A 72,089-nucleotide genomic window follows, 5' to 3' on the forward strand; every position below is an offset into this window, starting at 1 on the left:
AGATACACACAGCTGATAGCAGAGGTATGGGCCTTGGCCCCAACATTGCTTGTCATTTAAAAGCTGTCTATTACCGTGTGAAAACTGAATGTGTAGCTCCTCTTGGTTTAATAGAGATGGATTTTTTTTAAAACTAACTAACTAACTATAGTAGGCCCAAGTGAGAAATATGTTTTGGTCATTGAAGTAGCTTCTTATTTGACCATCATCTATTCATTTCCATACTCTGACCAATGAAAACCCTCAGTCCTGTGAGGGTTTTCCCTCAGAGGTGACGAGCGTCCATTTTCTAGAAAGGTCTGCCTGACGGCTGGGTTCCAGAGCTGTTGCAGCTTAGTCTAACTGCACTGGTTCTAATTCCTCCACTTGCCTCTCAGATCCATTCTCCTTTCCTCCCTGCCATGCTCCACCCTCAAGGAGACCGATCCCTCTAGATGAGAAGGTGGGCCTGGGGAGGGGCCAGGGTCTTTATTCCTGACCCCTCCTGTTTAGCAGGGTGGTGGCAGTGACCCCTGTAGCTATGGCTCCCAGCAGATGGCCCATCTTTCGTGGCTTCAGTTCTCACCCGGCTTCAGTAACACTGTTTTCTCCCTTTCCCCTTCAGCCCTGGGAGAAATAATCGCTTCCCCACTGATGCCAGAATCTGGGTGCCTCAATCCCTTGTTTGTTTCCTTAATTGTGTCCAAACCTCTGTAAGTAGTCCCTTTACTAAAGTCTCTTCATTGAACTACCTGGGGTGAATTCTGTTTCTTGTGGGGAAAACTGACTGATACACCAATTGACACTCATTTTCAAAATGAAGTTAAGATATATCTTGAATTAATAGAATATATTTTCCTTTCAACTTCAATCAGTATTATTTAAGAGTTTGTGCTTCGAATTTAGGCAGATCTGTTCTTATTAATTGTGATTCAGGACATGCCTAATCGCTCGCTCTTGAAGCATCAGTTTTTTCATCCAGAAAATGAGGCTAAAAATGTTATTTAACTCGTAGGATTGTTATTAGGGTTAAATGCGATAATGTGTGCAAAGCACTTATCCCAACCAGGACGGTACCTGAAACAAAGAAGACTGCCAATAAATTTGAGCTTATCTTTTCATAATTATTTATCTTTAAATATATTTCAATTTTTGAATTGTGTGAGAATGTTTTCATCTCTCTATTGTCAGTGTTTCTTACTTGTGAAACTAAAAGACAAACATATTACGGAAGATTATTATGTCAACAATATGGACACTTAGTACTCAAGGAATCTGCACTGGTAGATTAATGATCATTGGCAGAGAAAGAAGGGGTTTCAAAAGCTGTGGTGTAGGTTACTTTTAGGAAGTCTCATTGCCCCTACAACCTGCAAGAAACTGTCTAATGTTTCAGTCTTTTCATACTAGGCCATATAACACATCCAACCTCTCCTGGGAGAGATAGCACATTATCTTGTCCCTTGGAGCAGAACAGAATTCCTCCATGTCTCATCTGCTCCACTTGAAATATATTGAATCAGTTTGGATTAGGTTTAATTGGGCATGCCCCAAAACCCAAAACAATAGTAGCTTAGACAAGATAGGCATGTATTCCTCTTTCACTTAAAGTTTAGGTGGGCTATTGTAGAAGATGAGAGAGGTTCAATTATTTGCATATAGAAAGGCCAGGACTCAGGAATGATTTTGAGAAGGAAAAAATGATTTATTGATGGCTGGCCAGACTCCGGAACTTTCTGTTTCAAACCCAAGCCCCGAACAAGATTTTTGAGTTCCTTTTATACAGAGGAAGGACTAAATTGTTCTTTTTCAGTGCTCAGTAGGCTTGAATTAGCATACATCTTCCACATCCTAGGTAAGCTTTTAGCATGGACTTCATACATTTTAGATAAGCTTTTAGCACATTTGGTTTGCATTTTCCCTGATTATTTAAAGTTTATAGAGTTTGCATTGCTAAACTGTTTCCTGGGACTGGAGTCGTTGCCATGGTCACCAAGAGCAAGGCTGCAGCCTCTTACTGTCCCACAGGTCAGGACACATACAGCTTAGATTATCTACAGAAGAGATGAGCAGCCTCCCACCCATAGCCCACATCAGGCAGCCCAGTAGGGTGCTCCATGCGGTCAAAGACCCAGGCCCCATCAGTCTTGTTTTTCTACCAGGCATTGCCCTCGTCCTTTTCTTTTAAGATGTCGCTCCAGCCATCACAGACATATTGGAACTATCAGGATAGAGAGAGGGGAGAAGGACAAAGGGTCTACACTAGTTCTCTCATGGCAGCTGCCACTATCACTTGTACTAGTGAGCCCATGGGCCACAACTCAGTCAGATGGCCATCCTAGCTGTGAAGGAGGCTGGAAAACAATCTTTATTTGGGGAAATCGTGAGTCCAGCTAGAGATTCTATAACCATGGAAGAAACATAGAGTGGATATTGGGGGCAAGTAGCAAACACTGCTGTATTTTCTGCAACTCCTCTTCATGAGAGTTGACTCAAAAAATTATACCATTTCAACAGTAGAGGAAAGCATTCTAAAGTGGTTTCAGACTTTCAGAAGTGATATGGTATTAAATCAAAAGAAGCCTGGAAGCTGCGCCGTGTCTCGTTCTGCCATACCTCAAACTTAATAAGCTTCTAAGAGTCCTTAGTAAACTGAATGGTATAAATGTTGACACAGATTGTTATCTAAGAAACATTTATTAGCAAACTATGGACAAATCAAAGATATTTAGGAGAACATTGGCAGAATTAGCTTTGCTTGTTTTTTTTCATTTAAACATTTTTATTGAAATATATCATACATACATGAATATACATAAACAATAAGTATATAATAAAAGTTGTGAACGTACTATCTTCCCCAACCCACCCAATTATTAACACCCTGTATTAGTATTATATATTTGTAATAGATCATGTGAGAACTTCTCATATTTGTCCTGCTAACCACAGTTCATCTTCCTCCACAAGATTTACTGTGTTATACAGTCCCATGCCTTATACTGTCCATTCAATGTGTACACTCAGTGGCTGTCATTTTCATCACAGAGTTATGCTGCCATCACCTCAGTCATTTTTAGAGTGTTTTCATTACTTCAAAAGGAAAAATCCCATACTTCCTTATACCCCCCTATTTTTGTCCCTTAGAATTTATATATCTTTGTTATTGTCGTAAAAATATTACACTATTACTGTTAACTATCATCCATAAGTTACATTAGTTGTAATTTTCCCAAATCACCATATTAACACTTTGTAAAAGAACATTCTTATATTTATATTATTAACCACAATCTTCATCCACCACCAAAATCACTATATTACGGTCTCTAGATTATCCTTTAGCCTCCTTTCCATTGACATTTACATCCACAGACTATACCCCTTTCAATCACAATCACAATAATAAGTCAGCAAGATTAAAAATTGTAAGCTTTTTTAAAAAAAGATTTATTTATTTATTTCTCCTCCCCCCACCTCCACCCTGGTTGTCTATTCTCTGTGTCTATTTGCTGCATCATCTTCTTTGTCTGCTTCTGTTGTTGTCAGTGGCACGGGAATCTGTGTCTCTTTTTGTTGCGTCATCTTGTGTCAGCTCTCCATGTGGGCGGCGCCATTCCTGGGCAGGCTGCACTTTCTTTCGCGCTGGGCGGCTCTCCTTACAGGGCGCACTCCTTGCGCATGGGGCTCCCCTACGCGGGGGACACCCCTGTGTGGCAGGGCACTCCTTGCGCGCATCAGCACTGCGCATGGGCCAGCTGCACAAGGGTCAAGGAGGCCCGGGGTTTGAACCACAGACCTCCCATGTGGTAGACGGACGCCCTAACCACTGGGCCAAGTCTGCTTCCCAAATTGTAAGCTTTTAAATGAATAAATCCCTGGTAAAAGTCAATCCATTTCTGGTATATTGCTTGGCAGCCTTTAGCAAACTAAAACGGGTCTACTATTAGTACAGCCCCTATTTCTAGCAGGAAAATGAAGCAAGGGAGTAGGAAGTATCTCTATCAGATTCACAGCTGTCAAGAGGGTGATGGCAGGCTTCTGAAGAGGCCCACTGAGGGTGGCAGCTCCTCCAAGACCCCAAACCAGCCTCCAGTCATCCCACAGGCAATTGAGGCTTTTCCCCGGAAGGGCTGAGGCCTGGTTCAAGAGTAGAAGCTGGGGGTGGGGGTGGGGGTGGGAGTCCAAGCAGGGCTCCTCGTTTTGCTAAATAATCCATTTCCCTAGGCAGACAGGGCAGAAACAACTCAATCTCCCCGCTCCTGCCTCCACTGACGGATGACCCAAATTAAACCCCATCCAGAGGAGCACACCAGGAACTCATCCAATTTAGCAAGCCCAGCCTATGCAACAGAGACCTGGACAAACTAGTTTCATGCAGGAAAATTCAATAGCCTGCTATTATCTCAGCCGGGGAGGCGGGGGAGGAGCAGTCCCATCTATCACAGTGACTTAAGTAGGAGAGGTAAGAATGGGAAGAAGTAAATAAACACAAAGGGAAAGGGGGCCCCACAGAAGTTTGCACCTGCTCAAAAGTTGAAATCGAAGGGTGGGGTGTGAGAAGAAAGGAGTTTTCTTCGAGGTTTTTAAAGTCATTTCCCCCATTTTTGCCAAAATGGTCAGAAAGGGTTCATTCAGTTCTCAGAGCCCTGAGAAGCAAGAGTTGGCACACAGTAGGTGCTTAATAAATGCATCACTGGATGGATGAATAAATGAGTGAATGGACAAATCTGTTGGCCACTCCACTAACTCTCTTTGTGAGCCGAAATGTTAGGAAGCAGGAAATGGAATAAGCTCCATAGAAGGGATGGGTCAGGGAAGGGGCTCCTGTGGGCTCAGTCCAGGCTGCTTCCTGACTCCCGACGATCCCGGTAGAGTCATAATGGGTCCCAGTACATTGAGGATCTTTCCTTCATCAAGGAGCAAATACTGGGCACGTTCTGTGGCCCAGGACCATGCAGATGTAAATCCCTGGCTTCTGAAAGCGCACAGTCTTCCCAAAAAGACAGTGGCAGCCATTATGGAACAGTGATCATAAATCAGTCAATAACCAGCCAGTAAGTCATGGAGAGAGAAACAATCCTAATTAGAGTTCAAAGAAAAGAGTGACGCTGGGGACTGGAAGAGTTCTATTGAAGAAGTGGGATTTGACCTTGATGCAGAGAGCAGGTGAATGCCCACTCACTTAGGGGAACTTGGGTTAACTTTCTGAACTCTGATCTCCCCTGCGGCCGCACAGAGCTAGTTTCTAGATGCGTACTCAAGCCCCCTTTCCATTTTCTTCTGGCAGTCTGCAAGGTAGCCGAGAGTACCATCACCATCGGAGCAGAGGGGGACTTGAAAAAGAGGAGTGCAATTTGAGTGCTGACGAGGCCAGAGGGATCATTCTGAATGTGGTTATTGCTGCCGGGCTGTAACCAGACACATAAATTTACTGCTTCAGAGGTTCCATCAGAAGAATCAGCTGGGGGGCACTAATCCTAAGTGAAACCGTCTTGATTACAGAGGGACAAACACCTCCACCGTATCGTTTCACTGCTGAACCCTGCAATGAAACACAAAGCGGCATTAAAGTTCTTGCCTTTAATGCCATGTTTTAAGCAGTTAATCTTATTTTAGCTGAATGGCATGTTCATTATAGCAAATAAGTAGGTAATGTGTGAGATTATTGAAGAGGAAAGATAAATTAAACCAATTATGGGCATCACGTTGGTTGTTTTTTTTTTTAACTGTCTGATTTAACTTGGTATTTTTCAACAGTCAGATCTAATATTCACTCATTTAGCAGAGATTAAGCAGATGGGACTCTTGCCCAGAAAAGGTATTATGTACGACTTAAGATGCTAGTTTTAAGGTCAGCATTCCATGATGCTCAGCGCCGGCTGAGCCTTGAATCTTCAGTGCTTAAACTGGAGTGCTCCTGAGTGGTGACGTAGCATGACTCTCTTTCCATTAAGACACTTATGTTTTTACCACTGATGCTTTTCATAGGAAAAGCTATAGTACTTTTCCTCAAGGCCTCAAACATCCTTTTATGTGGATCAGCTACAAAGACACCTTCCAACACAACACAATGCAATTGAGGAATATATTTCCTTATCCCAGATACACGTTTCCCTCAAACAAGTACAAACTGGTACTACCCCAACTCTAAATATCATTCTTTTTACTAGGAGTCCAAGAGGAAAAGAGACATAATCCCTTAACTGGAGAGAATGATAATCTAGTTGGGAGAGGAGGAGTAACAAATCCCATGCATGACAAAGGTGAGAGGGTGTAAACCAAGTGCCAAATCACAGAAAGCAGCCCATAAGGAGAAAGAGCCGGTGTTGAGCATTGCACTGTCTGCGCTGCTTCATATATGTAATCTCATGTAATTTTCACAATAATCTTGTGAAGCAAGTAGCATTGCATTCTGTTTCATAGTGGTGTAGAATTTGAGAGAGGTTCAATTATTTGCGTATAGAAAGGCCAAGACTCAGGAATGATTTTGAGAAGGAAAAATGGTTTATTGACAGCTGGCTGGACTCGGGAGCTTTCTGTTGCAAACCCGGGCCCTGAACAAGAATTTGAGTTCCTTTTATACAGAGGAAGGGCTAAATCGTCCTTTGTTTCAGTGCTCAATAGGTTTGAATTAGCATATATCTTCTACTTCCTAGGTAAGTTTTTAGCATGAACTTCATACATTCTAGATAAGCTTTTAGCACATTTGGTTTGCATTTTCCCTAAATATTTAAAGTTTATAGAGTTTGCATTGATAAACTGTTTCCTGGGACTGGAGTCGTTGCCATGGTTACCAAGGGCAGGGCTGCAGCCTCTCGCCATCCCACACCGGCAAGTCAGGACAGACAGCTTAGGTTAAGGTTATCTCCGAAGAGACAAAGAGCCTCCCACCCATAGTCCACATCAATAGGGGAGGAAAGAAATTGAGGCTCATAGAATTAAGTCAACATGCTGCTATCTTAAGAAATAGGGAGAAGAATCAAGGGCAGAAGAAAACCCTAAACGATGTCATGGAAGGAGTAGGACTGGATCTGGGTCTTACAGAAGGTGCCTTCAATCCAACTTAAACACAGCAAAAGTCTTTCTAAGTCCATACTTGTCAATTGTGCTTAGAAGAATTAATCTTAAAGAAATAGTTACTAAAACTTCCTTTTAGAGAATTCATACCATTTACACTCTCACATAAATTATGAACATTTCTTATTGTCATGCCTATTGTGTACAGTTATTTATTAATATCTACCTATTCAGTAGATGGAATATGGCATCACTGTGTAGCTGTAATTTGTATTTCTTTAACGAATAGCGAGCTTGGACATCTCTCCATATCTCCACTGGCTTTCTGTTTTAGAATTCTCCGTGCCTTTTCCCTTACTATCTTTTCTATCTGAGATATTTATTTACCTCTAGTTTTATTTTACTTTAAATTTTACAAATTAATTCTCTCATTCATTGAAAATATTTTTTATGTGTTAAGATTATTAACTCTTTGTCATATACATTGTATATTATATCCCGACTATTTTTTTAAATGATGCAAGTATTTTGTTATTTGCACTGACAAATTTATGTTGTCTTCTTTAGAATTTCTGCAACAATATCACAGAAATATGGGTGTAACCAGAAGTAACCTTCAGAGAGGAGAAAGCTTTCTGGGAATGGCAGCTCAGGTGACAGGGGACAATTAAGGCCGATTTGTTAACTTCTAAGTATTTCTCAGGGACCCACAATCCTGCAGTTGTGCAGAATCAGGGTTCCAGTGGGGTAAGTAGGGACAGCTGACCCTTCAAGGCTATTGAACTTAAGAACACCTGAGTTACACTGATTTCTTACTTTCAATTCCTAGAAAGGAAAAAGCAAAAAATAAAAAACCCTCTACTATTCTTTTAACATACTGATGAAATGAGTTCACAAATATTCTATTTGGAATTTTTGCCTACATATTTTTAGTGAGATTTGTCCATAGTTCTCTCTTTTGTTCTATGCTCATCAGTGTTATCAAAATCATCCTGAACATGTAAAACTATTAGTAATTGGCACTCTTCCTCTCTCTCTTTTCCCCCCTTCTTCCTCACTACCTCCCTCCTTCCTTTTTAAATCTATACCTTATGCCATTTATGTTCCTCAAAGGTTGTTCCTCAACGGTAACATTGTTTTAAAAATTGTTTTGGCTATTCTAGTTTATTTGCATTCCACATCCATTTTATTTTATTTATTTTAAAAGATTTTTCTCCCCTTCCTCCCTCCGCCCCCCCCCCCCCCGCGGTTGTCTGTTCTCTTTGTCTATTTCCGCTTCTGTTGTTGTCAGCAGCATGGGAATCTGTGTTTCTTTTTTTGTTATTATTGCATCATCTTGTGTCAGCTCTCCGTGTGTGCGGCACCATTCCTGGGCAGGCTGCACTTTCTTTTGCGCTGGGCGGCTCTCCTTATGGGGCGCACTCTTTGTGTGTGGGGCTCCTCTATGCGGGGGACACCCCTGCGTGGCACAGCACTCCTTGCGCGCATCAGCACTGCGCATGGGCCAGCTCCACACGGGTCAAGGAGGCCCAGGGTTTGAACCACGGACCTCCCATGTAGTTTTAATGTCACTCCTTTTGTTAGTCTACTTAGGTTTCATCTCTTTTTTTTAGTTAATTTTCATAAGTTACATCATTTTATGTCTATACAGGACATATTTTCAAATTTATTAATGAGCAGTTGTACATAACATTCTCATAATTCTTAGTTTTGTTATTGATGGCCATGTTCCATTTGTCATTCCTATTTTTAAATGTTTGTTTTCTATCTTTTTTATTCACTAAGATAGCTAATTATTCATCTTTTATCCCAAAAAGATTTAGCTCTTCAATTTGTTTAGCAGCTTTAATGTGTTCCTTTTCTCTAATTCTTGTTTTGTTGTTTCCTTTAATTCTTTCATACACTATTCTTGGGATAGTTCTTTAATTAGTTAAGTTAAATGCTTAGTTCATTTATTTCACCTGAGTAGTTTTGACTATATCCATCTTAGTTCACTTTAATATTTTTTACCTTGATCTGCTTTGTCTGATGTTAATATTTAGTTTTTGGGGTTTTTTTTGGTTTTTAATTTCTCTCCCCTTCCCCTCCATTGTCTGCTTTCTGTGTCCATTTGCTGTGTGTTCTTCTGCATTGGCTTGTATTATCAGGCAGGACTGGGAAACTGCGTCTCTTTTGGGTTGCGTCATCTTGCTGTGTCAGCTGTGTGTGTGTGTGGCACCATTCCTGGGCAGGCTGCGCTTTTTTCACGTGGGGCAGCTCTCCTTGCGGGGCACACTCCTTGCACATGGGGTTCCCCTACATGGGGCTCCCCTACGCAGGGGACACTCTTGCATGGCACAGCACTCTTTGTGCATGGCAGCACTGCGCATGGAGCAGCTCACCACGCAGATCAGGAGGCCCTGGGTATAGTATCCTTGACCCTCCATATGGTAGGCGGATGCTCTATCAGTTGAGCCACATCCACTTTCCAATATTTAGTTTTAAGATAAGCTACCTGGGCCCTGATCAATATGGTGGGGAAGTTTCAGGGCTTCATCCACCCACAGAAACGTTGAATGACCAGAAAAAACGGGCAGAAACATCATTCTCAAAACTCCAAAAAAAAAACCAACAATGGACTACAGGAATAGGATGAGTGCTAAATCAAGAAAAAGGCTACTTAAAACCAGTAGAGGGACCCAGACATGGCTCAACAGATAGATCGCCTGCCTACCATATAGGAGGTCCAGGGTTCAAACCCAGGGCCTCCTGACTCGCGTGGTGAGCTAGCCCAAGTGTAGTGCTGCCGCGTGCAAGGAGTGCCGTGCCACACAGGGGTGTCCCCCACATAGGGGAGCCCCATGTGCAAGAAGTGCAAGGAGAACAGCCCTGTGCAAAAAAAAAAACACAGCCCACCTAGGAGTGGTGCCACACACACAGAGAGCTGACGCAGCAAGATGGTGCAACAAAGAGAGACACAGATTGCCGGTGCCGCTGAGAATGCAAGCGGGCACAGAAGAACACACAACTAATAGACACAAGAGAGCAGACACTGGGGGGCGGGGGGAGGGGGGAGTGGGGCAGGAGGGCAAGCAAAATAAACAAAAAATAAATCTTAAAAAAAAAAACACAAAAAACCAGTAGGATCTTGTGCTTCTCTGGCTGGCCCATCCCCCACCCCTCACCAGCTTGGCACAGAGTTGGCCCAGGCTCCCAGTGCAGAATCCTGCTCCCTGTTCCAGAGGGAGCAAGGAAACCCTATGCAGATACTGGCAGAATGTATGTCTGGCACCATCTGGCTGGTGACAGCCTGAGGGACAAAGCCAAGATACTTATTGTAGGCTTGCCATCCCAAAACTTCCCCTGTGTGTAGAAGACAGATCACAGAGTTTGCCTAGAGAACAGTGTGGGAGGGTGACAAGTTGTGGCTGCCTGGGGGAAGGGGTTGCTGGCTATAGGACTTACAGTACAGAGCTCAGGACCATGAGGAAACTCTCCTATGAAAAGGGACATTTGCATGTGTAAATGGAGGAATTCCTAGGGCCATATGCACATGCCCAGGATAAGAGGCCCCTACACTTTGTCCTGGAACTATTCTCTAAACTCACCCTATGGAAAAGCCCTGAAGGGGAGCACTTATACATTCCCTCTGCAAAGACTAGGAAAGGTGCTTCCTTTTCTTTTTGTTTTTATCTTTTTTGTTAGCTCCTGGCATTCAAAGAAAGCTCTGTCATAACACTAGCTAGATGCAAGCTTAAAGAATACATGCCCCAAAGTCTAAATTCCAGTGATAACATATTAAAATATCAAAATACCCAGATTTCAAAAAAACTAAAAACACAAAGTAACGTGATGACCCAGACAAAAGAGAAGATTACAGTATTAAAAACCATCAATGAGGGGATCAGACCTGGGACATTCCAAAAATTTTTTTTAAATGGTCCTAAATATGCTCAAAAGAGCTAAAGGGAAATATAAACAATGAACTAAAGGAAATCAGGAAAATGATAGATGAACACAAAGAGAATACAAATAGATGAAAATTGTGAGAAGGAAGCAAACAGAGCCAAAGACTACAGTAATAAAAATTAAAAATTCCCTAGAGGGGTTCAAAAACAGTTTCGATCTGGTAGAAGAAACACTGAACCTGAAGATAAAACAATTGAAATCATTCTGTCTGAGGAGCAGAAAGAGGAAAGAATGTAGAAAAGTGAACAAAGCATGAGGAACCTGTGGGACACAATCGAATGTACCAATATACACATTGTGGGAATTCCAGGAGAAGTAAAAAAGGGACAGAGAGAATATTCAAAGAAATAATGGCTGACAACTTCCCACACTTAACTAAAGTCATGAACATACAATCCAAGATGCTCAACAAACTCCCAAACAGGATAAATCCATATAGAACCTTACTGCACAGCATTACCAAACTGTCAAATGCCAAAGCCAGGGATTTGGAAAGCCATAAGAGAGAAGCAACATTCCACATACAAGGGAGCCACAATAAGATTAAGCACCAATTTCCCACTGGAAAATGTGATGGTTTGAACATGTACGTACCCCAGAAAAGTATGTTCTTATAGTTAATCTATTCCTGTGGGTGTGGATTATAGTAAGTAGAATCTTTTGATGAAGAGGATCTTAAGAAAAGATTTGTGACCCACCTTGTGCTGGGTGGGTCTCAATCCCCTTACTAAAGCCATAAAAAATAAAATAATAAAATAAAATAACAAAACCTGGAAGAGAAGGGAGAGACCATCAGATGCTGCCATGTGCCTTGCCATGTGACAGAGGAGTCCAGGGTTGCTGGGTAATCTCCGGGAGAGAGCATCACCTGATGATGCCTTGATTTTGACATTCTTCTCAGCCTTGAAACTTTAAGCTTGTAAGATAATAAGTTCCCATAGTTAAAGCCAATCCATTTTATGGTGTCTGCTTGAGCAACTTTAGCAAACTGGAACAGAAACCAAGGAGGCAAAAAGGCAGTGGGAAGAGAGGGGAAAAAAGGGAAGGAAGGGAGGGAGGAAAAAGGGAGGAAGGGAGGAAAAGAAAAAGATACAGCAAAGGTAGCAAAATATTAAGATGGTGGATTTGGAGGCATGATGGAGTCCTTTATATGGGATTTGTACTATTTTTGCAATGTCCTATAAATTTGACATTTCAAAATAAAAAGTTAAAAAACTAAATTAAAAGATACTTTATCATAGAGGAAATAAATTTTTAAATATCACTATTGCAAACCTCCATATTTTAAGAAGCATGGATCAGCCAAATTATCTTTAAAAGCCTTCTTCAATTCCAAGAGAGACAAAAAGTATTGGTCATTAAATGTATTATATGTATGACTAATATTTATCATAGTCAATGTAATAGTTTAGAAAAAGAAAGCTTGATAGAGTTGTAATTTTTATGTGCTGTTACATGAGTGATTCAGCATAGGCCAAAGTCCTTTTTATAATCATTATAATCATTTTATGGAATTTTTATAAGATAAGCTAAGTCGTGGTGGAAAAAAGCACTCAATTCAGCAACAAAGGCCTTTTTTAAAAAATTGAATATCCCGTAATAGTTGAATCATAAATAGAGAGTTCTATGATGTTCTACTATCTTAATTATAAAGATAGGGAAATAAGTGACATAGTTTTTGGAAGCAATCCAGGTAATGGAAAGAAGTTTGGATTAGGTCATCTCTAGCTAATCCAGTTTTGGGATTCTATGACCACAATATTTGTAAGGTTTCTTCAAGCTCAGAAAACGTATAAATTTGGAGCATAGTTAGTTTATACTTTAAATTAATATAGAGGTTACTAGTATATTTTTCCTTTCACAATTCATTGCTAATGATGTATATTGATGTCATGTCTTTGGTAAGGAATGCAACCCCAAGTACAACAATATTCCAATGGGGAAACATTTGCTTTATAAGAAATACACTGGAGTAAAAAGCAGAGCCCATCCATGAAACATTAGAAAATACTGGTTCCCATTAGTAGTAACATTAAGCAACCGAACTGTAGTGTTATTTATTGATTTATAGTTATACTTTAAAATATTTGATTTTTACCTCTCCAATCCAACAAACAATAAATAATCCAAAAGTACATCTTTTATTTGCAGCAAAATTACAAGACAGATGGTACTTTTAAAGTAGGCATTTAAATACCTGAAAAAGTAACATGTAATGTTAAATTACATCTGAAGTTTTAAAAATGTTTTTAAAAAAATCAAATACGGCATTGCAATTTCCTTAAGATACTTTATTTTAAAATGTAAAAAAAAAAAAAACTAAAACTAAAGATGGTCTTATGCACATATATGCTATGTGCCTTAGAATTCAGAACTATGCAAAAGTTTTTCAATATGACTACAAAAGGAAATATTTACACACTTTAGTGTAGCACTTAATACTTATATTTGAAATCCATTGCTGATGCTACTTCTAACCTAACCAGAAAAATAGTAAAGGCTGCCTTTTCCTTTTTAAAGTGCTTATTAACAACCATATCTAAAAGCAATGGTTTTTTACAAATGCATAATATTGAAAGGAGCTCAAAAAGTCACTACTTACAGAACCAAATGTCATTTTCTAACTCCGCACATGTAAACTGGTTTTATCTGCATTAATGAAAGATTGCTTTCAATGGCCCTCAAGCATATGCTTGAAATCAACACAGTGCTATTAGTATCAGCGGCATGAAAAGTGACAGCAGAACAAACTCCACTACACTTTAAATGGATCACAGCAGACCACCAAAAAACTACCTGTTACATATTCAAGGCTGAGCTTTCTCTTTCACTTGTCATATATGGTAAACATTAAAAAAATAAAAAATAAAAACATCTTGTCTCTCTGTAGAGCATTTTACAGTATATGCAGGGACTCAAATTCTAGTACCATTTAAACCAAACTCTTGTTTTATATAGAACAGAATTCACATGCTCAGCATTTAAATCACAGCCTATTTTCACCAAGAAAGCAAGAAAGAATTAAAAAATGGATTTCTCAATTCTAAAAACCTGAGGGGAAAAAAACAGAACAATTCTGAAACTAAGCTTTTTTTAAAGGTTAAACCAAGCATTCCAAAATAGAATGTTTTCTGAAAAAGCAGAGGGAAACCGATTTCATTTCCACCATATCACTTTTATCTGATTTAAATAATTTAGAAAAATAATCATCATCTTAATCTAATTGCTTTCTGTACCAGACTCTCATTCTGATTCATGACCCCAATATGAATCACTTAACAGTCTTATTGTGAGATAAGCATTCCTACAGGTAAATGTCTATTTTCTGAGCTTTCAGTTTTATTTACTCTTCTTTTTCTTCCTCTCCAAAAATCTCCATATATTCTGTGAGAAAATCTCCATTAAGGAAAATCACAATTTAAATACAATATGATAATGCTACATTTTATTTAAAGTAGTAATAACTTATAAAATGCCAAATAACTTAATGTAATTTACAATGCAAATCCCTGGTATAAAAAAAAAAAATCCATCTTGCCCTGAATATTACAAAGCAGTCCAGTGATTTCAAATTACTTATGAAATAAAGGCAAAAAAAAAGTGTAAAATACTATTTATAAAAGTCAAGTAAGAAACCAGTTACCATAAATCTTTTTACAAAGATAAATGTAATGTGCCTTACCACTTCTAAAAATTGTTAGGGAAGTTTATAATTAGTGGCTTCAAAAATGACTTTAGTCAAACTAGAGATTGAATTATATATTATATGCAATTTGTGACATATTAAATACATATGTAACAATAATACTGCAATGTGGAGTCATTTAAATTAATCTTTGGAACCTGCTACCTTTTGGCAATATATTTCCTTCTCATAATTTTTGCTGTTACTGATTATTTTTTATATGTCAGTTTTCAAAAACTTTGCTATTCGAGATACTTACGTTAATAAGGAGATACTAGAAGTCTCAAATAGTAATAAAATGCCTACAAAATAAAGATTGTTCTTGCCTTTTGTGTTACTGTAACAAATACCCTTTAAAATAGACAACACTGCTATGCCTGGGAATTAAAAATACCCAAACACTTAAAAAAGGGGCGGAAAAGGAAAGAAAAATTGAAAATTCTTATTTAAAAATAAATGTGAAGTCCTTTCATTTCTTAAGAACTTGACTTGTCAAATCAGTTTATCTTCTTTCTGAACAAGTTGTGTCTTCTGCCATTCATCCACGCATAGAAGGTCAATTCCGCATTTTAGAGGTTTCAGTTTGAATTTTCTTGAATGTTCGCAAAGCTGGTACTGGACTTGAGACGTTTGGCTAGATAAATCAAAAGTATTATATTTTAGCTCAAGCTTAGTTATCTAAACTTATTTTTATATAAACTGCTGTAAATATCTATTACTGTAAATATCTGAGGAGGGACAATATTCTAAGAATTCCAACATCCCTGATGCAATTAGGCTTACCCTCTTCACACTGTACATACCTTTATTGTAATCACTGGATTATAGACAGTGGGTACTTTAAGGGCATGGATTGTGCCTTATTCATTTTTTTAAAAATCCCTTACTCCTACCACAGTACTAGCACTGGGAGGCAGTGAGTAACTCCTTGATGAATGATGGCATTAAGAAAAGTAAATGAAAGCTCATGTCCAGGAGAGGTGCCAGCACAAGTTGCCTGCTTACACTAGCATTCTCTTAAGTGTGTTTCATAAAACATTACTTCTGTGAAACATTATTTAGTATTATGCAAAGAACAAAGGTTCTACTGTCAAGTTTTGGGAAATGCAGTTTCAGAACCTTTAACACATATTTGTGTACATAATGAAGCACCATGAAAAGGACATGGTATGTAGTATTTCCCAATCTTATTTGATCCACAGCCCTTTTTATGCGCAGATTATTTCATAGGACTTGTATTTTAAGGAACACACTCTGCGAAATGCTAATATTGAATTTAATGTACTTTAATCAACAAATATTTTTGAGCACCTACTTTCCTAGATGCTGGTGATACAGTGGTGAACAAGATAAACAAGATCCTTGTTCTCATGCAGCTTACTGTCTAATGAGGGGAGATAAACATATAAAGGAATAAATGAAAAAAGCTAATTTAAATAGTGTAAGGGATTATTAATGAACAAAAAATGATACAGAAGAATGGTGGGAAGGGTGCATTTGCCTGGGGGATCATGAGCATTCTCATTGAGCGGGTAACCTTTGAGCTAAAAACAAGGTGACAAGAAGCTGGCAAAGACAGTGGGAAGAACAAGCACAAGAGCCTTGAGAAGGTGCCATGCTAGTGAGTTTAGTATTTGAGAGGAACAGAAAGAAGGCCGGAGTGGCTACAGCATTGTGGGCAAGGGGAGAACAGGTGTGATGAGTTTAGAAAGGCACGTGTGGGCCAGATCACATTCAGTTTGAAGAGGAGACCCTGGAAATGGGTTTGGATTTTATTCTAGGTGCAACAGGAACACATGAAGGGTTCTGAGTGGCAGACAAGAATGGTAAACTTTGTTTTGTGTTTAAAAATTTACTCCAGCCACCATATGGAAAATGGATTGTAGCGGAGAAGAAACAGAAGGAAGGACACCAATTAGGACAGATAGACGATGATGGCCTGGGTTCAGGTAGTACCTGTGGAAGAAGAAAGCAGACAATTTAAGATATACTTTTAGAGGTAGAGGTGGCAGAACTTGTTGATGAATTGAAAGGGTATGAGGAATGGGGGAATGGGGAAATAAAAGAAAGAAAAGAATTAAGGACTGACAAAGTTTGTGGCCTGCCCAAGCAGATAGAGGGTAGTAACTTTTATTGTGAAAACAAGCCAAACGATTCTTTGCAGAAGCAAGTACATACCTTCTGCAAAGTGAAAGATGTGCAAGGCAAGTAAGATGCTAAACTCTAAAAGTACATCAAGCTCTGAAAAAGAAAGTTTCTCACTAGCAAGATCCCCACAATATTCTGCTGTTATTCTAAATAGGTGCTTTTAGGACTGAGCTACGACATATTTATAGAATGCTGGCAATCTTCAAAAAACATAACAAATACACCCATGACAGAGACTTTCTCTTCTAGTAGTTACAAATTCAGTTAAAACTGATCTGTAAGTAGCGGTGACTCAGAAGCCACGCTTCTTCAGCTAGATGGGATCTTCTAACAGTAGTTAGTGCTTTTTTGCTCTACCCTTTTGGGGAGGAAGGAGGAATACATACATATTGAGCACATACTATAGGTCAAATAACATTCTAAGAATTACAATGGTTCATAAACAAATTGCCTGCATGTTAGTTATAGCTTCTCCCTGCCTGATGCACTTTTAGGTGGTCTACAGGGCTCCTAGGAGTTGTCCACATCTCTCCACTAGCCCCATCAGGCCTACAAAGCCTGGCAGCTGCCATATTCTTCTGTTGTGGCCAACCTTGTTCCAGCATAATTTGGTTTTCTAAATGAAATTACCTGAGAGGTACCATAATTTTATATTTTATTATCTGAACTTCTAAACTTTTTGTACATCTCTTCCATTAGTAGGCATAATTGTAAAATTTAAAGCAGAGACATTTTAGGCTCAGAGATTCTGAATGTAGAGTATATATAATTTCTAAAGTGGGCCCAAATTTCATAAATACAGGCTTTTATTGAAATAAATGAACAGTCGTATAATGTAACTTACGTAGGATGAGTTTGCGTTTCTTTTGCTCCGAGTGAAGAAAACTACTAAGGTAGAAAACAACAGGAAGAAAGAGAATGAACACAGAAACAGCAATTACAGGTACTGTGTCACTGCAAGGGACCGAACAGTTGAAAGTTCGACTCCAAAGTTTTCGAGTAATGTTCATCTGGAACAACAACAAATAACATCACCCTATTTTACATATGACTTGTCTTTGATTCTATATAATTATTTTGAAATCACCTAATAGGCATCCAGAATTTAGACTAGACACATATCCCTAAAAAAAGCTATTGGTGGCTAAGGACAATTTCTTCTGCTAGACAAATAAGCTAGTTTCACTGTATATTGTCACTGTATAACATTTTACAGAAATTTCATTTTCTGAATTCAAATTATTGTCCAAAGTATTCTAGAATGTCAATCTTCATAGATTTCAAACAGAGAACTTGTATAAATAAGAATATTGTTTTGTTCATTAAAAAACATTTATTATTTATTGAGAGCATACTGGAAGCCAGGCAATGTTCTAAGCAGTAGGAATAGAGCAGCAAAACAAAGATAAAAGTCCCTTTCCTCGCAGTGTCCATTTTAAGTGCTTTTTCACCATCCTGAATATTATTGATCCCTATATTTCACTCTAAGTTGCTACAATAATTCACACTCATCGTTTCTGACCATTAAGTTCATCAACTTTGACCTCGAGTTCTCTACTTTTAGCCAACGATTCCTCAGTTTCCTCTATCACCTACTCAAGCATCATATTGCCTTAACAAGGGATGATCACCATCTAGTGGTGCCCCAAATAAAGGCAGGCTATACAATGGAAAAATAAAGCACTTTTTTTGACCATTCATTCAATTAATACATATTTACTAAGGGCCTACTATATGCCAGACACTGTTTTAAATACTTGAACAGAGAACAAAAAGGACTAGATTCTTTTCCTTATGTGGCTTATATTTTAGTGAGAGGAAACTGACTGTAAATTAGTAAACAAATATTTTTAGAATCAAGAGAGATAAAGAAATAAACAAGACAATGAGATAGGAAGTAATTGAGGAATGGCTTCAGAAACACACTGTAGCCAAACCTAGAGACTGCCTGAATCAGGCAACAAATGAACAGAAAACTGAAATGCAAACATAAAACAACTCCCATGCCTCTAAAAATGGCACACATCAAACAAACAAAAAAAGAAGTATTAAATTATCAATTTATTTGTGAAGTACTTGATTAATTTCTGTTTTAGTCTGATAGATGAGGGTATTTTAAAACTTTGTTGCCTTCTAACAAGGCATGTCTGGTTAGAGACAGCATATGCCAATTCCAGTGAGCCTCCAAAAGAGGTAATACAAATGACGGCATGTTCAACAACACTACAAAATATGTATCAGATCAGAAGCAAAGTACTTACTGCATCTTCTACATCAATGCATAAATGTGTTCCAGGTTCAGCCTTATTCTCAAGTTCATTTATTTTTTGCATTTCATTGTATAGATTACTCAGAGTTTTGTATGCTTCACGACAGTTTTTGCATACTTCTGAATAATTTCTTGGCTGTAAAACACTGTGTGAGCTCTCCTAAAATGAAAAAGGGAAATATAAGATGGAAATAAACACTATACACAACATCTCTTTAACATAAGAGGACAGGGAATAATATGGTGTGTTAAAGTGCTGAGCTGTGATGTTGGGCTGGTTACTAAATCACTAAGTCTGATTCATCACCTGTAAAATGAGGCTACCCTAACCAACATTACAGGTCCCCAGGATTAGAGACCTGAGGTATGTAAAGCACACAGCAATTTAGCTGACACTTTCTCAGTGCTCCTAAATTTTGAAAACTACTTCATTAGCCAATGTTACCTGAGGACTCTACTAGCTCATATGCCAAACTGCTGATCCCCAAATACCAAATTTCCTAATAATGTTGTCATTTACATATCTGCACTGAATTTTAAAAATATAGGTATGTCCCTGCTTGTGCTGATCTCAACACCAAAGTTTTGCTTTATTGAGACAGGGCTTTTTTAATGGGAAAGGAAAAGACACCAAAACTACATCCCCACCCACCCCTTTTACCCCAAGGCTTGTAATTCATGCCCTTCTAGTCAACAAAAAGAGGCAAATAGCAAAGAATAGCATAACCTAAAATTAGGGTAGTGGATATAACATGTAAAATATTATGTTAATTAATATCAATCTTTTCTACTTCCAACACTGACACTTGTCTTTTTAAGAACAAGTTTGCGAACCATCAGTTCACACCTTTGCTTTCTATTCCCTTTCTTCTGTACTGTGTGGCCTGAATAGTGACATGAACTGAGCATTGGCATGGAAAAATAGAAGGAAAAATTAAACTGATGTGCCTTCCCAAAATTACCCTCACCATCTGACAGAAAAACTAAGTTGCCCTTTAGTTCTATCCCAAAAAATAGCCCTTTGTCTGTTTTTCATTTAGCAAAATGTGTTCAATCAAAATGGAGCACCGACTTCTGGGAGGATAGCATATTAGAAAGACATGGGACTTTCTTTTCTCCCAGAAAAATAGCTAGAGGACAGGCACAAATGGCCTGGAAATAAATGTTCTAGGGTATAGGATATCAGGGAAGGCTGGACACCACCAAGAAGAGAGAGGAGCACAAGAAAAAACAATCTCGACGGAAAGACCAGGAGTAGAAACTGCAGCTGCAGCCGCCAGTACCCTTTCCCCGCCAGTACCCTTTCCCCACCCTACGAGCGGACAGACGGGGCCGCAGGGACTGACGTCCCACGGAAACAGAAGAAAGAGGGACAGCCTGAGGCTGATTCAGCTTTGGGCCAATAAACTGGTCTGCTGTGTCCCACCGCCCTTCTGGCTGGGAGGGGCTGCACCAGCGTTTGCTCTGTTAGCTGCACTGGACTAAGAGATACCACCCTCTCAACCCAGGACTGGTTGCTGAGGATGAAGAGGGTGGTGGAATTATTTCCTACCCAGTAAAACGGAGGGGGCTGTCAGCCTGAGACAATCTGAATTGCAAGGTTCTGAAGAGCCTCAAGGCAGGATCCTCTGTCACACCGTTGGCCGGGTGTTAAGGGAAACACTCTGACAAGGCTTTGAACTGAGAGGGATGCAGAAGAACGCCATCGACTGGCAGACCGAGGGAGGGCATGGAAGGAAATTAAAAGTAAATATGAAAGGGGGGCTTATTCCAGGCTTTACAGCCTCCTGCCCCAAGGCCTTCGGAGGCAGGTCTGAAACTCATTACTGGGTTCATAGTCAAGATTTGAGCAATCCTAAAGACCTATAATAGGTTGACCCAAGAATCAAAGAATGGCAGTAGCACACAGCCTCCTGCCACTAATACCTACAAAAGAAATATGGCCCAAACAAAAGAATATATCAGATGAGACACAGGATTTGAGACAACTAATCAATGAGATTCATACAAATTTCCAAAGTCAAATTACTGAGCTGAAAAACAATACAGTTAAAGAGATAAACCAAAGGGGGGGGTGGGGGGTATATGGGAACCTCTTATATTTTTTGAATGTAACAATAAAAAAAAAAAGAGATCATAGAAAAATAAAGACATAAATTAAAAATTGAAAGGATATAAAAATAAACCACAAAATGCTAATCAAAGAAAGATGGAGGAGCTATATTAATAGCAGCCATTATGAAATCCTAATTACTTTGGGGTGTGATATTGAATTCCTTATTACTACAATTAGATTTTCAATTTTATATTTTTATGTTAAATTTGATTTATATAATTTAAATGAAAAAATGGATTTTGTGTATATTTTTCTCCAACCCACATTTGTAAAAAATGTTCCACAACAATGCAAGGTGTTGGTGGGGTGATGTATGGGAGCCCTGTATGTTATCCATAATTCCTTTGTAAGCTTACAACTTTATACATAATTGCAGAAGAAATAGATTCATTTGCTGGGTTCATTTTTTTAATTCAAATGGGAAAAATAAAATAGCAGTGCTGTATGTTAAAAAAAAAAAAAAAGAGAGAGATAAACCAAAGAATAAAATGGTAGAAGTAAAAAATGCCTTTACAGTCATATCACTGACTCTGAATGGATTAAACTCCCCAATCAAAAGCTATAGACTGACGGAATGGATTAAAAAACATGGGCCATCCCCACTGGGTGGACTGTGGGAGAGTGTGGGCTATGGTGTGGACCCACTGATCATGAGGTGCAGCGGTGCTCAGAGATGTATTCACCAAGTGCAATGAATGTCTCATGATGATGGAGGAGGTTGTTGTTATGGGGGAAGGAGTGGGGTGAGGGGGGTGGGGGGGTATATGGGGACCTCATATTTTTTTAATGTAATATTTAAAAAAGAAAAAATTATTAAAAATTATTAAAAATTAAACATTTAAAAAAATTTAAACAACATGGGCCATCCATATGCTGCCTACAGAGACTCACCTTACACCCAGGGATACAAACTGGCTGAAAGTGAAAGTTTGGAAAGAGCTACTCCATGCAAATAGTAACCAAAAAAGAGCAGGGGTAGCTATACGGAAAACACAAAAAAGTTATGAGAGGGAGCAAATGTAGCTCAGTGGTTTGAACTCCTGCTACCCATGTACAAAGTCCTGGGTTCATTCCTCAGTACCTCCTAAATAAATAAATAAATATAAGGTGGCTGTTGTTTAAAAACAAACAAACAAAAAACTTGGAAAAAAGTTATAAAAGATACAGAAGGCCATCATATATTACTAAAAGGGACAAATCTCCAGGAAGAAACAACAGTCATGAATATCTATGCACCTAACCAGGGTGCTCCAAAATATATAAGGCAGATTCTGGCAAAACTGAAGGGAGAAAAAGACATCTCTACCATAATAGTTGGAGACTTCAAGACACCACTGACATCATTAGATAGAATAATTAGACAGTAGATCAAGAAGAAAACAGAGAAATTGAACAATTTGATAAACAAGCTAGACCCAATAGACATATACAGAGTGATGCACCAAAAATTCAGCAGGTTATACATTCTTCTCAAGTACTCATGGATCTTTCTCCAGGATAGACCACATGTTAGTTCACAAGGCAGTTCTCAATAAATATAAAAAGACTGAAATTATACAAAGCACCTTCTCAGATCATAATGGAGTGCAACTGGAAATCAATAATAGACAGGAAAAGGAGAAAATTTGCAAATGTGTGGAGACTGCATGACACACTCCTAAACAATCACTGGGTCAGAGAAGAAATTGTAAGAGAAATTAGTAAATATATTGGGAAGAATGAAAACACAATTTATCAAAACTTACAGACTATAGCAAAGGCAGTCTTGAGAGGGAAATATATAGCCCTACGTACCTATCTTAAAAAAGAAGAAAGAGCTAAAATCAAAGATCTAATTGAATAACTGGAGAAACTAGAAAGAGAAGAGTAAACCTTTCCCAAAGCAAGCAGAAGGAGAAAAATAATAAAGATTAGAGCAGAAATAAATGAAATAGAGAGAGAGAGGGAAAAAAAGAGAAAATCAACAAAAACAAAACCTGGTTCTTTGAGATCAAGAAAATTGATAAACCCTTAGCTAGACTAACAAAGAAAAAAAGAGTGAAGATGCAAATAAACAAAATCAGAAATGAAAGGGGAGAAGTTACAACTGATCCCACAGAAATAAAAAGAATCCTAAGAAGATATTATGAAAACTGTATGCCAACAAACTTGATGAAATGGACTATTCCTAGAAATGCACAACCTACATTGACTCTATAAGAAATACAAGAACTTAACAAACGAATCACATTTAGAGATTGAATCAGTCATCCAAAATCTCCCAACAAAAAAAGTCCAGGACCAGATGGCTTCACAGGTGAATTCTACCCAGCATTTCTAGAAGAATTAACACCAATCCTGTTTAAAAGCTTCCAAAAATTAAAGAGGGGGGAAATTATCCTACACATTTTGTGATGCCAACCTCATCCCAATACCAAAGGCAGATAAAGATACTACAAGAAAAGAAAATTACAGACCAATCTGTCTAATGAACATAGATGCAAAATTTCTCAACAAAATAGTAGCAAATAGAAGAATCCAACAGCATATCAAAAGAATTATACACCATGACCAAGTGGGATTTATTCCAGGTATGCAAGGGTGGTTCAACATAAGGAAGTCAATTAACAAAATACACTACATTAACAAAGGGAAGGAAAAAACACACATAATCATCTCCATTGATGTAGAAAAGGCATTGGACAAAATTCAGCATCCTTTCCTGATAAAAACACTTCAAAAGATAGGAGTCAAAGGAAAGTTCTTCCATATAATAAAGGGGATATTTGAAAAACCCACAGCCAACATCATATTGAATGGTGAAAGTTAAAGCTTTCACTCTAAGATCAGAAACAAGACAAGGACATCCACTGTCACCACCATTATTTGATATTGTGCTAGAAGTTCTTGCTAGAGCAATTAGACAAGAAAAAATAAATAAAAGGCATCCAAATAGGAAAAAAGGAAGTAAAACTATCACTATTCACAGATGACATGATTCTATATTTAGAAAATTCTGAAATGTCTGCAACAAAGCTACCTAAGCTAGTAAAAAAGTTCAGCAAAGTGGCAGGATATAAGACCAACATGCAAAAATCAGTATGTTTCTGTACACTAGTACTAAGCAATCTGAGGAAGAAATCTGGGGGAAAATTCCATGTACAAGAGCAACAAAAAGACTCATATATCCAGGAATTGATTTAACCAAAGAAGTACAGGACCTATATTCAGAAAACTACAAAACAATGCTAAAAGAAATCAAAGAAGGTCAAATAAATGGAAAGGCATTCCATGTTCGTGGATTGAAAGACTAAATATTGTGAAGATGTAAATCCTACCCAAACTGATTTATAGATTCAATGCAATACCAATCAAAATTCCAACAGCCTACTTTACAGATTACTACCAAATTAACTGGAAAGGAAAGTACACCCAAATAGTCAAAAACATTCTAAAAAAGAAGATTGTGTGGGGGAGGACAGAGCCTCAGTCCCTGACTTGCCAATGCACTGGGTCAGTCCCCAGGCCCAGGGGGCACAGTTACCCCCTCCACAAGGATTACACTAGTAAGACCTCATAGGTATTGAGTGAATCAGTCAGTATTCATTGATTCATTCCAACAATTATCCATGGGTCATCTTCCACTGCAGGCCCTGTGAGGTGCCTGGGAACCAGCAGTGAACAAGGCCCCTATATCCCATGTTTAAAGAACCTGGGGGAGATGGACAAATAAAATCAATGTTTATCAAAAAAAAATTAAATGAATAAAAATTAAAGAGATGAGTGACATGGGAGGAATTTCACTGCCTGATCTTGGAACATACTACAAAGCTAAAGAGGTCAAAACAGCATGGTATTGGCATAATGACAGACACATCAGTGGAATATAATTGAGAGTCCAGAAATAAAACCCTTACCTCTATGGCCAACTTGACAAACCTACCAAGTCCATGTTACTGAGACAAAATAGTTTCTTCAACAAATGGTGCTGGGAGAACTGGATATCCATAACCAAAAGAATAAAAGAGGACCCTTATCTCACTCCCTTTATAAGAATCAACTCAAAACAGATCAAAGACATAAAAATAAAAGCCAGGACCATAAAACTACCAGAAGAAAATGTATGGAAGCATCTTTAAGATCTCGTGATATGTGGTGGTATCTTGGGTCTTACAATATTGTGCTATAAGTTCTAGCTATAGCAATTAGACAAGAAAAATAAATAAATAAAAGGCATCCAAGTAGGAAAAGAGGAAGTAAAATTCTCAACAAAGCAAAATAGATAAATGGGACCTCCTCAAAATTAAACATTTTCTGTACCTCAAAGGACTGTCAAAAGGGTAAAAAGCCAGCCAACTCAACGGGAGAAGATATTTGGAAATAACATATCCAAAAAGTGTTTAATAACCATGGTATATAAAGAGATGCTACAGCTCCACAATAAAAAAACAAACACCCCATTTAAAAAATGGGAAAAAGACTTGAATAGACATTTGTCTAAGGAAGAAATACAAATGGCAATAAAACACTTGAAAAAATTTTCAACATCACTAGCAATTACGGAAATGCAAATTCAAGATACAGATATCATTTCACAGCTATTAGAATAGCGACTATTAAAAAAACAGAAAACTACAAGTATTGGACAGGATGTGGATAGAGAGGAACACTTACTCACTGCTGGTGAGAATGTAGAATGGTACAGCCACTCTGAAGGACTGTTTGGCAGTTCTTAAAGAAATTTAATATAGATTTGCCATGTGACCCAGCAATACCACTACTGGATATATATCCAGAAGAACTGAGAGCAGGACACAAACAGACATCTGCACACCGATGTTCACAGTGGCATTATTCATGACTGCCAAAAGACAGAAACAAGCCAGGCGTCCATCAAATGACGAATGGACAAACTATGTGTATATAGTTTATACAGCTGTAAGAAGATTATGCAGCTGTAAGAAGAAATGAAGTCATGAAGCATATGAAAACATGGATGCCTGAAGGACATTATGTTGAGTGAAGCAAGCCAGATGCAAAAGGACAAATACTGTATGTGCTATTATAAACCAAAAATATTGTGTAATCTCATGGAGTTAATAACTTGAATATGGGAACCAGAGAACAGAACAAGGTTAGTTTGGAATGCTGAGGGCTAATGTGCACAACTGGTAAAAAGGTTGTTTTTTAATCTTTGGAAATGAACAGAAAAGGTGAAAGCATAACATAGTGTTTGTAACTAACAGTGTTATTATATGAGTATGACAGTTGTTGAATGGGAAAGTTTAAGGCAATGTATATTAATAGAAGGAAAGCTAAAAAATGTAACATGGAACTGTATAGCTCAGTAAAATCTCATGTGAAAAATAAATATGGGTAATATTGCATAGGTAAGACTTTTTCTTTGAAACTGAATAAACATATGTTAATGTTAAAAGATGTTAATGTCACGCAAAATAAAAAACCATTATGCTAAATGAAAGAAACCAGAAACAAAATACTACACATTGTATGATTTGAATCATATAAAATGTAAACATAAATCAATTTATAAAATGGAATTAGATTAGTGGTTATGTATCCTTCCTAGGGAAGGATAGAGGAATTGAGCAGTGACTGCTAAGGGGTATGGAATTTTTCTTTTTGGAGTAATAAAATTACAACACTGTGATTACACTAAAAGCCACTGATGGTACACTTTGGATAAATTGTATGGTATATGAATGTATCTCAATAAAACTGCTTTAAAAAATGGAGCACAGAACCTTTATGGGGGGTAACCTAGCTCTGTTTGTATTAAAATTTAAAAAGCACATCTCTTTTTTTTAAGGAGGTACCGGTGATTGAACTCAGGACCTCATACATGTGAAGCAGGCGCTCAATCACTGAGTTTCACCCACTTTGCAATACATATATATTTTGACATAGCAATCCCACTACAAGGAATCTATCAGACAAAATCATACAAGGGCTCCACATCACACAAAAAAAGGCCATCCATGGCAGCAATTTGTAACAGTGAAATACTGAACTACACTGTCTCCTTCAATACAGGAACAGGCTGAAAAATATGGTGGTATAACCATACCAATGTTTAATGGAACCTTTAAAATGAATGAGGAAGTAGAATCCTGTCCTGGAAGATGATGACATAAGCATATGCCTTGTCTCCTGATTTCTTTACTGAGGACATTCAACAAAAGAAGGAGAAAGCCAGGCACTTGAACAACACTGTAAAATATAATGGTGCAAAACTAAATAGAGAGTCCAGTGTCCCCTACAACCATGGCTGCTGCCACCCTTGCTGCCGGCTCTGGGGTGCTGCTGTCCCCAGATGAATTACTTCCGAAGGGTGATGCCGAGAAGACCAAAGAGGAGCTGGAAGAGGACGACGACGAAGAGCTAGAAGAGACCCTATCGGAGAGACTGTTGGGTCTGACGGAAATGTTCCCAGAGAGGGTTTGGACCGCGCCTGGAGCCACTTTTAATCTCTCCCTCTTTGTGGCTCAAAAAATGTACAGGTTTTCCAGGGCAGTCTTGTGGACTGGAACCACTTCCTTTATGATCCTGGTTCTTCCTATTGTTTTTGAGACTGAGAAGCTGCAAACAGCAATAATAGCCATTGCAGCAACAGCAGATACTTCTAGGGCCCAACACAGGTCTGTCAGGAGCCTCTACCTTCCCTTCCTGGAAAGATCTGATTGTCACTGCTATATATGAGCTGCCTTGGTGGGAGAAATTTGGAAGTCAATAGTGTTTGAACTGCTGATTTGGATTTTTTTTTTTTTAACTCTGGCCTATGGATCTATCTAAGCCTAGTGGGTAGAATTCTTCCAACTTTCTCAGAGACTCCCAACTTGCAACTGTACCCTCCATACTGTCATGACTTATTTCTGTCCTCCCCTCTGATACTAGAGTGCAGCAATGTAGATGGTTACTCCAATTCTGGCCACCCCACCCCTTCTGCTAAATTGCTGAGATCCCTTGCTATTACACTGTAAAGTAGGAACAGATGCCAGGAGGCAGGCAGTACCCCTGACCATTAAAGACTTTTTTTTTTTCAGACTGGAGATGTTGGGAAGGGACACGCACAGTTTATGAAATAGACAAGTCAGTGCTCATTTTTTTGTATTTAAATATTAAAAATGATTCCAACAACAACAACAAAACCTAAATGAAGAAAATACACACACACAAAAAAGTAATGGCACCAATATGCATATTCTCACCACAGGCAGGCTGTACTACAGCTACCACACCATATCCCAGAGGAATTAGCCAGAACCAGAGCCTAGGTTTCTCATAAACCTCTATCCCCTGCAGCACCCACAGTCCTCCAGAGATGCAGGGGGCTGGAATGACATTCCACCCTGCCTGCATGGCCACCTTTCACCCTGCAAAAAACAGCTACTTCACGACCACCAGAACAGTCCAGGTTCCCAGGGGAGCCACCTGCAAACACTTCCCTACCCAAGAGAGACCTTGTCTGGAACTTAAACTCACCTCCCTGCCCACTCACTGAGCAGGAAGCTACTGCCACAGGCAACAATTCCATTGCTACCACTTCTCTACTTCTTTTTCACTATTAAAAGACAGACTCTAGATCAAATAAAAAAATGAAATCCATATATATGTGACGTAAATCAGAAACATTTTAAAAAATTATATAAAAAGATTAAAAATAAATAGGCAAAGATACAGGAAACATGCAAATAAAAACAGGGATAAATACTAATATTAAAGTGAAATTCAAGGCAAAAAGCATTCAACTGGATCGAGATACTTTAAATTATATTTTATATACTTAAAATAAAAACACAATCCAACAAAAATACCTCAAACTCATAAACCTTTATATTCTCTACAACATAGCACCAAAATAATAAAAGCAACCCTTTCCCAAGCATGAGGGAAATTCATCAAAAACAAAATTGTACATAGAAATCGTTAACACATCCTTCTCAGGATATGCCAGATCAAATCAATACAAATAAGCTTACAGATTTGAAGTATACCAATGTGGCATATTTTATCATTGCTTCCCATGCCAATATGTTCCTTCTTTCTTGGGTAACAGAACCTTCAGTGTTTCAGCAATGCTCAAGGCCACTGAATTCGGTGTGGCCACTGACCATGTCCTCACCAAGGAAACAAAAGCAAACAAGATGTGCAACTTCTGCAAAATTTCCTAAAAAGGAAACAGCTTTGCTGTTCACTTTATTTCTTTTCCACATAATAAAACATGGACAAGAAGAACACACAGCGAATGGACACAGAGAGCAGATAACCGGAGGGGTAGGGGAGAGAAATAAATAAAAAATAAATCTTTTAAAAAAAAGAAAAAAACGTGGACAGAGTGGCAAGAGTGTCAATCATACAAGTACAACTCCTTAGGTGAGGGTGAAACAATAAAAGAGAAGAAACCTGTCCCAGGACACCTTCATGGAAAAGAGTTGCCTCTGCCTCTAGACTATTATCTTATTTTGGCTATTATATTTTGGAACCTCTGTTACAGCAGCTTAATTTCTATCCTTATTAATCTACCACTAACAAACTTGACTCAAATATATAAATATCTATTTGTATCCTATAAACACATTCTTTTTAAATGCTCATGGAATTTTTTTTCTCTCCCCTTCCCCCTGCCAGTTGTCTGTTCTGTGTCCATTTTGCTGCGTGTTCTTCTTTGTCCACTTCTGTTGTTGTCAGAGGCATGGGAATCTGTCTCTTTTTGTTGTGTTATCTTGTTGTGTCAGCTCTCCATGTGTGCGGTGCCATTCTGGGCAGGCTGAACTTTCTTTTGCGCTGGGCAGCTCTCCTTATGGGGTGCACTCCTTGTGCGTGGAGCTCCCCTATGCAGGGAACACCCCTGCGTGGCAGGGCACTCCTTGTGTGCATTAGCACTGCGCATGGGCCAGCTCCACACGGGTCAAGGAGGCCAGGGGTTTGAACCGTGGACCTCCCATGTGGTAGGTGGATGCCCTATCCATTGGGTCAAGTCCGCTTCCCTGGAATATTTTTAATAAATGACTATTACATCACAAAAGTATCGCAATAAATTTCAAAATGTAGACATGTTACATTTTTCTGGTCACAATGAATGCAATAAAACTAGAAATTTCAACAACAAAAAAATCCACAAAGGAAATCATGCCACCCATATTAAAAAAGAATCTTCTGGGAAGCAGATGTGGCTCAAGGAATTGGGCTCCCATCTACCATATAGGAGGCCCAAGTTTCAATATCCAGGGCCCACACAGAGTGGGCCCCATGCAGGAGTTCTGGCCCACATGGAGAGCTGACAGAGCAAGATGACAAAACAAAAAGAGACACAGAGGAGAGATAATAAGAGACACAGCAGATGAGGGAGCTGAGGTGGTGCAAAAAATGATCACCTCTCTCCCACTCTGGAAGGTCCCAGGATAGGTTTCTGGAGCCACCTAGTAAGAATACAAGCAGACACAGAAGAACACAGCAAATGGACACAGAGAGCAGACAATGGAGGGAGGGGGTAGAAATAAATAAATAAAATATATATTTTTTTTAAAAAAGAATCTTCCAAAGAACTCTTAAGTTAAAGAATAAATCAGGGAAGCAGATGTGGCTCAAGCAATTGAGCTCCCACCTACCACACGGGAGGTCCCAAGTTCAGTTCCCAGTGCTTCCTGGAAAAGACGAGCAAAACAGTGAAGCTGATGTGACAGGCAGGCGTGGTGGGCTGACGCAACAAGATGATGCAACAAGGAGACACAAAAAAGAAAGACGATGAAAGACACAACAAAGCAGAGAGCGGAGGTGGTTCAAGGAATTGAGTGCCTCTCTCCCACATGGAAGGTTCCAGGTTCAGTTCCCAGTACCTCCTAAAGAGAAGACAAGCAGACACAAAGAGCACACAGCAAATTGACACAGCAGACAGTGAGCACAAACAAGGGGAGAGGGAATAAATAAATAAATCTTTTTTTTTAAAAAACACAAATTAAAATTACAAACTATTCAAAATTAAATGAGAATGCAACCCATTCATACCAGAATTTATTACTGGATAAGGTCAAAGCTATAGCAAATTATTTTACTGTTGAACAAGAAAAACCGAAAATAAATTAACCATTCAAGAAACTAGGAAAATGGTCTGAAAATTATTTTACTGTTGAACAAGAAAAACTGGAAATAAGTTCACCATTCAAGAAACTAGGAAATGACAAAATTAACCAAAAGAATATAGGAGGAATTATTAAACATAAAAGCCTAAATAAACACGTGAGGAAAAAAACAGTGAAACTAATAAGAAAGGCTCATATAATTTTATTATCCTCAGGGAAATTCATAATTCTATTATCATGTTTATTAAAAAGGAAATCACACATCCTTATATCCTAAACATGCTTACATCTACTTAAAAGCTTACTTATTAATCAAGTTTCAAAACCACAATTTTACCAGAGCTCTAATCTCACCCTCAACTATCACCAGTGTATTTATTAGCCAGCCAAAGGGGTGCTGATGCAAAATATCAGAAATCTGTTCGCTTTTAGAGGGGGTATTTACTTGAGTAGTTTATAGTTACCAGGCCATAAAGCATAAGTTACTTCCCTCACCAAAGTCTATTGCCACATGTTGGAGCAAGATGGCTGCCAACATCTGCAAGGGTTCAGGCTTCCTGTTTATAGAACACTATTATAAAAAATTCTTCCTAGGGCTTGTTTCTCTCCGGGCTGAGCTGCTCTTCTTCTCTGTGTGCTTACTTTCTGGGACCCAACTCAAAACTCCAACTCCTCCACTCTGCGTGTAGTTTTCTTTTTGAGTCCCTGCCCCCTTGGTATCCTACTGATGTGGCCCAAGCAAAGCCCTAATCATAATTTAATCACACCCAAGTATGGACCAGTTTACAAACATAATCTATTTCTGGAATTCATAAACCATATCAAACTGCTACAGCCAAGAAAGTTTCAATACCAAAACAAAAACCAATAAACAAAGGATTCTTAAAGGCTACCTTTTATATCCTAATTTAACTCTCAAAGTGACCTTACTAAAGAGTGCCCTGTAGGGGAGCAGGTGTAGCTCAGTGGTTGAGTGCCTGCTTCACACGTATGAGGTTCCAGATTCAATCCCTAGTACCTCTTAAAAAGAAAAAAAAGAGTGCCCTGTAAAATATGTAAAATAGATTTAAGCAAATATTGAGGCAAAGAATAAGCTTCCTATAGACAAAGAGAATCATACTGTACTACAAAATATCCTACTGTTGCATAAATGAAGTCAAAGTAAATTACTGTCAGGTGAAACAAGAATAAGTTTTAATTAAAAACAATTGCATGTGTCAATTAAGGTTTTCACACTCATTATCATATTGGAAGTAAGCAGGGTAGATATTACTATTCCCACTTTACAAATAAGAAAAGTTAAGCTTTAATGATTTGCCTAAGAGCTGGTAAGTAGGAAAACTTAAGAGCAGAAATCCAGGTCCATTTACCCTCAACATCAATAGATAAGTATCAACAATGTCATAAAAACTGTAATTACTTAGTATTCATTTGTACAAGGCAGTATTTTAATTTCAAGTATCATCTATAAAATACCTGAAGGTTATTTTCAAAGCAGGTCAAGGTGTGATTAAATAGATTGAGGAAATGTATCGTGCTGTTTGATAATTCTTCACTGGTGTTAGTTAAACAATCTGTAAAAAGGGAAAAAAAAGAGGTATATTAATATATCTCAAGCCACAATTATTTGTTGTCATTTCCATCTCATGCTATCACCTTCTGTTTTATGCAATAACAATTCTTTATTCAAACAAGCATGAAGTGTTACACATAAAAGAATTTTCCAAATATATGAGGCTTGCCATTTTAGCTACCAACATTTAAAAAAAATTATCTCTTTCATGAAAATCTTAAAATTTTCACATACTCTCCTCTCTTTATAAAAGCAATATGCCAAATAAAATTTAAATAGACTTTTCATCATCATGACCATTAGCTATCAAATGCTGCCTAACAGTGGTACTCTAACTGCTGTTTAGGCCTCAGATTATTGTATTAATTTTATTAGGTTGATGCAAAAGGAACTGAAGTTTCAGACTGTAAATTTTAAATCATTATAACTAGGCTAAAACACATCTCTATTAATCAAAATAGGAACCATTACAATCAACACATTTTTGCCAATGAGACATAGTTTATTCCTGTAGCGTAAAAATCCATGCTTTGGGATTTGATGGACTCTTGGAAAGCATTTTCTGCATCCTGTTGTTTGTGGAAGCATTTTTCCTGCAAAAGGTTGTCAAGATGCTTGAAGTTGGTTGGCGAGAAGTCAGGTAAATACGGTGGATGAGGCAAAACTTCGTAGCTCAATTCATTCAACTTTAGAAGTGGTGATTGTGCAACATGCATTTGGGGGTTGTTGGGGAGAAGAATTGGGCCCTTTCTGTTGACCAATGCTAGCTGCAGGCATTGTAGTTTTTGGAGCATCTCATAGATTTGCTGAGGATCCTTCTCAGATGTAATGGTTTCACTGGGATTTAGAAAGCTGCAGTGGATCAGACCAGCAGCAGACCACCAAACTGTGACCATGACTTTTTTTGGTGCAGGTTTGGCTTTGGGAAATGCTTTGGAGCTTCTTCTGGGTCCAACCACTGAGTTGGTCATCGCCAGTTATGATATAAAAACCACTTTTGCTGGACGTCACAATCCGATTGAGAAATGGTTCATTGTTGTTGTGTAGAATAAAAGAAGACGTACTTCAAAGTGATGGTTTTTTTGATTTTCAGTCAGCTCGTGAGGCACCCACTTATTGAGCTTTTTCCCCTTTCCAATTTGCTTCAAATGCCAAATGATGGTAGAACTATCGATGTTGAGTTCTTCGGCAACTTCTCATGTAATTTTAGGAGGATCAGCTTCGATGATTGCTCTCAATTGGCCATTGTCAACTTCCAATGGCCGGCCACTATGTCCTCATCTACAAGGATCTTATCTCCTTTGCAAAACTTCTTGAACCACCACTGCACTGTACGTTCGCTAACAGTTTCTGGTCAAATGCGTTGTTGATGTTGGGAGTTGTCTCTGCTGTTTATGACCCATTTCAAACTCAAATAAGAAAATCGCTCAAATTTGCTTTTTGTCTAACATCATTTCCATAGTCTAAAATAAATACAAACAGCAAGCAATAAGTCATTAGCAAAAAAAAATAAGGCAAGAAATACACATTAAAATGATTCATCTCATAACCACATTTAAATAAGAATGTATGCCAATATCAAACGGCAAATTTCAACAAAGCAATACCACAATTACTTTTGCACCAACCTAATACCTAAATTCTTTTGCTTTTTGATCCTTTTTTGTGTCAAATTTAGTAGTTCTCTGTCTCTTCCATTTTCAACAATGGACTGTTTCTTGCACCCAACAGAGTAATCTTTTTTTAAATTTTTCTATTTTATCATGATGAAGAGACCAGAGAAACAAGCTGATGAGATTGTACCTAAAATACTGATAAAAAGAGTTTTAAGTAAAGTCTAGAAATAAATAGAATTGTTTTGCACCTTTCTTTTATTCTTACATGGAGATATTCCTCTGCAACTCACTAGCCTTACTTAGCTTTGACTCAAATTCATTCCTTTTAATGTTTTCTATGTATGAATATGCCACAGTTTATTTATCCATTCTCCTTTTTCATTGAACCTATTCCTTAGCCTCACTTTTTCTTCACCTTTTCCTGGGTTCTCAGACCACCATCTCTGGTGCCTGGCTACAAATCCTGGAAGCTGTGGTGAACCATTTCAATCACACTCTCCTAGAATACTTGTCCTGTTTTTCTTCCGCACACTCACAGATGTTTCCAACCCTGGAGAGCCTCCATTTATTTTCTGTACTCCAAATTCTGTTTATAGAACATTATTATTATTATAAAAAATTCTGAAATTATAATGAAGGAACCCAATTCAAATGCATGCATTCTGATCTCAACAATCCTATAGACTCCCTAACAATTGTTCCGCAAAGGGTATTCCAATTATCTTCTACTCTCTAGTCTCTGACTCTTCTCTTGTCCCCCTTAACTTCAAAAGACAGCTTTATCTCCCACTTTACTCAGAAATTCAGGGCCATCTAATACGATTTCCTTTAACTGTGAGTGGAGAAGCAGGATAGGAGCAACTGCAATAATCCAGGAGGAAAGGTTGCAATGCAAATAGAAAGGACTAGATGGATTGGACAAGGACTGAAAAGGTAGGCTCCAGGACACGACACAATCTATGATCACCACCACCACCATAAAAGCTACAATGACTGACTGCCTGCTATATTCCAGCCACTGTGCTTTTACTTTAAGCACATTTACTCATTTAATTTTTGTAACAATCTTAGGAGGAAAACTACCATTTCTATTTTATAAATTAAAAACAGAGGTTTAGAGAAATTAAATAATAGATTACTCAAGTGAAAAGCTGGATTTCTACCCAGTCAATTCCGAAGCCTGTACTATCTAACACTCCAAAAGAAATAAAATATTCACATCTGCATTCTAAACTATTAATATCAAAGTTCAAGACTCAGAGTCCACAATCACTTGTCACCAGTCCTCCCTCCACTACCCATTAAAGATAGATTACCTCAGGATTTGGAGTTGTCCTGAATGATACTGCAATGACAGATACAGGCCATTATATATCCTGCCATAAACTACAGAATTGAGTGGGAGAGAGTGTAAAGTACAATGTAAAATCTAATCCATGCTTAGTGGCAATGCTCCACAATGTGTTCATCGATTGCAGTGAATGTACCACACTAATGAAATAAGTTGTTAATGTGGGGAAAAGTGGGAGGTGTGGGGAGTGGGGCATGTGGGAATCCCTCATATTATTTTACATAATCTAAATATTTTTTAAAAATAAATTTCACTGGGTAGACCAGGGGAGTGTAAAATACAATGTAAACCATTATCCATGTGGTGCAGCAGTGCTCCAAAAGTATTCACCAAATGCAATGAATGTTCCATGATGATGAAAGAGGCTGTTGATGTGGGAGAAGTGGGGTGAGGGGGTGGGGAGTATATGGGGACCTCATATTTTTTTAATGTAACATTTTTTAAAAAATAGAGAAAAATAAAAAAAATTTAATAAAATAAAAATAAATTTAAAATAAAGTTTAAAAAAAAGATAGATTACCAATGCTTAGCTACCTCACACCACAGGGATTCAGAAAGGCACTATCAACTGATCAGGGTTAGCAACTGAGATGAAATAATTGGTGAACAGGGTAACAACTAGCACATTAAAGGTCCACTTTGCACATCAGAAGAAGACACTGTCTCCGGGTGAACAAATTACAGAAGGCAAGCAGCAGTGCAGCCCACTCACTCTCTCGCGCAGGCCCCTTGTGCAAGGGCGTGGTCTGCCTTTGATGTCCATGGGGTCCTGCTGATGAACCCAGCCCTGGATACTTTCCCCTCTCTAAACCCGTGGACTTGACATTCTCTGCAGCTTTATCTTCTCAAGAAGGTGAGTCCTGTTCTAGCCTTTCACCCTATCATTTAAAAAGCTGAGGGATCACTTTACAAATTAGGAAACAAAGCCAGAAGAATAAAGTGATATACTGAGGGATCATACACTTAGTAAGACACTGAAATACAAAATATGCTTTCCAGACTCCCAATTAAGATTTCTCTTAACTAACCCATTGTTTTTACTACTTAAAAATATTACTGTTAGATTCAAAAAGTTCAAATAATGATTCTTTTACATTTATATATATATGTGTGTATACACACACAAACCCCTATTAATGCTGGTTTAACACCATCATGAGGTAGCCCTGAATCGTCTACAACCGAGGCAAAGCATATATAAATAAAAACAAACACATTTATACACATACAAATATTAGCATATTAGGCAAACAAAATCAAACAGGTTTACAGTGTTTGTAGTTGCTGTTTTACATAGAAGAGAGCAAGACAATTGTATATCTGTGTTATAATAAGCCATGTCATGACAACTAAAATACACAATATAGGGATTAATGGGTGTGTGTGTCACTATATATGCAAAAGTAATAATACATAGCACATTACTATGAGAAAGCAAGTTTTTTATACAAAATAATTAAATAATTTTTAAAATATGTAATTTATAAAGAAAGCTTCTCTGAAAAGCAAAAAAAAAAACTAAATCTCTTCTATTTTACTAGCAGCCATTCTTTTCACTTAATTTGAAAATTAAAGTAATAACTAATGGACTGGCCATCTTGACTTCATTAATGCAGTGCCATCACATTTTTTTCAATGATCATTAGACAGTGGTACTATAAAGCACAGAAGAGTTCCTTTACATAACAGGGTTAAAAATGTCTTCATTATTAAAAAGCCTTGACTTTCTGATTCAAAACAAAGGAATTTCAGTATAATTCCTCTTTTATCCATTTGCAGGAATTGGAAACATACGGTTATAAACAGAGAGAAACTATGCATTAGAAATGAGTAAGTTAAAGAATATTAGTAATAATAAAGCTTCCGATAAGTACTAAGTGAAGTGGTCATCATGAATTTTCCTCATCTCAGATAATCAATGGACTCTCATCAAGGACAAACTATTACAGTTTCTTTCTCAGTGAAACCTCAGACATCAGTTCAAGAGGCATTTGTAAATGTGTTAAGGATTCAAGTTAAGATCTTACATAGAAACTTACTGAATTATCATTATAGGAATTATGCATCTTTAAATAAAGTATTCAGCATCTATTTGGCGCTTATATAAAGATCCCTTGTTTTTCAAAACTAGTTTTCAGAAAACAAGACACTCACTAATTTTAGGAAAATAGCGCAAGCTTCAGAAAATATAGTATAGGTTGTGTGACTTTGTACCTGAAGTTTAATATGTTCGATTAGTTTAACGAATATGAAAACTAAGACATTTTAAATTAAAAAATACAAATAAGTGAGCCTAATGCTTAGTAAATTTCCACTTATATATAAAATATTGGAAAGAGGGGTTCTGGTTAAATGACTGTGATTAATCTTTCCATTGTTTTTTTGTATTGTTTTGTTTTGTTTTTTTAAGGAAGTACTGGGGATTGAACCCAGGACCTTGTACATGGGAAGCAGGTACTCAACCACTGGGCTACATCTGCTCCCCAGTGAGAGTTGGCTTTTTCATTTGTTTGCTTGTTTTTAGGAGTTACCAGGGATCGAAACCAGGACCTCATATATGGGAAGCAGTCACTGAACCACTTGAGCTACATCTGTTCCCTGATTAATCATTAAGTTTTATTACTGACTTTTAAAGAATTGAGACATAAGAAGTTAAATATACTAATCAAAAGTTTTTCTTTGGGAAGCGGACTTGGCCCAGTGGTTAGGGCGTCCGTCTACCACATAGGAAGTCTGCGGTTCAAACCCTGGGCCTCCTTGACCCGTGTGGAGCTGACGCATGCGCAGTCCTGATGCGCGCAAGGACTGCCCTGCCACACAGGGGTGTCCCCCGCATAGGGGAGCCCCACACACAAGGAGTGTGCCCAGTAAGGAGAGCCGCCCAGCGCGAAAGAAAGTGCAGCCTGCCCAGGAATGGCACAGCACACACACAGAGCTGACACAGCAAGATGACACAGATTCCTGTGCCGCTGACAACAGAAGCGGACAAAGAAGCAGCAAATAGACACAGAGAACTGACAACCGGGGTGGGGGGGAAGGGGAGAGAAATAAATAAAAAATAAATCTTAAAAAAAAGTTTTTCTTTGATGAATTAGAATGTACATCAGGATTACATAGTAGTTCAATTGTATCACTGTGCTCATAAAATTATCACTCAGATCACTGTAGACATAAAAGGCAGCTCAAATAAAGGGTCAGTTTTCAGTATGTAGAACAAATATGTGAGCTGATAATTACAGGGTCCTTCTTAATGGTAATACTTCACATTGGAAACTGATCACCAAAGAAGCAAAATGCTTTATCATAAAATGGTCTATGGTGTCACCAAGTCTTGTCACTGTGCTTATCACATATTCTCATATGGCTAAGATCACCAAAGAGGGTGTCAGTAATGCCGTCCCTATGTCAATTACACAATGCTGATATAAGTTTTAAAATCATGTACAAGAGACAATCTTTAATGCTTTTTTTTTCATTCTTAGTAGTTATTCTCACAAGGAAGAACTAGTTTCCACGTTATTTGTAATGAGAACAGGAAGGGTTGAGCTCTTAAGAGTTCTTTTGACTTTTCATCAATTTCTAGTAACTCATTTCCTGCTAAGACTAGTATCACTCAAAGACATAGGAATTCTCAAGAGATTAGAGTGGTCCACGGATGGCACCGTGTCCTCTACTGGGGTCCTAGCCTCTATTCACTGACTAATAACTGCAGAGACTAGATGCCAACCCTATTTCATAGCTTAGAGGAAGCAGAATGGAAAAGTGGCTTTTAACAGTGTATGAATTTTAATAGTATTATTTTAAACAGTATTTTATATTTTTACATTTATATATTTTAATAAAATTCTTTTAAAAATTCTAATAGCCCCTTAAATTCACTTAAAACAATTTTTACTTATATAATTAGTTTTGCGTTTGCTAGTAAAGAGGATGAGAAAAGAACAATCATTTTAAAGTTTTTTTTCATTTGTTTCTCTCTCCTTGCCCCCACCCCGCCCGCCCCAGTTGTCTGTTCTCTGTGTCTATTTGCTGCGTGTTCTTCTTTTGTCTGCTTCTGTTGTTGTCAGCGGCATGGGAATCTGTGTTTCTTTTTGTTGCGTCATCTTGCTGCATCAGCTCTCTGTGTGTGAGGCGCCATTCCTGGGCAGGCTGCACTTTCTTTCGCCCTGGGCAGCTCTCCTTACGGGGCGCACTCCTTGCATGAGGGGCTCCCTTACGTGGGGGACACCCGTGTGGCACGGCACTCCTTGCGCGCATCAGCACTGCGCATGGGCCAGCTCCACACAGGTCAAGGAGGCCCGGGGTTTGAACCGCGGACCTCCCATGTGGTAGACAGACACCTTGACCACTGGGCCAAGTCCGCTTCCCAGAATAGTCATTTTATATCAAAAGCGGTATTCCTACAAAATGGATCATGTATTGGTTCAAGTCTCAGTTAAAGTTTTCTTAAAAAAAGAGTTTTTCTTTTGTAATTCTTTTCTTTTTGATATAAACTTTATGTGCCAGATAGAATGGGCTCCATATTATCTATAGTTGAGGATCCCTACTGCTAGTATCACTTAGCAATACATCTACGAGTTTAATAATTTAATAATTAGATCACCACAAAAAGGTAACTGAGGCAAATGGGTGAGTGGCTTGCACTTAACAATTTCACACATGTTCTGAGAAAACCAAATAATGTCTTTTTTGTGTTTAAATCAAAGCAAATAATTCAGAAATTGTTTTGAATATTTATATTGTTATTTTCATGTATATACAAAATGACAGAATCTACCAATCTTCTGATTAGGCACAATTAGCTTATAATTTTAGTTATATGATTTTCTGCTTCTATTTTATTAAAAGAGTAGTATCCCCTGTATTCTTTTACACATATTTAAAAGCCAATAATTTAAAAAACAATGACTGGATAGGTGGGAAATGAATTTCTTTTTTTAAGTGCAAAAAGTAAAGAGAAGCCTTTTGCATCATTCATTAAGAAAATAAAAGGATCAAATGGAATTAATGATTTAATAGAATGGCAGTTGCTAGAGCTTGTCTTACAACTTGATGCATTAATAACACATCACTGCTGAGGGTTAATATTGGAAAATGTGCAACTCTAAAAAAGTTTAACAGGGAAATGGACTTGGCCCAGTGGTTAGGGCATCCGTCTACCACATGGGAGGTCCGCGGTTCAAACCCCGGGCCTCCTTGACCCGTGTGGAGCTGGCCCATGCGCAGTGCTAATGCGCGCAAGGAGTGCCCTGCCACGCAGGGGTGTCCCCGGCGCAGGGGAGCCCCACGCGCAAGGAGTACACCCCGTAAGGAGAGCCGCCCAGCGTGAAAGAAAGTGCAGCCTGCCCAGGAATGGAGCCGCTGACGACAACAGAAACGGACAAAGAAACAAGACTCAGCAAATAGACACAGAGAACAGACAACGGGGGGGGGGGGGGGGGGGGGGGTGGTGTTAAATAAATAAATCTTTAAAAACAAAGTTTAACATTATCTAGTTTTAGTTTTATGTAGTATTAATTGGTCTTTGGGGAAAAAGTATCTTACATTTATATTTTTAGTAAAAGATCAAGGTTTCTATAATTTGCAACATGTACATATCACAAAAGATAAATTTTTGTAGGACTAAGTAGAGTGTATTTGTACTTTTTAAATGGAGACACTGCAACAAACTTGTGAACAGTACTTAAAAAAGCAAAATTAGGTTTTAATTCATGAAGAAAATCATTTACTCAAATGAACAATCTTAAAATCCTTTTGAATTTAGTTCTAAACTCTTAACATCTGCAGTTTATTTACATTCTCTGAGCCCACATTCTATAGCACAGAGCTTATTGTGATGCTCAAATGAAACAGCTATGAAAGAACTGTAAACTGTGCAATATTATTTAATTCAATTGCTGACCTGTTACTCACTTGCTTTAGTTCCCCATTTTTTTCCTTCCTTCAAATTTCTCATGTTCTCAATATATAACTACTTTGTAAGAAAAGAGTATGTTGCTCAACTATGAATGTTTTATTAAACTTTGATTAAAAAATTTTTCCAGTTTATTGCATAATTTAAATTTCTCAGAAAATTTTCAAATTATCTTTTTTAATTTTTTTTTTAAGATTTATTTATTTATTTAATGCCCCCCCCCCCCGGTTGTCTGTTCTCTGTGTCTATTTTGCTGCGTCTTGTTTCTTTGTCCACTTCTGTTGTCGTCAGCAGCACAGGAAGTGTGGGCGGCGCCATTCCTGGGCAGGCTGCACTTTCTTTCGCTCTGGGTGGCTCTCCTTACGGGGCGCACTCCTTGCGCATGGGGCTCCCCTGCACAGGCATCACCACTGGGTGGCACAGCACTTCTTGCACGCATCAGCACAGCGCATGGGCCAGCTCCACACGGGTAGAGGAGGTCCGGGGTTTGAACCACGGACCTCCCGTGTGGTAGATGGACGCCCTAACCACTGGGCTAAGTCCGCCGCCTATCTTTATTAAATATGTATACAGAGAGCATAATAGGAAGTGTTTCCAGGTTAATTTGGTACAGGTATTGAATTCTAGTTAAAATAATTATTTTAGAATGCCCAGCCCAAGAAAAAACAGTTGAAAAACTGAGGAAGTCCAAATTTAAAGTTATATTTTATCTCCTTTAAAATACAGACTATGAGTTATGATTAAATTTTGAAATGTGAATGAATCAATAAGTAGAAGATACTTGTGTTTTTTTAAATGCATAATTCTAGAAAAGACAATAGCCACTCTCTGACTACATCTAATATATAAATACTCACCCTAGATTTGGGCATTCTATTCCATTTTTTACAATTTCATATATTTTCAAATAGCTATTAAATGCACATAGCAGAAAATCCAAATGGTACAAATGTAAATACAGTGAAAACTAAGCCTGTCTTCCTTTTCTGCCCAGTCAGCCATCTAGTACATAGGTCCTTGTTTCTTTCACCTGACCATATATCTTGACCAATTCATTTTAATTAGGAAGAGTCTCTTGAATAATTTAGCTCTAATTCCTCAGCAGTTTATTGTTCTTCAGAGGAGGTTCAATCTAAAGAATATTTTCAAGACAGGATGCCTATAAGAAAACCAAAGGGACCCTAAAAATTTATTCTAAAGAGTTTTATAACTACCACATTGGGTGAATATGCTATAAAAATTATTTTCCTTTCTTTTTTTTTCTTTTTTTGTTTTTTTAAACTGGGGAAGAAAGCTACTTTGAATTAGTGAAGTCTTCATCACAAAATACCTTTCAAAAGAAAAGATGCTTTACCTTTCTTAAGTGCGTAAATTAAACCAATCAAAAGAAGCAAATCTCCATTTACTTTAATAAGCTGATTTTAAATTATTTATAATACATTTTTCTTTATTACAGGATTTTTATAAAGGGCTTAAGAAAAATTTTTAAAAAGCTCTCCTGAATACCTTAAGCAAAGTCTCTTCAGTCTTACCAAACTAGAGATTTTCATTCCAAAAAAAGTAAAGGTTTGTTTTTTAAAAAAGTTAAATATTAGCCATGCCTCTGTTCAAATTACCAGAAAATTTTAATTAAGACAAAAAGATTTAATATTCAATATACCAGGGTCTTCTGTAAAGGGAAAAAACTTAGCAGGAGGTCTTTTGCCCATTTATAGTTTTTCTTCATACACACTAAACAAAAAGACAAGTCCTTAGAAAAGTTAAGCTACTTCATCAAATTTTAAAAATCCATCCTGTCCTTTCTATTTCTCCAGCTCCTGTCCTACTTCACGTTTCCTCTGCTTCTTGATTAAACTAATATAATAACCTCCTTATTGGTCTCTCCTCTTCCTCTTCCTAAGGGGTTCCACACACACACATACACACATACACAAGGCTTTGTAGCTTTAAAAAAGAGTTTTGTGTGCCACAATGATAAGGGAAGTTGTTGGTGTGGGAGGAGTGGGTGGGGGTGTAGGGGGGTACACAGGAACTTCTATATTTTTTAGTGTAACATTTTTTGTGTGATGTATATATCTTCAAAAAATACAATTTACAAAAATGATCTGGTGGGGGCTGGGGAGTGGGTTATATGAGAACCTCTTATGTTTTTTGGTTTTTTTTAATGTTTTTTAATGTAACATTCCTTGTGATCTATTAACTTTAATTTAAAAAAAATTTTTTTAAATAAAAAAAGAGCTTTGAAAGTGCTAGGTTAAGTGGCATTAAAAAGTTGTGTGGGGTTTTTTTTTTGTTTTGTTTTTTTTTGCTGTTGTTTTTTTTTTAACCCAAATGCCTATTCATTAATTTATAAGGAGACATATAACTGCTGGGGAGGCCTTAAAACTCAAAAAGTTGTTTTTAACCTACAAGACTTCTCAATCCCTTTATTAATCCATATACATTGTAAGGCTCCAAGATATTATGGTATACTTGCTTTTCTTAATGATATGCTGGTGTTCAAAGCACTATGAAAACTGTTGGCCTGAAAGATAAACTCCTATCAATCAAGGTCCTACCTGGGAAGTGGATTTGGCTCAACTGATAGTGTCCGCCTACCATATAGGAGGTCGAGGGTTCAAACCAGGGCCTCCTGACCCATGCGGTGGGCTGGTCCACACTCAGTGCTGATACGTGTAAGGAATGCCATGCCACACAGGGGAGCCCCATGTGCAAGAAGTGTGCCCCGCAAGGAGAGCCACCCCACGCAAAAAAAAAACACAGCCTGCCCAGGACTGGTGCCGCACACACAGAGAACTGATGCAGCAAGATGATGCAACAAAAAGAGACACAGATTCCTGGTGCCACTGACAAGAATGCAAGTGGACACAGAAGAACACACAGCAAATGGACACAGAGAGCCAACAATGGCGGGAGGAAGAAAGGGAGAAATAAATAAAAAATAAATCTTTAAAAAAAAAAAAGGTCCTACCTTCCCTTTCCATATATCTCCTATTATACTTCCAGGACCCTAGAACATCTACCTCCCTTTTATGCCTCTGGCCTCTGTCCATGATGCCTCTCTATTTGTCATGTCCTTCCTCTCATGTCTCCTTTTTTTTTTTTTTTTAATTTTTTTATTCATTTTTAAAAAATATTACATTAAAAAAATATGAGGTCCCATTCAACCCCACTGCCCCCACCCCAACACTCCCCCCACAGCAACACTCTCTCCCATCATCATGACACATCCATTGCATTTGGTAAGTATATCTCAGGGCATCGCTGCACCTCATGGTCAATGGTCCGCATCATAGCCCATACTCTCCCACATTCCATCCAGTGGGCACTGGGAGGATCTACAATGTCCGGTAATTGTCCCTGAAGCACCACCCAGGACAACTCCAAGCCCCGAAAACGCCTCCGCATCTCATCTCTTCCTCCCATTCCCCGCACCCAGCAGCCACCATGGCCACTTTTCCCACACCAATGCCACATTTTCTCTGTAGACCTTGGACTGGTTGTGTCCATTGCACATCTATGTCAAGAGGAGGCTTAGATTCCACATGGATACTGGGTGCAATCCTCCTGCTTTCAGTTGTAGGCACTCTAGGCTCCATGGTGTGGTGGTTGACATTCTTCAACTCCATGTTAGCTGAGTGGGGTACGTCCAATAAATCAGAGTGTAGGAGTTGAAGTCTGTTGAGGCTCAGGGTCTGGCTATCATATTGTCAGTACAGAGATTCAAATCCCCTAGATATATCTTAAACCCTAGCACCCACTACAATTCCAATAAAGTAGCATGAAAGTCTTGTGAAAAGCAATCCCATCTGTGTCCAGCTCCATCACGCAGAAACACCAGCTCCAAAGAAGGGTCAACTGACATGGCAGTGAACCCCATCTGCCATGACCATAGAACCTGTGGGTCTCTTTAGCCCTCAAAAGAACCAATACCTGGGGTTGTATCTACTTTATCTGTCTCTGAGACTCTGCTCAGGTGTGCATAAAGGCAATCTTTCTGACAACCTCCAGACTCTTTTTTAGAGACTCATAGCCATATAAACTCATTTCTCCTTTCCATTTCCCCCTTCCATTAGGTCAAACAGCATTTTAAAGTCCTGTTATTATATGTAGACAGGGATATTCTGCTGGTCCGCGTCGAACCTTTAATGCAAGGTCATTTTCTAGTTGCATCATCAGCTGGTACTTGGTAGTGATCCCTCAGTGCCAGGGAGGCTCATCCCCGGGTGTCATGTCCCATGCTGGAGAGAATGCATTGCATTTACATGCTGAGTTTGGCTTCAAGACTGGCCACATTTGAGTAACATGAAGGCTGTCAGGAGGAAACTCCTAGGCACAGTGCTGCTCTAGGCCTTGTTCTTATTTCAGGCGTATAGGCTCACAAACATAGTCATTAGTATCAGGGGCTCACTGTTGGACACTCATTCCTTCCTGGTCCTTACCGTTGCACCTGGGGGTCTGCCGCTGCTCCCCTAGGGACCACGACAGAGCACCCCCCGGCCAGGAACCCAGTAGCCCCCAGCTGTTGTTTTTAATTGTTTCCACTATGAGTATATCCAAACATTACCACGCACCCTGGACATATGCCCTGTATAACTCCCTGTCAACCATATATCACCTGTCAATAACATCCCATACCAGTATTCCTCCACTGCCATTGTTGAACCACTCTGTGATCCAAAACTTCCTGAAAAGTGAAGCCCAATATAATGTCAGGATCCCTTACTAGTAAAATGGAATATAGCAATGGGTTTAAAGGTTAGATATAGAATACGTATTGATTTGGAAAAATTCTACATCCTATCTTTTTCTTTTCTTTTTTCCTAATTATTGAGCTTCCTTCACAAGAGCCTTAGATCACAGTAATTCATGTATACAATATACAGTACTCCCACACATCCACCATAAAACCTTTTCCCTTCCACAGCGATATTCTTATAACTTATTCATATCATATTTACTTAAACTGATGTACAGACTCTGAGACAATAGCTTTCAAACAAGGTGACATCTGTGCTTACATTGTGGTCCATACTTTAGGCTATACAGTTTTCTAAATGTTTAGTTATCCTATGTTTTACATTATGGTTTACATTATTAGTCTGTCATCCCCTATATGTTTTTGGTGTAACATTACATGTTTTATATCCATCCTTGTGTACTCTCGTGAAACTCCTCTCTTACCCCCATTTACCTTGGATCCATCCATTCAACATCCATTCTCCCCTCCCCTTGGGGCCCACAGCGACAGCCAATCTCCATTTCCCGAGGAGCCACATCCAGAGATATTTGCAACAGTGTTCAGGGCCTGACTCATCTCTCCTTGATGAAATCAAGCCCAATCACAAACATCTAGGCTCAAAAGACCTTCTCCTCCAGGAAGTCATTTCAAATCCTCCCCAATTACAATTATTTTCTACTTCCCCCAAGGACTGCATGACTTTATTAAGGCATTATTCTGTCTACCTTAGGTAGCACTTTTAAGTATATGTAACTTTCTCCCTCACCAAATTATAAGAACTGCCCAGCACATAGCTGTTACTCAAAAACACTTCTGAATTGAAACAGTGATTTTAATTTTTCTGAAGAATGTCTGAAAATAAATCTCAGTTTACTATATAAACACACACAAACCTGCAAAGCAGGTAGAACAGTTATTACTTCCCCATTTGACAGAATATTATAAATATCATGATTATCATACTAAACAGTTAACATTTCTTGAACATTAACTATGTGTCAGTCACCAAGCTAAGTGCTTTATACAATTTATTTCATTTAATCTTCAAAATAACCCTGTAAGTTAGTTTCCAATACTACCATCAATTTACAGATGAGGCAACTGAAGTTCCAAGAGGCCAAGTTACTTGCCCAAAGTCTGACAGCTAGAAATTAGGCTATTAAGTGGCAGCTTAGACTCAAACCCAGATATATCTGACTCTGAAAAGCTCATGCTTTGAACTGTTATGTTTTCTCACCTTTCAGTATTTGCCCAAGTAGTTCTCACTAATAACCATGATGCAAATCAGTTCATTTAGCAATAAAAAGTATGATCTAGTTCAGATTCCAAAATTCATTAAAATAAAATCTGACATCTGTACTCCTGAACCATAAATTGAACATGAAAATGAAAAGAATTACTTACTTGCACAATTTGCCTCCCGCCAAGTGGAATTAAAAAACTCAGAGATAATCACAACTATTTGCATTCTGTCTGTTGTTAGGAGACTTCTGGCACAACTATGGCTCTCAGAAGAATTCTGTAACATAAAGAAGATAGAAAAATACAATCTGAATGCTTTTAGACTTTCCAAATAACAACCTAAGGCAAAAAGCCTTATAAAAATAATGAACATATTTATTATAATCTTTTAACATTTGGTTTGATATGATCAGATAATAACATTAATAACAATGGTAATAAAACAACAGTGACTAGCATTTGTTGGTATCGAGTACCAGGTTCACCTACAAGTAAAGAAAATCTTTGCATCTCAAATAAGTATGTGTTTCCATAGTACAATCTCAACCACTTAGGTCCAAATTCTTTTTTTTAATCTCCCCCACCTTGTGGCTTTTTGTGTGCTGTCTGCTCTCTGTGTCCATTCACTGTGCATTCTTCTGTGTCTATATTTATTTTTATTCCCCCTCCCCCCTTGCGGCTTTCTTGCTGTCTGCTCTGTGTGTCCATTTGCTGTGCACTCTTCTGTGTTGTTGTTGTTTTTTGCTTGTCTCCCTCTTTTGTTGCATCACCTTGCTGAGTTGGCTCTCCATGGCACCTGCAGACTGGGCAGCACTGCACGGTGCCCACGGGCCAGGCAGCACTCCGCAGCATGCGGGTGAGCCTGCCTTCAGAAGGACGCCCCGGGAGGTGAACCAAGGGCCTCCCATATGGTAGACGGGAGCCCAACAGATTAAGCCACAGCCGCTTCCCCCAAACTGCTTTTTAGGTACAAAAAAAGTTCTGAAAGCTAGTCATCAAAATGTATCTCTAGATAATAGAAATACGGATGATTTTTTCTTTTCTTGTACTGTCTAAATTTTTGTACAATGAACCTGTATTACTTATATAAATATATATATATTTTTTAATCTGGTGGGTAAATGTTTACAAATCATTTGGTGTCATCTTCTGGGCAATTTTTGGTTCAAAGTCTTATAATCCATAAGAAAATGTGACAGCTACACTTTGTACCCAGTTAGAAGGATAAGCTTTGGGCCATGATGTGGACAATTGACCATGAGGTGCATAGGTGCCCAAAGGTGTACTTGCCAAATGCAATGGATGTGTCATGATGATGGGAAGGAGTGTTGCTGGGGGGGGGGAGAAGTGGGGTGGGGGTGGTAGGGTTCAATGGGACCTCATATATATATATTTTTAATGTAATATTATTACAAAGTCAATTAAAAAAAAAAAAAAAGAAGGATAAGCTTTCCACACATAATTTTTTAATAATGAAAGAAATCCATACTGTGAAAATAATATAAGAATAACAAAAAGACAATCCAATTAAAAAATTGGCCAAGGACTTGAATAGACATTTCTCCAAAGATATACAAATGGTCAATAAGCACATAAAAAGATGCTCGATGTCACAGCCATTAGGCAAATGCAAATCAAAACCACAATGAGTTACTACCTCATACTCATTAGTATGGCTGTTATTAAAACACAGAAAATAGGGGAGCGGGTATAGCTCAGCGGCTGAACACCTGCTTTGCATGTACAAGGTGCCAGGTTCAATACCTAGTGCCTCCTTAAAAAAAGATCATCAGTGAAACAGAAAACAAGAGGTGATAAAGATGCAGAAAAATAGGAACCCTAGCACATAGCTGGTGATAACATAAAATGGTATAGCTGCTGTGGAATACAATTTGGCGTTCCTCAAAAAATTACACACAGAACTACCATGACCTGGCAATCTCTCTTCTTTGTATACACCCAAAAGAATTAAAAGAAGGGATCTGGACAGATATTTGTATACCAATGTTCACAGCAGCATTATTCAGAATAGCCAAAATGTGGAAACAACACCAAGACTCTTAGTAGATGAATGAATAAACACACACACACACACACACACATACACACACACAATTTGAGGACAATTATTCAACCTTAAAAAAGAATGAACCTTGAAGATATCATGTTGCATGAAATAAGCCAGACACGAAGGGACAGATATTATATGACTCCACTTATATGAAATCACTAGAATATGTAAACACATAGAGACAGAAAATAAAATATAGGCTGGGGGGAAGGCAGGTGTTAATGCCTAATGGGTACAGCGCTTCTTTTTGAAGTGATGGGAAAGTTCTGGTAATGTATAGTAGTGAGGGCAGCACAACATAGTGCTATTCCCACTGAACAGTATGCTTGAGAGTGGGTGAGATGGGAAAGTTTATGTTGTATATATGCTCTAGAAAGAAGAGGAAAGGAGAGAAAGAGAAAGGGAAAGGGAAAAGGAAAGGGAAAGGGAAAGGGAAAGGGAAGGAGCATCTAAAGAGTCAATTAAATGCAGTACATGATCCTTGACTTGTAATAATGTAGAAGAAAAGGCCCAAAAGGACATTATGGGGCCATACGAAAAAATATGAATATAGGCTGAAAGTTTTATATCAATGTTAAAGTTCTTAAATTTGATAATTGTACTTAAGGTGGTTACATAAGTAAATATCCTTATTACTAGGAAATGTAAATGGAAGTATCCATGTTCAAGGAGCATGATGTATAAAACCTACTCTCAAATGTTTAAAAAATTGATAAACAGATAAATGGGTGGACTGATAGATGGATAGAATGATACAGTAAATGTGGCAAAATGTTAAAACTGGAGGATCTGAGTATCTCGTATGGTGCGGGGGTAGGTATGATGGAGTTCTTTGAATGGGTTTTGTATTATTTTTGCAACTGGCCTGTAAGTTTGAAATTATTTCATGGGTTTTGTATTATTTTTGCAACTGGCCTGTAAATTTGAAATTATTTCAAAATAAAGTTTAAGAAATAACCTACTCTTATTTGTGTCATCAGTGCCATTGTTGATAGATGTGCTTTCTGTCTTTGGCTTACCTGACCACTCAGCAGGATGTGAAACAAATAACCACTTCTTCCCATTCCCTTGAGTTACAGAACATCACACTCCCCTGATTTTTCTTCATCCCCCTGACTCTTCTTCTCTGTCTTGTTTGATAGTTTATCCTCTACTCCAGCTTTAACTACTAGTGTTCCTTACTCATTCATGAGGTATGCTCATCATTACCATTGTTTCAAATATCACTTTTATGCTCCACTCCTAAACATATTATCTCCAGTCCAACCCTCTAGATACATATATCCAACCACATCCACTTAGATGTCTCATAAACAACTCAAAATCAACAAGTTAAAAACTGAGTTCAAGTTCTTCCCCCATGAAACAACTATTACATGGGAGGTCCCGGGTTCAGTTCCCAGTGCCTCCTAAAAAAAGATGATGAGCAGACAGAGAGCATACAGTGAACAGACAGAGAGTAGACAGTGAGCACAAACAATGGGGGGAGGGGGGTGGCAAGAAATAAATCTTAAAAAAACAACAACTTAGAAATCATTCTTTCCTCTCCCTCAATCCCCCCACTCAACTAACCATCAACTCTTATCAAGTTCACCTCCTAAATCTTTCTGGAATCTACCCATTTCTCTCCATCACAATCTCTAATGAAAGACATAGCTCTCTCTGTTATTCCATGTTCTAGTTTTCTCTATAAAGAATTCATTAGTCTACATTAAAAGTATATTGAACACTCATCAGATACATATCCCAAATCATTAGCACCTTTACAAATTTTTTTTTTAATTTAAGCAAATCAAGTAGAATAGGCTAAAGCTTAGCAATTCAGAATTTGTGGGGCAAAAGACCCTTGCACTTGCTCTGATGATACTGTTGGCTCAATGAAACCACATCCATATCAGCTTAAACTAAAAGGAGAAAGTATGACACAAAGGAAGACGGAATCAGTCCGTTCTACCATTTAGGTTTTGCAAATCACTGTCTTCTTTATCTTGTGATAATAAAATTATACAGGGAAGCAGATGTAGTTCAAGCAATTGAGCTCCCACCTAACACACGGGAGGTCCTGGGTTCAGTTTCCAGTGCCTTCTGGAGAAGACAAGCAAGACAGCAGGCTGGAGTGATGGGCTGGCGCAGTGAGCCAACACAACAAGATGACACAACAAGGAGACACAAAGAGGAAACACAATGAGAGACACAACAAAGCAGGGAGTGGATGCGGTTCAAGTGATTGAGCACCTCTCTCCCACAAGTTTGGTTCCCAGTGCCTCCTAAAGAGAAGATGAGCAGACACAGAGAGCACACATCGAACAGACACAGAGCAGACAGTGAGCACAAACAATGGGGGTAAATAACTATTAATAAAAACAAAATCTTAAAAAAACAACTATATGTCATCTTTGTTCCAGTAATTGTAAATAGAAGTGGCAAGAACACAGAATTCTCATCAGATATTCTATTATAGCTCATTAGCTTGCTGCACCACATAAATAGGATGCTAATGTCTACCTTTGATTCTTTTCTTCTTGTTACACTCCCCTTCTCTTTCAATCAATCCACCTTAAAGATGAGAAAGGATGTCTGTTCAAGTCAACTGGTAGGTTTTCTCTGATTAACCCCACCTTGCTCTGTTCCCTCCTGTTAACTCACCATCTCCTTCACCACTTTACCCTAAATTCCTATTGTATATATTACACTCACTGGTGGTTTTTTCCTTTTTTCTTTTTCTCAATATGGGTTTTTTTTCTCTCCCAACTATACTGACAGCATGAGGCTTGGACCTTATCTGTTCTTGCTATATCCTTTTACTAACCTAATATTCATGAATAGTAGGGGCTTGCTAATCAAACATATTTAAACAATCAAACAAAAAGATTCTACGTGAGTCAAAGAAAATAAATTACCCAAAGGACAAGCTCACTCTTAAAAACTCAGAATACAACTGTTCTACAGATTTAGTAATATACATATGGTTCAATTCCTAAACCAAACCACAAAGCCTATTAAATTCATAAAAGTATCTCAATACTGTACAAATCATGCTTTTGACCTAATAGTTCATGTCCAGCTCTACTGAAGGGAGGAGGAGAACAGAGACTAGGGTCTAGGATGAGTTGAAAAGGAAATGCAGATTGGAGAAAGGGTTTTCCTGCCTCTTTTATTTCCCTACCGTCTTCCTTTCACACTAGCATGAGGTGAACTGGATGCCCAGGTTCGGTAGGCTGTGAGCGGCAAAGGGAGAAGGAAATGTCTGCAACTGCCGCACTTAAGTGTCTCCACCAACAGAGGGAAATTTACAAGGAAACGACATACCTAACTTGGATGTCTGTAATACTGTATCACCAGAGTTCGGGGTAATTTTTTTAAAACCTCTTCTTCATTTCCACACAAATTAGGAAAGCATTTGCTGTCCCCCAAAGTTCCAAGTATCATGATTCAAAGCCATTCAGCCAACAACAGTACTTGTTCTTTAAAATAAACTGCACCCTTAAAATAAGTCATCTAACTGCTCAAAACACAATATGACATCATAGTATTTCCTGCCGTAGTTGTAGTTGACAGAGATGTCTTGGGCACTTTAATACTGTAGTAAGATTAATTACATATATCCTTTTCTATACCTAATAGATGTGTACCTCGAAAATATTGCAAATAAATCTTAACTTATTTAAATAACTACCTTGAAAACTTGTTCTCCACAGAAAGATTCAGCATAGAATTTATTTAATGCAAATAAATCCCCCATTTATATAAGAAATTAGATTTAAGTAAGGTAATATCAGGCCCATTTAAAGCAGGATGCAACTGCATAAAGTTTCTATTTTGTCCACTGATCTACAACTTACTAAGTAATTCCAACCACATTTTCATGAGACTACTTGCTGTTGCCTCAATTCAAGAGGAACTTTCCCATTCCCCAGCCCAATGCCATTTCTCATGTTTTTCCTTGGCCCAGCATAGCCCGCCCATACCTTGTGACTCCCACCAGCCCTGGCACTCTAATCCTTTCCTGTAAGGTCCTTAGGAGAAGAGACCTCTTCTTCCTTATTTTTATTAAATCCCACACAGTACCAACCACATGACCAGAAAAGCTCTCAGCATACCAAGAATGGACGGCAGATTTACCATTTCCAAGAAATATTAGCTTCCAGTTACTGAGAGCTACTATTGTCAGCCAGTTTTCTAAAAAGCTCCTTTTATCCCCATTTTACAGCTGAGAAAACAGGCATTGAGAGTATAAGTAACTTATCCAGAGTATACAGCTGATAAGCAGAGTAAAACTGGTCCCCTGGAAGACTGTAAATCACTCATAGGTGTCTCTTTAAATCCTTGTAACAACTACATCAGGCAACTGGTTTTTCCCCCATATTACAGAGGAGGAAGCTGAGGTTCTGAGAGGATCTGAGAGGATTAATCTAAGGTCACACTGCTAGAAAGTGGTGGATCTGGAAATTTCTAGCTCAAGATCCTAGCCACTACCACCACACTATGCAGTTTCCCCACTGCACTTGGGGCTCCAGGAAAGGGTCGTTCCTGGGAAGTAGGTAGAGATGGGAAGGAAACTATGGTAGAGAAGGGGAAAGGAAAAGGGAGATAGGGTTAATTGTTGCAGGAGCCCCAAAAAAGTCAATCATACCTATCTGCAAATATGTACCAAAAGGAGGCCCAATAGCAGCCATGAAAGTAAAAATCCAAATCCCAAGCACTATAATGCCATCCACTCTTTCGACGCCCCAAACTCCAAAGACCCAGTCCAACCTCCTATTCTTTACAGATGGGGAAACTGAGACACCCAGAGTTGACTACTGTTTACATCCTCCCTCTTTCCCAACCCTCCACGCCAGAGGTCTAGGGTGTATTCTCCTACCCACCCCCACGGCTCGGCTGATGTTGTTCATCTTGTTGGAGACCTGTTGGAAGAGGGGGTAGCAGGTCTGACACAGGCGCACCGGCCGGGCGCTGCGCACCAGACACCCGGTCAGCTCCGCGCTGCTGTTCGCGAAGTCCAGCAGCAGTTCACGGCACTCGGGTTCCAGATCCGGCAGGTCCGGGGGCAGCGACTGCGGCCCCAGCCCTCTGCCCTGCAACAGGGACAGGGACAAGTCCTCCACCTCCAGCAACTGCTTCTCCGACAGGAGATCGTGGAGGACTCTGTGGGGGTTGCTGCCGAAGGAGTATGCGCCCAAAACCAGCCCCGCCCGCAGCAGCAGCAGCCACGCCAGCAGCGACAACCGCAGCCGCGCGGCTGTTCCATCCAGACCCATCGCCGGGTTCTCAAATCCTGGGCGCTCACCACGGCCTCTCCGCTCCGCGTCGGCACCGCCGACCACTGCCGCTTCCGGCTTCCGCGGGCGCAGGCCCGGGTCGGGTCACGAGGCGCGCGCGTCACGGCCCCGCCCCCGGCGCGAGGCGCCCCGCCCCATTGGCTGGCGCGGCCTCTCGCCCAGGCTGGCGTGCGTGCGGGTGCGCGCAGGCCAGGGGCTTCGCGCTGCAGCCGCGTCGGGTTCCGTAGAAAGTGGGGCGCGTGCTTGGCTGTGGGCGCGGGAGCCGAGGCTTGCCCGCCCTGTGAGTGCAGGTGGTCACCGCTTCGAGCAGTTCTTTCTCGGGAGTCTTGGCCCTTGCACACCCACGGGGTCCGCCTCCGCCTTCGAAATTAGTGTCTTGTGAGTCCCCAAAGGGAGCCGGCTGTGAGGTGCTTTTGAAGGATTTTTGTTTGTTTTTTCGAGGGGAATTTTTACCTCATCCTTTTTAGAATGAGTAATAAAGCCCTGTTGATTGTTTTTGGTAGTGGAGTCCAATGACTTCCACGGTTTTTTTTTTTTAATTCTAATCGTCTAAGTCAGTGCCATCCAATAGAACTTTCTGCCAAAACGGAAACATTCTGTATCTGTGGCTGTTGAACGCTTGAAATGTAACTAGTGCGGGTGAGGAACTGATTTTTTTTTAACTTAATTTAAATAGCCACATCTTGCTGGTGGCTGCCATATTGGGTAGTGGACGTCGAAGTTCTCTCACAATGTAGCCTTGTCCTTAGAGGTCTTAGGGTGACCCCACAACTGAGTGGTTCCCAGGATATGACACTTTCCAATGCTACAACGTTGGGGGCGGGGGGGGAGGGGCGCGGAAATCCTGCAAACAGATCAACTTCAGACTCTCGCCCAGGTTCCTCCTAGCCCAAGGCAATCGTAGGGAACCCCTAATAAACAAATGTCCTGTTGCCACTGCAGGGTTGTAAAAAGAATTTAAGCCCATGACCTGGAAAACTGCTTTCTGACAAGAATCTGATTAAAATTACTTCCTAGCTGCTTTGTGTTATCTTCCCAGGGTAATCACTTTTGCCTTGCAAACTGCAGGGCTACAGCAGTCACTAACTCATATTCAGTTAGTGGCCGTTTATGCATCTGAGGGTTCTTATAGTTATTAATACTTTTTACCCAATATGTTTGGTTACTGTTTTGTGTTCCTAAATTTGCTTGTGATGACTAAATTTTGTTTCATTTATATTACTAAGAAATTGAATTAGTAAGAAATTTGATTTTGGGTAGGAATTGTATTTCAAAGAGAAAATAAGTTGTCTTAATTTTCTCAAATATTGTATGTAACCTTTAGGTCTTTCCGTGTGCTAGAATTACCACTCTTAAAAGAGTTCTTGCAGGCACATTGGTGCACTCTGGTGAATATATAAATTGTTAAACTCTATGGAAAGCAATGTTGCAGAACCAACAACATTACAAATGTACATACTCTCTGACCCAACAATTACTCTTGGAATTTATCTTGAAGACATAGTAATCATGTGTTAAAATATTGTTTGCAATAACAGAAGGGTAGGTTAAAGAGATATGTTAAAGAAATTATGGACCCTCTTCTCCTTTCTGTGCCTTTCTGAAATAAGTCAGTCCTAAAGACATGAAGGCAAGTAGAGCAAGATAGGCATCTGTGGGGAGGGAAGGGATGTTGGAGGTCCAGACCTGGATTTCAGAGCACAGGTAATGTGAGGAGGGTATTCATGTGAGCAGGTAAGCCAGAGTGGGATGGCAGCATAGAACTGATGGAGAATGTTAGATCCCAAGTGAGGTAAGAAGGGTTTCCATGCAGTGACAATGAGAGGTTGCTTACACTCAGAGGACTGATCAAATAAGTAAATATATTCAGAATAATGGAAGTCCAGTTACTCACTGCCAGACAAAGGAGTTACAAATATGGAAAAGGGTTAAAACTAGAACAAACTCTGTAATGTAGGATTAGAATTAGAAATATCAGGGCAAATTCATGATTTTAGATATATAGATAAAGAAATACTGATGTAAATGTTTATGTGTGTACTTAATATGAGTGTATATACACACATGGATATGTATAGGTATGTGTGTATGTGTGTGAATATGTGACTCTATTCCTTGAGATGGCCTATGGCCCATGAGCAGAGGCACCAAAATAGCAATTATCATACCTAGTGCACACATTTTTAATTCTCTCTTACTTTGCCAGGCTACTATGGTAAATACCTCACAGTGGGTTGGCTTAAACAACAGAAATTTTGGTTCATGGTTTGAGGCTTGGACAAGTCCAAAATCCAGATATTGGAAAGACTTGCTTTTTCCCTGAAGACACGTATTTTGGTGCTGACTTCTGGCAATCCTTGGGGTTCCTTGGCTTACCATATTTCTTTTTTTTTTTTTTTTAATTCAAACTATATTTCAAATTCAAAAAAATAAAAGACAGCCCAACAAGTTATGGAAGCATTACTCCTAAAAATTTCTGTCCAGGCATTTTTATCTCATCTAATTCCAACAACAAACTCAATTGTTCCTCTAGTGTTCAAAAAGATACACAGATGAACATGGATTAGTTAAATGACATAGTAAAGAGGTCTCCTTATTAAAATGAAAAAAAAAAAGAAAAAAAATGTTAAATCATATTCATATCTCACAAAACCAAACCCCATATTCTTTTTTTTAATCTTTAGCTTTAATATACTACTTTCTTTGTTTTTGCTACAAAAACACTACAATATTGTTAACTATAGTTGTAACAGTTTGATATTACTGGTGAATTCCAAAAAGAAATATTGGATTATGTTTGTAAACTGGTTTTTTCCTCTGGGCATATTAAATTATATTGGATTCAGAGGTTTACCTGAGTAAGTAATCAAGTAAACCTCTTGGGCCAGTAGGGCGTTGAGTCCCTGCCCTTGATGTGTAGGAACTCACAGATAAAAGGCATGGCAAAGGAAAGAGTTGGAGGGTTTTTAATGTTGGAGTTTGATGTTGGAGTTTGATGCTGAAGTCCTAAGCTGGAGCCCCAGGTAGTAAGCACACAGAGGAAAGAGAAGCAAGCCCCAAGAAGACAGGAACCAGAGAGAAGCAAGACCTGGGAAGAGAGGGACCCAGGAAGCCTGAACCCTGGCAAATGTCAGCAGCCATCTTGCTCCCCGTAGAAATATACTTTGGTGAGGGAAGCAACTTACACTTTATGCCCTGGTATCTGTAAGCTCCTACCCCAAATAAATACCCTTTATAAAAGCCAACAGGTTTCTGGTATTTTGTGTCAGCACCCCTTTGGCTGACAAATACAATAGTCTATAAATTACATTAGTTATATTTTCCCATGTATTACCACATTCTTAACACCGTGTAGTAGAAGAACATTCCTGTATTTATATTATTATTAACCACAATCCTCATCTACCACCAAAATCACTATTATGCATTCCCTATATTATGCTCCAGCTGTCCAACTAACGTTAACTTCCTTGGACTACCCATTTCAGCCACAATTACATCCAAAACAGTCTTTGTTACACTCATTAAAATGTCCAACTCCATCCATTAAGACATATTTACAAATAACCTTATAAAATAGTCTCCATACATCCAGCATCATCTTCCCATTTTCAACCCACATTCCATCTCCCAACTACCTACACTTCATAGTCCAACCCCATAAGGCTATTCATTGTATTTAGTTCATATCAGTGACACCATACAATATTTGTCCTTTTATGTTTGGCTTATTTCACTCAACATAATATCCTCAAGGCATCTCCATGTTGTCATGTGCTTTCCTAATTGATTTCTTCTCACAGCTGAGTAGTGTTCCATCATATGCATATACCATATCTTTTTATCCATTCATCTGTTGACGGACACTTAGGTTGTTTCCATCTTTTAGCAAGGGTGACTAAGGCTTCTATAAAAATTGGTGTGCAAATATCTGTTATGTCCTTACATTCAATTCTTCGGAATATATTCCAAGTAGCGGGATAGCTAGATGATATTGCTTGTTCTGTATTTAGTTTCCTGGAGAACAGCCAAATCATCTTCCACAGAGGCTGCAGCATTTTACACCCCCACCAACAGTGAAGGAGTATACCTATTTCTCCACATCCTCTACAGCACATATAGTTTTGTTTTTTTTAATAATGAACATTTTATATAGTATGATATGATATCTCTGTAGTTCTGATCTGCATTTTCCTAATAGCTAGTGATATTGAGCATCTTTTCATGTGTGTCTTGGACATTTTAATTTCCACTTCAGTAAAATGTCTATTCAAACCTTTTGCCCATTTTTAAAATCAGGTCACTTGTCATTTTGTCATTAAGTTGTGTGATCTCTTTGTAAATGGAAATCAAATCCTTGTCAGATATGTGATTTCTGAAGATTTTTTTCCCATTAAGTTTCCTGCCTTTTCACCTTCTTAACAAAACCACTTGAAATACAAAAGTATTTAATTTTAAGGTAGTCTTATTTTTCTATTTTTTCTTTATTTCTCATGCTTTGGGTATAAGTAAAAGAAACTACCAACAACCACAATGTCTTTATGATACTTCCCTACGTTTTCTTCCAGGAGTTTTATGGTTCTAGTTTTTATAGTTAGGTCCTTGATCCATTTTGAATTAACTTTTGTATAAGGTGTGAGACAGGAATCCCCTCTCTTTCTTTTAGATATGGATATCTACTTTTCCCAGCATCATTTATTGAATAGGCTGTTCTGACCCAGCTGAGAGGGTTTGACAGCCTTGTTAAAAATCACTTGACCATAGATATGAGGGGTCTATTTCCAAACTCTCAATTCTATTCCAGTGGTCAATCTGTCTATCTTTATGCCAGTACTATGCTGTTTTTACCACTGTAGCTAGATAATATGCTTTAAAGTTGGGAAGTGAGAATCCTCCAACTTCATTCTTCTTTTTAAAGGTATTTTTGGCTATTCAAATGCCCTTGCCTTTCCAGATATATTTAATAATTGGCTTTTCCAATTCTACAAAGAAAGGTACTGGAATGTTATCAGGATTGTGTTAAATCTCTAGATCAGTTTGGTTAGAATTGACATCTTCATGATATTTAATCTTCCAACTCATGATCATGGAATGTCCTTCCATTTATTTAGATCATCTTTAGTTCATTTTAGCAATGTTTTATAGTTTTCTGAATACAGGTCCTTTATGTCCTTCATTAAGTTTATTCCTAAATATGTGATTCTTTTAGTTGCTTTTGTAAATGGATTTTTTTTCTGCCTTCCTCCACAGAGTGCTCATTAATAAGGTATAGAAACTATTTTGATTATTTGCCTGTTAATCTTTTATCCTGCCACTTTGCTGAAATTTTCTCTAAGTTCTAATAGTTTTTTGTGGATTTTTGGATCATATCAGCAAATAGCAAAAGTTTTACATCTTCCTTTCGTATTGGGTGCCTTTTATTTCTTTTTCATGCCTAATTGCTCTAGTTAGAACTTCTAGCACAATATTGAATAACAGTGGAGACAGTGGGCATCTTCAATCTTGTTCCCGATCTCAGTGGGAAAGCTTTCAATCTTTCACCATTGAGTACAATGTTAGCTGTGGGTTTCTCATATGTGTACTTTATCATATTGAGAAAGTTTCCCTCACAGCTCACCACAATTTTCCCAAAATTATATGTAATACTTAAACTAGTCTTTTTTTCCCTCTCCTTCCCCCCACCCCCGCCCTGATGTTTTTTGCTGTCTGTGTATATTCCCCATATGATCTTCTGTATCTATGTCTCTTTTTTTCTTCTCTTCTTGTTTTTCTCCTCTAGGATTCACCAGAATTCGATCCTGAGGACCTCTGATGTAGAGAGAGGTTCCCTTTCACTTGCACCACCTCAGTTCTTGGTTTCTATTGTGCCTTGCCTTGACTCTTCCCTTCGTCTCTCTTGTGTTGCATCATCATCTTGCTGCTTGACTCAGTTGTGTGAGCACTCGGCTCACTAGATGGGCACCAGCTACCCACTCAGGCATGCTTTTTTACCAGGAGGGCCCAGGAATCAAACCCAGGTCCTCCCATATAGTAGGTGGATGTCCAATCACTTGTTCCACATCCGCTTCCCTAAACTAGTCTTACATTCCCATTATGAATCATAACTATCATAACCATCCCAGCCTTTTCTCTGACTCTGTATGACTTTTGGAGTTGTAAGAATCACATCTGGATGTGCCTCCAATACTTTATTCTATCCTGATCAGTGAAAGTATTTTGTAAAATTTCAGTGTTCTTAAATTTATTGAGATCTGACTTACATCCCAGCATATGGTCCATTCTGGAGAAAGATTCATGAGCCCTTGAGAAGAATGTATGTCCTGCAGTTTTGGGATGTAATGCTCTATAAATGTCTATTAGGTCTAGTTCATTTATCATATTATTCAAGCTCTCAATTTCCTTATCCTCTGTCTAGGTGTTCTGTCTAATGCTGAGAGTGGTATGTTAGAAGTCTCCTTCTGTTACTTTCAGTACCTTAAATAATCTTACATTGCCTTCTTGCCTCCATAGTTTCTGGTGAGTGTTCAGCAGTTAGCCTTATTGAGGCTCCCTTGTAATTACTACATTGCTTTTCTCTTGCTGCTCTAAGAATCCTCTCTATCTTTGGACTTTGACATTCTGAAGAGTAGATGTCTTCTAATAAGTTTATTTTGGTTTATTCTGTTTGGGGTGCATTGTCCTTCTCAGATATTCATATATTAATGTCTTTCATAGGTTTGGAAATTTTTCCTCAAATATTCTTTCTTTTCCATTCTATTCTCCTTCTGGGACACCTATAACATGCATGTTTATGTTTCATGTTGTCATTAAATTCCCTGAAAACCCATTCAATTTTTTGCATTCTTTTTTCCATCTGTTCTATCTTTTCAAGTTAAAATGTTCTGTCTTCAATTTCATTTATTCATTCTTCTGCCGATCTGCTGTTATATGCCTCTAATGTATTTTTAATCTCATCCATTGTGTCTTTCATTCCCATAAACTCTGCTACTTTTCCTTTTGGCATCTCCATCTCTCTGTCCCCAGTTCCTCCCAGATGATTCCTGCTGTCCCCAAGGGTAGCTCCCTCAGACAACCCCTAAGCCTTCTCCCCTATTTTGAAAGAGAGCTACTCTGCCTGAACTACTCTGATGCCATCTTGGATCGCTTCTACAGCTTAGCATATTTCTGCCCCCTGTCACCTAACTTCTTCTGTGATTTCCTGGTTCTCTTTATAAGGCCTCCAGTAATCTGGATTAAGACTGACCCTGGTTCAGTTTACCATTCATTAACTAAAAACAACATCTTCAAAAGGTCCTGTTTACAATGGGTTCACACTCACAGGTACATGGATTATGATTCAGAACATGTGTTTTTGGGGATACATAATTTAACCTAACACAGTTTTCTAAATATCATTTTTACTAAAAGGGACCAAGCATCCTTGGAGAAATGGCTGGTTCCACCTCTGGAGCAGAAAAAGTACAAGTTGAGCCTGATCATCTTGTCATGCCAGAAAGCAAGGAAGTGCTCAAGGAATGATTGGAACATGCCAAGTGCATACTGAAACCAGCTTGAATAGACTCCCATTGACCAAATCTGGGACACTTTGAGCATCAAAATAAATAATATAGTTAGCATATAATCCACTGAATAATACAGAAAACTGAGTGCCCATAGTGATATATTTAAATAAATGAATAAGTTGAATATTTGTTGAGAAATAAGATATTGACATAGTTTCAGAGATCTACCACCCCAAAACACGTATTAATTACAAATGGGAAAAAAAATAAATTTACAGTGGAGAAGTCTTTCAGACTCCACAATAATCATTGACATGAACATGATCATAATGAGACAAACAAAAATTGTGAGCCACCAACAGGATACAATCAGAAGATCACAACATCACTTTTGTTTTATTACTGCCAAAGATGAGTAATCTGAATCTAATCATGAGGAAACATCAGTCAAACTAAATTAAGTTTCTTTCTACAAAATCTCTAGCCTATAATCTTCAAAATTGTTAGGGGTATAAAAGTAAGGAAAAGATTGAGGAACTATACTAAACTGAAGAAGACAAAAGAGACATGACAACTAAATACAAAGCATGATTCTGGGCTACATTATTTTAATATAAAGGGCATTACTGAGGCAACTGGCAAAATTTGAATGGGATCAGGATTAGATAGTAATAATGTATAACGATAATTTCCTAATTTTGACAATTGTATTGTGGTTATGTAAGAGAAGGTTTTTGTAGAAAATACACAGAAAATTATTCAGGGGCAATGGATCATCAGGTCAACAACTTGCTCTTCAATGGTTCATGATAAAAAGTACTTGTACTGTGCTTGCAACTGTTTTTGTAAACTTAAAATTATTTCAGAATCTAAAAATGTATTGTAAGGCTTCTTCTGGCCAAGCCGAGGGGTGGTTGTATATGTTGAAGGACTCTAACTGTGGAATTTGTCCCTATGGCAAGATTGAAATCATGGCAGGTCCAGAAACTGATGCCCAATTTCAACTCTTGTACACTTAAAGGTAGAATGAATGTGTACTGGCCAGATATGGAGGCATTGCTTTGATTGTCCTAAAATTCATAATAAAGTCTTTAAAAAACTCTAGCTATGAAAGCAACATAAATGGATTCTTTTTTTTTTATAAATGGATTCTAAACTCTACCTCATCCAAGTACCAAGTTCTAATGCCTGCAGAAACTAATGCCAACTCATCATGTGAAACTTAATTTGTACAATAAATTATGAACCTGGAAAAAATAAAAATATATTGTCGGGAAACGGACTTTGGCCCAGTGGTTAGGGCGTCCGTCTACCACATGGGAGGCCCACGGTTCAAACCCCGGGCCTCCTTGACCCGTGTGGAGCTGGCCCATGCGCAGTGCTGATGCGCACAAGGAGTGCCCTGCCACATAGGGGTGTCCCCCGCGAAGGGGAGCCCCACGCGCAAGGAGTGCACCCATAAGGAGAGCCGCCCAGCGCGAAAAAAAGTGCAGCCTGCTGAGGAATGGCGCCGCCCACACTTCCCGTGCCGCTGATGACAACAGAAGCGGACAAAGAAACAAGACGCAGCAAAAAGACACAGAAAACAGACAACCAGGGGAGGGGAGGGGAATTAAATAAATAAATAAATAAATAAATCTTTAAAAAATATATATATATTGTAAAAATAGAGTACAGTATACAATAGAATTCTAAGCATTTGAAACCTTATGTGCTGATGGGGAACAATTGCAGGATAATTGAATTTTTTAAAAAAACAAGTGTAAGAAAAGAATTTGCAGTACTTGTGCATACAAATGCATAGACTGTCTCCAGAAGGATTACAAGGGGCTGGTCACTTTGGTGGAAGAGGAATTGTATAATAAAGGATCAATTGTATAATAAAAGGGTAAGAGAGATACTGTTCGTTTTAGGCATCAGTATTTTTAAATTTTTGTTCCATGCAAATACACTTATGTTTGAGTTAGCCAAAGGAGTGCTGATACAAAGTACCAGAAATCTGTTGGCTTTTATAAATGGTATTTACTTGCAGTAAAAGCTTACAGTACAAGGAGTCAAACTCAAGGTACCATAAGAGGTACTTTCTCACCAAAGTCAGTTGCAACATGTTGAAGCAAGATGGCAGGTGGTCTCTGCTTGGTCTCTGCTTCCTTCTTTCTCTTGAGGTCCATGGGCCCAGCTTCTTCCAATGCCAGCTGTAGGCTGGCAGAGGGCTTGTCTCTCAGGGTTTCCTAGATTGCTGCAAACTCTCAGGCAAATGGCACATTTCTTTTCCTGGGCCATAAGATCAAACTTCTTTCTTCTTCTCTGTCTTTGAAACACTCTCCTTCATCCCATGTCTTCGTCTGTGTCTTCTTGAGTGAGTGCCCATTTATATCAGCCCACCAAGGGGGTGGGGACTTAATATGATTTGCACTCTACTGACATGGTCTAATCAAAGCCCTAATCATAACATAATTTAATCAAAGACATCTCAGCTGAATCTAATATAATCAAAAGGCATCACACCAGAGGAACAGACCAGTTTACAAACATAATCCTTATCTTTTTGGGGGTTCATAAATCTCAAACTGCCACAACTTCTTATTTTAAAATTCAATAAAAATAAAAAGATAATGTTCTTAACTTGTCGGTTGACATCAGTGGGCCCAGGACATTTGTTTATCCCCAAAACTTGCTCACAGAATTTTATAGGTATGTATATTTTTCTGAGAAGAAAGTCAAACCTTCCATCACCTTTTCACAGGGGTCCATGATCCAAAGAAGGTTAAGAACCACAGATTTAAACCCAAATAAAATTCCTCTCTAAGTTTGGCAGCATTAAATTTGCTTTTCACTCATATAACTTAGAAACAGACAAACAAGCAACAGGACAAAAAACAAAGCATTAATTCATTGTGGTAGGCACTAGAGTAAACAAAGGTGATTAAAACACTGTTGTGCTCTCAAAGAAGAAGACATAAAAACAAATGTGTACAATAAAATTCAATAAATATTAAAGGAGATAATGCAGAGGTGTTTTGGAAACAAAGTAGGAGCTACTTACTCTGCCTTGGGAGTTGGAAAAGAGTCAGAAACCTCTTCAAAGAGGAGGTAACTTTTGGATGGAGTCTAAAAGAATAACTAGGAGTTCACCCAATGCAGCTTCAGAGAGTCTGTGTAGGAATGAGTCATAGCAATCGAAATAGAAGGAAAGAGTAGGAAATTTATCTTAAAGCTTCATTTTCATGGCAAGCTCACTAGTTTTGTTAGAGCTTATGTTATCTGGAGTTGCTCATGGAGATTATGGAGACAGTGCTAACCCACATCCACTCAACTAGTTCTCTGTGCTAAAAATTTCATTTTATCCTGTAAGCATTAGGGAACTCCTATAGTCTAGTCTCTCCACACAGCCAAAGTGGTCCTTTTAAAACCTAAGTCAGATCAGGTCATTCTTACAGTCTGGCCTCGCAATGGCTGCACATCTCAAAGACATTACTATTACTTTGACCTAGAAGGGTCTATATGATCTGTCCCTCCAACCAGCATGTCCTTTCCCCTAATCTCCTTTATTTTTCTCCATAGCATTTAACACTATACAAAATGCTATATATTTACTTATTTTCTATTTCCTCCCACTGGAATTTAAGCTCAATGAGAGCAAAAACTGTTTTGTCCAGTGCTCTATCCCCAGTGTTACAGGCACATAATAGATACTCAATATTAATTGAAAGGATGATTTCATTTAGAGATGGCAAGGTGTGAGAGTTTGAGGCTTGAAAAGAAGATGTGAAATAATCTCTTAGGATAGTGAACAATAGAACATATTAGGTAAGTGTAAAAATTGCCAGACAATACTGAGTGCCTGACATGATTTTGACATCCGGCCTGTCAGCCCAATTATGTGTTTTCTTCAGCAATGTTCGATCCTTCAGGTGGAAGCATAGAGAAGCATAATGGTTGGGTTTAATGTGGTTGTGGCATTGCCTAGGCCGCTATGATGAAGGGACGGAGCTCCACACTACCTTTTACATCTTATCTTCCCACCTTCTCAAACTGTTCCACTAGGCCCTTTAAAACTCATGACCTGTCATCTGTAATCCCTCTTTTCCTTTTAACAGTCCCTTTACCTTCTCTCCCTTACAAAACCTGTCTGTCTTTTGATGATCTCACTTCTGCTATGCTTCACGGTCTTCTGAAGATTCCATGGAGTTTCCTCAGGAACAGCCTTGCACTGAGCGTAAGAGATCAGGCAGCACTCCAACCCCCAAGCAGAGAAGTTCACTCTGATCCACTTTATACATTGGAAATTTATACAGTATTTTTGAAGCATTCCACTATGGCAGGGGAGGGAGAAAGTGGGAAGCTTGGAAGCCACCATTCTGCTGCATTTTGCAATGGACCAGTGTCTGCTGTGTCCCCAGTCTTCCCATTTCTGAGGTTATCCTGTTCCTTGTCTACCCTCATAAATTGTAATGTGAGAGAGAGAACTTAGCTCCTCAGTTCACAGGTATCTGAATCAGGGAAGGCCACCGTTAAACCTGTTGTGTATTCTACTACACATCACCCAAAGATGCTAGATTTGATCTTTGAACTATAACAGGATGGGACTTTTGGATTATCTCCCATGGAGAAAGAAATGAGTGTGTTTTGCCTCCAAAGAGACTGAACCAAATATTTGGGTGTGCTGTGGTAATCATCAATGCCTCACTATATGTGTCCAGTTTTTCTTCTTTTTTTAAAGATTTATTTTTATTTATTTAATTCCCCTCCCCTCCCCCAGTTGTCTGTTTTCTGTGTCTTTTTGCTGCGTCTTGTTTCTTTGTCCGCTTCTGTTGTCGTCAGCGGCACGGGAAGTGTGGGCGGCGCCATTCCTCGGCAGGCTGCACTTTCTTTCGTGCTGGGCAGCTCTCCTTACAGGTGCACTCCTTGCGCATGGGGCTCCCCTACGCGGGGGACACCCCTGTGTGGCAGGGCACTCCTTGCGCGCATCAGCACTGCGCATGGGCCAGCTCCACACGGGTCAAGGAGGCCCAGGATTTGAACCGCGGACCTCCCATGTGGTAGACGGACGCCCTAACCACTGGGCCAAAGTCCGTTTCCCCAGTTTTTCTTCTTCCATACACATGTTATGATTGCTCTTTTTTGTGCCCTTGCAGTTAGGTTAGTCATGTGACTTAATTTGGCCAATGAAATGTGAGCAAAAATGACAGCTGGAACTGGAAACCAATGAAGGATACACCAGGTTTTCCCCTTCCCCCTGTCACAATGATTAATAGCATTCTATATGGGTAGGTAGGTGAGGAAAGCCTACATCAGCCTGAGGGAAGAAGCATGGAACAGAAACCCCAGATGATTTGTGACGGACATGCAACCTGAGCAAAAAATAAGCTTTTGTATAAGCCACTAAGATTTAGGGATTTTTTATTATCACAGTAAAACCTAGTCATTCAAATACATATCTCCTTGGTGATATTCTCTTCACCATTTTCTCTGATTCTCTCTTTTTGGATTTCCTTTTATTTGGATGTTAGACCTTATGGTAGAGACTGCTCAGTTTCTGCCAATATCCATTCTCTCCTTCCTTTTAATAATAGAACTCTTAAGTTTTAGCTTAACATACAACCCTAAAGGCAAGAGTCCATTTTCCAGCCTCCCTTGCAGCCAGGTCTGGCCAAGTGACCAAGTTCAGGCCTATGAAAATGCACAGGAGTGGTGCATGTACTTATGGGTCTCATCTTTAAGTTGTAAATTTTTTTGACCCCCCTCTTGTAAGTTAGGAAATGTTAATCACTGCAACAGCAGCCCTAGGTACAGAGATAGATGCCACTTGTTGAGCTGGGCAGACCAGAGCTATCTACCTACTCTAGGCCATAGAGAAATAAACCTCTGTGCTATTTAAGTCAATATATTTCAGAGTCTCTCTTCATGATAGCAATGTAAGGCTGTTCCCTAATATAGTCCTCCTGGACTTTAACTCTCATTTTCTCATCTTTTATATTCTATACTATTCTTCCATCTCTTTGTCTTTTTATTCTAATTTCTGGAGACATCATTACCTTTGTCCTATAATGCTTCTATTGAGTTTTCATTTCTGCTGTCATATTTTTAATTTCAAGAGTTCCACCTACCATATGGAGAGTCCAGGGTTCGAAACCCAGGGATTCCTGGCCTATGTGGTGTGATGGCCTGCGTGCAGTGCTGCTGCACACAAGGAGTGCCATGCCATGAAGGTGTGCCCCCTGTGTAGGGGCGCCCCATGCGCAAGGAGTGCACCCCACAAGGAGTGCTGCCCTGCATGAAAAAAGTGCAGCCCACCCAGGAGTGGTGCCACACACATGGAAAGCTGATGCAGCAAGATGACGCAACAAAAAGAGACAGTTTCCCGGTGCCACCTAACAAGAATGCAAGCAGACAGAAGAACACATGGTGAATGGACAAAGAGAGCAGATAATGGGGGGAGGGGGAAGGAAAGAGAAATAAAAGTAAATCTTAAAAAAAAAAAGAATTCTTGCTTTGTAGATGCTACATCTTTATTTTGAAGTTTTCAATATCCTCATAATCTGTTTCCTCCAAGTTGCCTTTTTCCTCTCCAATTGTTTTGGTCTGTGCCTTTCCTTAAATGACCAGCAAGCCTTGTCTGTCTGCTTATATTTAAAAGAGAGATTCTACGAAGCAGATTGGAAGCTCTGTGCTCATGGATGGGGCTTTTTTGACTGTGGGCTTCATGATATGCCAACAGTTCTCAACTGAGGCCAATTTTGCCCGCCCCACCCCCAGGTCATTTGGCACTGTCCGAAGACATTTTTTGGTTGTCACGACTGGGGGTGACAAGTAATCACAACAGGGTGATAGTGGGTAGAGAACAGGGGTGCTGCTAAACATTCTATGATGCACAGGGCAATCATCCAAAACAAAGAACTGGGTAGTCCTACTTTCTATATGTGAGATATTTTCTCTTGACCAAGTTGGACACTCCAGAGAAAACTCTGCCAATATGCTATCAAGCTGGCAGCATTCTGAGATCTTATCAGTGAAAAAAAAGCTGGTAGACCTTCCATTTGCCACTGCCTGAACTGTCAGCCTCACTGCACAGCAGCACATGACCCTTCATAGCCAAGGTTCAGGCCCACAAGCAGGTGGCAGCCACAAGCCATCTCCACAAAGCACCATGGCCCTGGACAAACAGACTCTGCCCTCTCCTCAGCCTCCTTTTCCTTCTGCTGATCTTGAATCATGCTCTGGGATGAAACAACTCTTAAAGAATATTGCTGTGGAATGTACAAACTCTTGTTCTCTACCAGGACAGATACACTATCTCCCATAGTCTGGATCTGATAGGCTGAAATGTGTTGGAGGCACAGCTGGATGCACAGCTGGATGTGACTCTTATATCCCAAAAGTCATATAGTGTCAGAGCAAAGACTGGGATGGTTATATGGTTATGATGAATAGTTTAAATATTACATACAAATTTGGAAAAAAAATTTTGGTGAGCTGTGAAGGCCGTGAATCCTTTGAAGACTAGTGTACACTCAAAAGGTCCTGTGGCCTGGAGTATAGTTCAGATTACATGGAACTTGGCCTGAATAAATTGAGAAAGTATGGGGAAAAAAACACAGCCTTAAATATTTCTCTGATTATTGTAATACATCGAACTCCCCAGATCCCTGTGTTTTAATTACCATCATGGTACTACCTACTGTTGCCTTTGGAATTTACAAGCTATTCCTTAGCGATGGTCAAAATTCTTCTCCCCCATGTTCTGAGTGTCCTCCATGTTCCCATGTTATCAGAAGATTTAGCAATTCACCGGGACCCCTATACCAGTCTTTAAGCCTGAGTTCACAGGATGGCAGAATACTGGTCATGGTACAGCACTTTTGTAGAACAACAAGAATATGGAAATTTGGGGCCAGAGTTCTGGAATGGATTGGAACCAGAGGAATATTAGGATATTTGGCAGCAATAGAGCAGCAACACCCTTTTCAGAATTGTGGTTCTACATATCTTACCTTCCACTCTAGTCCTGTACATGGAATGCTTCCACACCACTTCCCAGAGGCTCAAACAGTTACTCGGCATGTTCAAGCTCACATTCAAAAACAAGAACAGCACCAGGATATGGTGATACCAGAAGATAAGAAACTAGCAAGTTGAAATTTAAATTTCGATGTAAAATTTCTGATTTTTCATCACTTGATCTTTAAAAAAAACACAAAAAACACTACCTGCTAACAACTTGGAAAAAGGAATATTCAAAAGTTCCATGGTTATTTGTCCTGTGTATTTTTTGTCTTCTATTATTTGATGCTAAGAGTTGATAAGTGACAAAATGCCTATGTAGAGAATTTTATGTTAATGTAACATGCAGGTATATATTACAGAGTTTGAAAGTGATGATTGCTGTGGAATGCTCAAAATTAATTTCTAAAGCCCGTGACATCATAAAAACACAAAGAATGAAGGTTTTATTACAATAGGCGTTGTGTACAGAAAATCTCAATTTTAAGGTGCTTCTAGCTGATGTCATGACCTCAAGGAAACAATTATAATTATTCTAATTGGCTTTATATTATTTTCTGTCTGCTGTTCTTCGAACATTTAAACAGGCTTTGAACTACTAATTATATTAATCTCTGGGTTCTGATCAGTTTTGCGCTCAGGATCTTTGAGTATTTCAGCGGTGGTGGTGTTCTGGTAAGTGAGAATTTTCCGTAGGAAAACAGAAAATAAACATCTAGAAAATTATTGTGAATGATTGTGTGCTGACAGAAAGGCGTAAAACCTCCATATATCTTCATATTCCATGAGGTAAAGTTCAAATGCTTAAACAAAGGACTTTTATTAGCAAAAGCATGCAGTTCTCTGTGGAATCTTAAATATCCTTGTGGCCCATCTGTTGCAATCTTACATTAAAATGACGGAATAAATTTAGAAACAAGGAGAAAGAAAGGCTGGTAATCTCAACATTCAACTTTTATTTAATCACTGTTTCCAGCAAAATGCCACTGTCCTCAAAAATGCATATGCTTCTTGGTGCCAACTACCTCTGCTTTATCCTCTGCAGTAATCAGAACTTCAGAATAGACTGCAGGAGCAGGGTGCAGCATAGCGTTGAGGGAAGGGTATTTTAAACAGACTTTCAGTCATCCTGTTTTCAGCACTTCCTTCATCTACACTTTCAGAGATACCTGATGTTCCCCACTTCCCCACTTTCTGGGCTATTTGGATATTCCATAATGTAATTCAATTGCTTTTTTTTTTCCCCCAACTGCAGTCTTAGGATTCAGCTTTCCCGATTCTATGAAGTTCATTGCCGCTAGTTCACCTACTTTGCAGTTTCCAATATTTTGTAATGTTTTCTCTCCTGTTCTCTATGTCCTGTATGTCTTTTTTTTTTTAATTCCTTTACTGTCATTTTGGTGGGGTTTCAGGAAGGAGCAGATACTAATCATGCATTCAACCTGCTATCTTTAAATGGCAATCTCCTCTGTCTTACCTAATTCTTAATTAAAATTAATAGCATGTATCACATATGCTCCCTCCACCCATGAATTAAAATTTCATGGAA

At 38.8% G+C, this 72,089-nt stretch overlaps 1 protein-coding gene and 1 pseudogene across 3 annotated transcripts; one reads left to right on the forward strand and one right to left on the reverse strand.

Annotated features, from left to right (window-relative positions):
* Positions 1–2,657: 2,657 nt before the first annotated feature.
* On the reverse strand, positions 2,658–55,133 carry OSTM1 (osteoclastogenesis associated transmembrane protein 1). 3 transcript variants are annotated; one of them, XR_011650109.1, is made up of 8 exons: positions 54,621–55,127; positions 47,844–47,958; positions 32,721–32,818; positions 19,042–19,209; positions 17,625–17,790; positions 14,892–15,266; positions 11,718–11,935; positions 2,658–5,524 (listed from the first exon to the last, which is right to left on the reverse strand). XR_011650109.1 is itself a non-coding variant. In XM_004468421.4 (6 exons), the coding sequence occupies exons 1-6, from the start codon at positions 55,011–55,013 to the stop codon at positions 15,211–15,213; spliced, it is 996 nt and encodes a 331-aa protein (XP_004468478.1). In that variant the 5' UTR covers positions 55,014–55,133; the 3' UTR covers positions 13,070–15,210. The 3 variants fall into 3 exon arrangements, 1 of the variants encoding a protein (XP_004468478.1); XR_011650108.1 differs by lacking the exon at positions 11,718–11,935; XM_004468421.4 differs by lacking the exons at positions 2,658–5,524; positions 11,718–11,935 and having other exon boundaries at positions 13,070–15,266; positions 54,621–55,133.
* A 10,410-nt stretch (positions 55,134–65,543) lies between these two features.
* On the forward strand, positions 65,544–70,659 carry LOC111766546 (store-operated calcium entry-associated regulatory factor pseudogene; annotated as a pseudogene).
* Positions 70,660–72,089: the final 1,430 nt, after the last annotated feature.

The sequence above is a fragment of the Dasypus novemcinctus genome, chromosome 11, assembly GCF_030445035.2.
Source record: "Dasypus novemcinctus isolate mDasNov1 chromosome 11, mDasNov1.1.hap2, whole genome shotgun sequence".
NCBI lineage: Eukaryota > Metazoa > Chordata > Mammalia > Cingulata > Dasypodidae > Dasypus > Dasypus novemcinctus.

Excerpts from the sequence above, each read along its gene's own strand:
- OSTM1 (XM_004468421.4), bottom strand. The coding sequence starts at position 55,013 with ATGGGTCTGGATGGAACAGCCGCGCGGCTGCGGTTGTCGCTGCTGGCG. Across the intron at positions 19,210-32,720 it reads GCTTTGAAAATAACCTTCAG|GAGAGCTCACACAGTGTTTT; the intron begins GTATTTTATAGA and ends TTTTCATTTTAG. Across the intron at positions 15,267-17,624 it reads GAAACGCAAACTCATCCTAC|CCAAACGTCTCAAGTCCAGT; the intron begins GTAAGTTACATT and ends TGATTTATCTAG.